Source organism: Agelaius phoeniceus, chromosome 6 (assembly GCF_051311805.1).
Source record: "Agelaius phoeniceus isolate bAgePho1 chromosome 6, bAgePho1.hap1, whole genome shotgun sequence".
NCBI classification, from domain to species: Eukaryota; Metazoa; Chordata; class Aves; order Passeriformes; family Icteridae; genus Agelaius; species Agelaius phoeniceus.
Genome location: NC_135270.1, coordinates 47795423 through 47867511, shown reverse-complemented (window position 1 = coordinate 47867511; position 72089 = coordinate 47795423). Strand labels below are relative to the sequence as shown.

The 72089-nt window shown below is 38.2% G+C and overlaps 1 protein-coding gene across 3 annotated transcripts; it reads left to right on the top strand.

Annotated features, from left to right (window-relative positions):
• The first annotated feature begins 28993 nt into the window (after window positions 1–28993).
• On the top strand, window positions 28994–71201 carry PPP4R3A (protein phosphatase 4 regulatory subunit 3A). 3 transcript variants are annotated; one of them, XM_077180626.1, is made up of 16 exons: window positions 28994–30161; window positions 37373–37428; window positions 41344–41448; window positions 47594–47692; window positions 49734–50351; window positions 59044–59121; window positions 59223–59339; window positions 59825–59941; window positions 60215–60346; window positions 60435–60537; window positions 61465–61623; window positions 62795–62964; window positions 64515–64657; window positions 67163–67353; window positions 67841–68067; window positions 70325–71201. In XM_077180626.1, exons 1-16 carry the CDS (start codon window positions 30020–30022, stop codon window positions 70436–70438), a joined length of 2571 nt encoding a protein of 856 aa, XP_077036741.1. In that variant the 5' UTR covers window positions 28994–30019; the 3' UTR covers window positions 70439–71201. The 3 variants fall into 3 exon arrangements, with proteins under 3 accessions (XP_077036741.1, XP_054491946.1, XP_054491948.1); XM_054635971.2 differs by lacking the exon at window positions 41344–41448; XM_054635973.2 differs by lacking the exons at window positions 37373–37428; window positions 41344–41448 and having other exon boundaries at window positions 30024–30161.
• Window positions 71202–72089: the final 888 nt, after the last annotated feature.

Sequence of the window (72089 nt, the reverse complement as noted above, 5' to 3'; positions counted from 1 at the left end):
TAAAAATTACTATCAACTTGTCTTTCTCCTTGCTCCTTTGAAACTGGCATTATTCACACACTGGAACATGGGAACCACACAAGGTTTTGATATTGTGGGAATATGGCACCAGTCATACCGGTCCCACTATCTTCCAGAAGTGTCATCTGACAGCTGACTGGTGTCTGCACTTTTGTTTGCATATGACAATTAGAATTTATATAACCCTTAACTATACTGTAAAGAAAGTTCATCCATCAACACAGCTTAATACACAGTCTTATCTTACCTTAGGCTTCCACTCTTTGCCATTCAACATATGGTTTCACTTTGAAAGAACAGACTTACAATAAATGGTATCATCAGCAGGCTGATAAATGCTGGAATTCGTAACACGACATCTGTTGGAGGAAGATCTCCCATTCCTAGTCAATGCTTAATTGCTTTTTAAAATATTAACTTTTGCTATATATTTAGGCATTGAGTACTGTATAAAGGAAAAGAAATTATGATTCTTGCCCATCTCTCCAACAATTTAATTTTTTTCATTTATTTAACATGTACAATGCTGGTGTTTGGATACTTAACAGAGATGTTAACCTCAAGATCCTTTGCATTTAAGAGACAAATAGAATCTTAGGTCTACCTCAATGGCCCTGGGTTTGCTGCTCTTGTAATGTGGCACATCCAAAGTTCTGAATAGTGGAATTTACATTTCACAGTGCAAATGTAGTGGAATCACTGGCTGCTGCAAGGTTCCTGAAAAGCTACTGGCCCAGGTGAAGACTTGGGCCTGCCTGTATGAAGCATTTTGCTTGGAGGTCAGATGAGGTGCAGACGTGACAGAGATCCTTGAGGTTTCTGAGGTTCCTTGTGTTTCTTCTTCTTTTTGTGACATCACCAGAATATATGCAGTTTCCACTTCAACCATCAGTGCTTTTTGCCTAGGCAGTGAAAGAGGTCACTGCAGTGAGACTATTTCTCTGTGGTAATTATGGATATATCTACACAGCTCCCAAAAGAGACAAACCACGTGTATCTTTAAAATAATAAGATTTTATTATTTATATTTTATTATTTATAATACTACAGAATGTAGTAATTATTAACAAAGTCTATGCTCAGCTCTTTTTCTTATAGACATGAGTCTGTGAAGGAATGCTCCCAGAAAAGTGCTCAGGTAAGTCATACATAGAGTGGTATGAAGACTGAGCACATCACAGGGCTTGGAGTCTGCCTGGTGATGTACTGCCATGACCTGTAAACATGGAAAAGGATTAAGGTTCTATCAACATGCTGACGTGGGAGGTTTATGACTAAGTCAATCATCCTGTTTAAAATGCAAACTTGCACTCATCAGAAAAACATACAAGGAGGCCACCAGTAGTGCCTGGAGCCAGAAATTTCCAGGTTCTGCTCACACAGAGCAGCTGGCAAAGACAGATTCTGAAGATGAAACAGAGGCAAGGCAGGAGATGATGGGACTAGAAAAGCAGGCATCCCTTCCCCAAGTGGTACAGGATTCTAAGTCCAGCAGAAACCATCAGCCCACCTCTGGTGTTGGATGCAAACCTATGTCTCAAGATAGCAAGTCCTGGATCATTTGGCCAATTAAAGAGCCAAACCCTAACCAAGCTTTTCATCAATATTATCACTTTACTAAATATAATAACACTAAGATAATATAATAAAATAAATATATACTAAATACTATAATAAATATAGTAAATATAATAACTATAAGATAATATAGCATAATATGATACACTATATAATACATAATGACTATGATAACACTAAGATACATTTTGTAACACCCTCAGGTGAATGAGGTCACAATGCCAATGCTGATTCTGAAGGGATATGCCAAAGAAATTACATTTGGGGGGGGGTTCCAGCCTCTTGGGAAAGAAACAATTCCCCATGTAATTTTCGTTCTTGCACATTTTTGGCATGGGACCATAAGAGCACTGAAAGGCTTTTTCTTCTATGTCCCCAAATCAAAGCTTTACCAGCTAATACTGGAGACATTTGGACATCCAGTTTTTCCTTCAACTTCTTGACAAAAGTACACCAAGCTGGTATCATGCTTTAGGGTGACAAACTGCTACATAAGCTTGGGAAGGCAGGGTACCTGGAAAAGTCTAGATTCACTTCAAATTCTACAGTTTCAAAATCAGCCTGTAACTGAGTAGAGAAGTGGAAATTGGATACAGACTGATGCCAGTTTATTAAGTGCTTCTCTGCTTTTCACTTTGCAGTGCACAATGAAAACCAGTCTCAAAAGACTACCAATTTAAGAGGCCTATGTATAAAGATCACATGAATTAATAGCTCATTGTGAATTCAGTAAATTTGAATCACTTTAGGATTTTTTCCTTTCTTCTGTTTGTTCCATTTGGCCATTTCTGGCATGGATTTTGCTTCCTCATTCCATGTACACTTCAAGTTTAGCCAGGGTGTCCAAGAAGTAGGATCAGTCTTGTCATAGTAATTCTTGCAGCAACAGTGTGGATGCCATGGGACAGAGAGAGAGAAATGGCAAGCATTTCTCACAGCAGCTTGTGAGAATTTTTAGGGAGTTGTAAAGATGTAATAACTCATAAAGTATAAACAATCTACAGGTAGTGTTTTTCTACTTTGTCTTTCTCTTCTTCTCAAAGACAGTGTGTAAAGAAGATGTTTTTATTAGTTAGCCAATCAAATAAAATCTATCATATCACTCTATAAAAACCGTGCAGTTCTCTTGAATAAAACCTTCTTTACTCTTTCTACAATACTATCTCCTACCTATTCCTGTGTTATTCTCAAGAAAAGAGTAATGCAACAGTGTCTTCAGCTGATCAACATTAAACTTTCTCACAGTTCTTTCCTGTTTAGTTGCAAACCTGTTTAGCCTGTGCAAAGTGCAAAGGTGTTGCTTGTAGAAGTGAGGGATTTGAGAGTCTTATGCAGGCCAGCTCAATCAAAGTTTTTAGGAAACAGCCCCACTGAGATTAATGTCCATGTTCATGGACGTACATTCTACATGTTTTATAAAAGCCAGGCTATCTGCATATTTTCAGAACTAATGTCATAGTTCTGGTAATTTTCTGCCAGGAGAAAGGGGAGACAAACATTTTGGCCATTGAAATGTTGCACTGGTTTGCAACACACAGTGCCTCTCAAACAAGGTACAAGGCACAGATACATTACAGAATTTCTAAACATTTCCCACACAAGCAAATAAGGAGTGAATAATTGTATTTGAACTCCTTAATTTTTTTAATTTCCATGGGTTTATATAAAAAAAAGTTGCTTAAAATTTGGATCATGTTTCTTGAAACTTTTGCAAATCCATATGGGTGTTTTTGTGCTTTCGCTTTTTTGTAGTCTTGGATTTCAACATCAATTGTTCCCATGGTAATGTTCAACGCCGTTGTGTAAACACAGTCTGGTATCGCCTCAAGTGTGTTTTGGCACAATGAAGTGATGTAGGTTTGAGTTGTTTTGGTATGGTTTTGTCTTTTAGTATGTCAATACTTAAGCAAATGGCTGAGACTGTAGCTTATTACACACACACCATCATAAACAATCATATTTCTCTTTTATTTTGTATTACCCAACTCTATGTTTACATCTGTTGTCTACGAGCACACTGAGCCGGTGCCATCTTTCCTCTATATGTGTGTCATTAATTCAAAGAGGCACTGACTCACTCCTGAAGCTTTTAGTAACTAATTCAAAATTAACATGAAAAAAGAAAGCATTTTTTACTTAACGCCTGGCCAGAACATATATATTGTGACTGTAATACCTTTCAGTATCAATCTTAAATACTGAAGTGCAGCTAATTAAAACCCTGTCTGTCCTTCAGATGTCTTTCCTGCTGTTGTGTGGGGATAATGACAAACTAGCTTCTTATTTCAGTGGCCAAACTAAACAAATGGAAAATAGTTCTGGTTTGAGTAGAATGGAAAACATTTTAGTCAACCCAAAACAAAAAAGTTTATTTCTTTTTATGCATCACCTGAAAAATCAACTTTTAAATGGAAATGTTGCTTCACAACTGTAGTTTTGTCCCAGTATTGCAGCAACAACATGCACAGTCTTTTTCCATATTGTTTCCATATCGTTTTCAGGTATTCAGAAAGCATTTCTTATTAAGTGGCATATGACCTTGTTAATAATTACTACGTTCTGTAAGCTTATTTCTAAGGAAAACTATTACTTGCTAGGAATACAGCTCCCCAGCCTGCTGGATTGTAAGAAGGGGAGAGGAACTCCCTGGAGTTTTATTTATAATCTTCTAATGAGGGGATTAATTTTATATTCAGCCGTCGGGCGCATCCCGGCAGCTCTTGCTCAGCACCAGCTTCGCCCGCAACCACGTCCCGCAGCCGCCACTGCGGAGCTGCCCCGGGCTCTGTGAGGGGCGGGCAGCGATGCCGGGGCCACCGCCCTGGGCAGTGCCAGCCTCTGCCCCTGCCCTTCCCTACGAGCTGCCTGCTCCCGGGTCCTTTTGCCCGCTAACGTTAACTGGCAGCAGCCAGCGGCACACCGGGACCCCGGGCCGTGCCTCTCTCCCCGTCAGTGCCGGTGCTGGAGCCCGGCCCGCGGGTCCCACACGCCGCCCGCAGGGAGACAAGATGGCGCCCGTCCCACGCCGGCGGCCGCGCTCTGAGAGAGAATTTAAACCATCCTCTTGATCTCTCCTGCCACGCAGTGGCTGCTGTGGAGAACTGTCGGAAAACCGTGTGTCAGGCCTGGGATAAATGGGGAGGTTTGAGGGCAGATTTAGTTCCCCTGCCCTGTTGTGGTTAGTTCGAAGTACAAACCCCCCCCCCCCAGTTTCTCAGCTCCGTCTCCGTCTAGGTTCGCACATCGAATCGACACAGTGCGCAGCCAGCTCACAGGTTGTTCCCAAGCTGCTCGGCTGTTCTTTTATTTTAGGGGGAAAATAAACAGTAAGAGTGATGGGTTGATTTATTCCAACACCGTTATGATCTGTTAAACTGAGCATGGGGCCAGAGCCGCGTTGGAAGCCAGGAGAGGCTGGTGCTGCTCTGAGGCGGCAGGACCGGGCTGGCTCACAGAGCGCTGCAGGCATCAGGGCTGCCAGGGCCATGTCCGCTCCCTCAGGGCCCGTGAACCCCGCATCAGGGCTGCCAGGGCCATGTCCGCTCCTTCAGGGCCCGTGAACCCCGCGTCAGGGCTGCCAGGGCCATGTCCGCTCCCTCAGGGCCCGTGAGCCCGGCGTCAGGGCTGCCAGGGCCATGTCCGCTTCCTCAGGGCCCGTGAGCCCGCGTCAGGGCTGCCAGGGCCATGTCCGCTCTCTCAGGGCCCGTGAACCCAGCATCAGGGCTGCTAGGGCCATGTCCGCTCCTTCAGGCTCCTTCAGCAGTGCTGAGCAGCACTGGGCTCTGCGGCCCCAGCAGGTGCTTGTGAGCTCCAGTCTTCAATGGGGAATGGCGTTGCATGGCACCGACACCACTCCAGGGACTGCCGCAGTTAAAAGCAGAAACAGCAGCTATCAGGGAGTCGTCGACCACGAAAAGCGATTCCTATAGGTAAGTAAATAGCCCTATATCCTCTTATAGATGGTTCTAAGGCAATTAGGCCTTCTCAGATTGGTTTGGCAATTTCAGCTTATGTTGCTGTCAGTCCGGTGAGAGAACCTGCTGCTTCCCTCATTGCAGAGGGTATGAATAAGGAGTCTCTTTTCATTTGTAATTCACAGAGCTGGATTTATGGTGTCCACAGAGCCTTTGGTAAGGAGCCATCTGATGCATTTGTCTGATGAGCTGGAAAAACACCCAGACTTAATCAGTATTTTGACCTACCTCAGAACAGACATTGATTGGGAAATATTTCTCTTTACCAGCCCACCTTCTCTTACCTAAAGAAGATAAACAGAGAGACTACATTAGGCTAGTTCAAATTTACCCCATTGTTCAGGAAGGCTTTTAAGCCAGTGTCTTGCCTTCCATCCCATTTCTAATACTACTTGGCAAAATGAATTCCTGCTCTTCCTTGTAAAGGAATTCTCTCCATTTAAGGTCACAAAATGTACAGTCAGGATGGTATTAATTTTAATTTATATGTCTGAGAAAAGTACAGTTTAAAAATATGACTTAGTAATGCCATTTCATTTGCTGAAAAAAAAGAGTTTCCATGCTATTTGAAAAGGAGGAGTGATGGCCCTGTGCTTCCGACAATTCAAATACACATGTGCAAAACAGATGGTTTCTGACTTCTCCATCTTTCTAGCATCCAGATTGACAAGAGAAACACTTTCAATCATTTTTATCCTTGAAATAAACTCTTAGAACTCTTAGAACCTGTTGAGACCCTCTTTTCAGTTATTACTCCCTAAGGATCATATTCTATATTACTGAGGAGTCTCATTTATTGCCCATTGAGGTCAATGCAGATTTTCCCTTGACTGACCCAGTGGTCACAGATGAGGGCCAGGCAGGGAGCAGGCCTCTGTTCTGCCAATTTCAGCTAAAGACACACAATAAAGAGGTAACACCTCTCCCAGAGAGCTTAGAATCTAGGATACCAGGGAGCAGTAATCTGCCATTTCCTAATGTTCCCAACAAACAGTTTGAGGGTCCATAAATTTCAAAGACTTCACTGCAAAAAAATTTACTTCCATTTTAACATAGAATTATAGAATGGTTGGAACATTACTGGGCTGATGAAGTTCACCTAGGACATTCTTTTCCCCATTTAGTGATGATTCCAGCATTAGCTGAGAAACACTTAGTAGCACTAGAATGACCTTTAAAAACATTCCTTTTGAAATGGATGCACTAAGCCAAGCACTTCCCATGTTGCCTTTGCTAATTCTGGAGCTCAGTGTATTTGAAGAGAAATGTATCTCCTTAACCTTTGTTTTCTCATTTGGCTGAGCCTACAGTGATCCTGTGTTCTATGTTTGCAAAATGAGCTTTGCTGCTAAAGTTTTACTGCAGGGTCAAGTATGATGCAAAAGTACATAGAGGGAAAGCCAAATCCTTCTTAAAACACAGATGTCTTAAATTTTCCAGGTGTCATCCATGTTTAGTGAATATGGATGCTGATGGATTGACCATGAGTGGTCAACCTTTCACTGTATGACCAGTGGTCCTAGAGAAGCACAGAACTGTGAGAATTACCAATTACAGGTTTGTATTTGATTCTATGAAATATGCTTGCTGGCCATGACCCATTTCACAAATCTGCACTTCTTAAAAACCTGCAGTAATATAAGAACTCATTATCACAAATATCAACTTACACAAACCCTTTTCTCCTCCAGCATCAGATCCTTTAGGTTTGGGAGAGAAGCATGTATTGTTCTGAAGCTGCACTTCTGCTGCTGCTAAGCAGTTCAGGCCTCAGGAATGCAAAAAGAGCACCCAGTAATGGCAAGAAATTTAGAAAATAAGAAGTCAGCCAGAACTATTTTATGGAAACATATGGAGATTAGACCTGGGGACACCACTGACCTTTAGATTTCTGTGAGAGGGAAGGAGTGTGCTATTTACAGTAAGTATTTGGAAAGATCTCTCAGCTTCCTTGAGGCTGAGAAATTGATTGGTTTGGCAATATGGACTGCACTATGACCTTCTTTATACTTCCCAGTGACTGCTGGGTTTTTTCATTATTGACTTTCTGGTGAGCACTAAACTTAGAAGATTAGTTTTATAATAATTAGTGATTTCTTTCATTAGAGTTAGAATTCTCTTTAATATAAAAGTTTCCTTTATTTCTATTTTTCCTCTTCAAATATTCTTTTCTGCTGTTTTAAGTGGCAATTTTCCTACTAAGTACAACTTTTCACTGCTTATTTTAATTGTCATGTTTTACTGGCTCATAATTGCTTTTGCAACACTATGTTTGGCAAGCATTGTTCTCCTACTCTGATAATATACTGGTATCATAATGACAACATGATCTTGTTTTTGAGAGAGTGAGCCAACAGGCTCTGTAATATATAAAAACCTTTTTACAGACTACCATTGTGCTTTGCATCAGTGTGATATCAGAAATTGAAATTCTGAGATCAAAAGTCTTTTCCTGGCTATGCCAGAGACATTCTTGATGAATTAGAGACAATAGTTTTCACCATCACCCTGAGCCTGTCTGGTTCTCAGGCACATTGGAACTCAGCTTATTGACATTTTTAAAATACTTTAACATATTTGCAAGTGTCACTTTCAATTACTATTAACTCTATGAGCTGAGCATTGTAATACAGAGATGTTAAGGTGTTCTAATGTGTACTTGTGAGAACTGTGGAAGACTTACTGCTGTTGTGACTTTTGCAGTTCTGTTGACTTAAGGGGCAGTTCTGATGTTTTATAAACATCTATTTTTGTATGTATGTATATGTATACATTAATATGTACAGGGCATATATTGTCTATGCAGGGCAGTAATGTCCCTACTGGTTTTACTCCTTCAGTTTCTGCTTCCACCTGTTGAAATTCCTCATTTTGCCCTTTGTTCCAGGATATTTGCCACAGATGACCAATTATTTCCTGGTTTTATTACCCTGTATTTGAAGGTCTTTCCTTTGCAAACCTGTGAATAAAGCTTTCCTGTGGCTTTGTGTTTGGCCAGCTGTAGAACTGCAGTCATGTCAGCAGTGTATTGCTGCACAGCTGTTTATGGTACAGGCACCTGCTTGTCCACACTTGGCTCCCTGTTCTGTAAGAAGGAGAAAATGCATTCAGAGCTGACTGATGCTGTCATCTTTACTCACTGTCTGCAGAAGGATAAATATGGATACTTCTAAAAAAATTGCATCTTCAAAAAATAGGGATGTTAGTTATTTTCTTTAGATTTTATTCTTTTCTGCATCTGGCCTGGAGTATACAAAACCTGCCATAAGTCCTTCAGAGGGAATAGCATACCTCATACCAATTAACAGTGTGAGCAGATGATTGCAAGCAGATGTGGGAGGGCTGCTTCAGATGCTGCTGACCTCTCATTCAGCTGGCTGTGAGCACACATATTATTGTTTCCAAGGTGAAATGAGATGTGTTAACTCTCCAGGAGGAGAGACTGGCAGCAGGCAGCTCTGGTTGTCAACATTTTTGTACTGCTGCTGCTGATATTCACAGGGTCAGAAGCGAAATGCAGGTGAATTTCAGCTCTGTAGTGATTGAAGCCATTGAGGCAAGACTGGTAGGCCAAGGGCTGAAAGGAGACAGAGTCCATAGCCCTTACTCTCAGGGGGATCTGGCTATCAGGAAGGCATTACCAGTAGCAAATTTAAAATGTAATGTATTTTTTTCTGTGCTACTTACTTTAATGTACATTAATGCACATTTGAGAGGCAGACTACTGTTTTGATTTTAGTGATGACCACATGTCATTTAAAAAGTAGATTTTCTTAGGCATAGAATAATGGATTTTCTTTTATATGCCTGTTCTTTATTTAAGTAATAGTATTATTAAATATCTGTTTAGTCTGTTGAGAGAAGTTATCACACAAACCAGTTTGTAGTATGTGATTTACAAAATTTTTGAACTGAAGCATGCAATTCAGTGAACTGAATGGAATTACTTAATTAAATGTGACTGGTAGTGAGTGATCTGAAAATTTATGTTCACTCATATACTTGTCACAGTTTTTCTATGAAAAATATAAGTGGAAACATTGTTGTTGGACTTGGCACCCCAGCATGGTCCTGGGCAATAAACTCAAGGTGGTCCTGCTTGAACAGGGGTGTTGGGCCAGATGCCCTTCAGCAGTCTCTTCCAACCCCAGCCATTCTGTGATTCTGTAGTCAGAAGTCTTTGTGTGTATTTTGAGTGTGAATTCAGCCTGCCATGGCACTGACTACACTGTTTCTTTTCTCTACCAGCAGCAAGCTCAGCAGCTATCAGTCTTGCACTCTGAGTTTGGTTATGAAACTTAAATTCCCACCTTGAAAATACATATTTGTCACCTTTGATTAATTGCAACCTATCTATGACTTTCAATTTGGTCCTCAATATTCTCCACTCATAAATGTCTTTTTGCATATGTTAACTTTAGACTGAAAGTAATGATGTATATGAGGTTGTTTTCAGTAAGATCATGGCCTCTTTGATCCCAGAATTGCTACAGCACATCTGCTTTCAAGGAAAAAAAATGGTGTGTACCAAGAATTTAACCAATTAAATCAGTTATTCATCTATGAAGTCTGTGAAGAATTTGACCAGATTAATTGCAAAGAAAGTATAGCAGAAGATTTCTCAAGGTAAAACATGTATTTTTCTAAGAAAACCAGCTATTATTTATATAGCATAAATGAGGAGAATAATATAGAAATGAGAAAGAAGCTTTTACTGATGTTTAACTCTGGAGGGCTTGTTCCCAACAAAGAGATCAGGAGCAACAGACATTCTTGCATCTTCCATTTTAAAATTAAAGAGGACAAGTGACACCCAGTTTTTCCCAGTGCATGTGTGATTTGCATGAGGTACAAATTAGTTTTTATGACAGTGCTGACACGCTTGTTTCACTAATTCTCTGTGTTACCACAGGTCTTGTGGGACTATTTAGATACCCTAGCTATCATTTACTCTTTGTCTTGTCTGCTAGGCCTCTTTGCAAGTCTCTCAAAAGTAGAGACCATTACAAGAGAAATTACGTATTTAAATAAGGCTTCATTCACTCTCATTCCTTCATTCTTGATACAGTATTTTGAAGTTCAGTGCTAAGAAACTTGATGATAGCTAGTTGAAGGTGAGGTGAATAGTGGCAGGTGGCAGCTGTTTATTTCAAAGAGGTGAGTTGCAGAATAGAAAAAGAATGGAGTGGGAAGCTAGAAGCTGAAATTTCCAGACAAATGGATGTACTGAACATGCATGGCCCAGAAAGGAATGAGTGCACGTTTTAGGGTAGGCCAAACAACTTTGAACTGTAACCCTGGAGTTTAGTTTCAGCTGCTTGAATTTGACTGGGATGTTACCAGTGAATGTTCTAAGGATGCAAAGGGATGTTTTTAAACAGAATGAACAAAGCTTTGATCTTCTGTATAATCAGAATAATTAGATCTCCAGTGGGGGGTGGTGGTGCTGCTGCTGTTTGTTTATGTTCAGACATTTCAGTTTCCTGACTAGGAGAATAATTCATGTGCTATTCCCTTGGAGGTCTCTCAGAATGCTGACCAGATTCCATCTTTTTTGCCTTGAGAAGCTTTTAAGTGATGTAGCTATACCCAAATACAATTAACCATTCGTTTTTCCTGCTATTGTATTTTTGTGAAAGTTAACTTGCATGATTTATAGATTTATTTTTATGTCAAAGAGATTCAATCACTACTGATGCCTTTTTATTGTTCAGAGAATGCTCGTTTGGCTGTGCAGCGCCGCCTAGTGCACAGAGCTGCTGCTGCACCCAGGGACAGCTGCGACACTCGGCACGGCCGGGAGGGATGAGAAGCCTTTCCTAGATAGCTCAAACAACGCAGATCTTGAGGAAAAGAAGCTTTTGTATTTCCAGCTTTCCTTCTCCAACACATGTGTAGTATTTGCCTTTTTCTGACTTCAAATTCATTCCTAGCTTAAGAATAGTCTACTCTTACTTTCTTGGTAGTTTGTATAATAACTATGGGGTCATTATACTACTTATTGATGCTTAATGTGTTTTTTTTTTTCCAGCACGAGTCCTTGTTGCTGTTTGCAATATAGGAGGCCACAAACTAGAACCCCACATTTCCAAGGTCTGTATTTCCAAATACCAGATTTTTGCCACATGGAATGCTTTTTCACATAGTAATTTTTCTCTGTTTGTGGAAATGAGGTAGGTATACAAAGAAAGTAACTTTAAGTGTAATGTAACCTTTTCTTTTTTTTTTCCCCCTTAAGTAGTAAAGATGTAAGTGGCCCAAATCTTCTGTTATAACTGTTTTGGCAAAGTTTCAGAGGAACTTACAGAGGAACAAAGCTCAAAATTATTAATTTCATGCATTTCCACTGTTTTGCAGGGTTTGTACTATTTCTATCAGTGGTCTCATTTAAATTGTGGAATTTTCTAAAATAATAGTTATTCATCATCAGTACCATCAGTGGAAATTGATCTTTAGTGTGGAAATCCTTCATTTTAGGCTTTTGTAGAGACTAATGAAGAAGCTGTCTGTAAATCAGTTTTTGTTACAAAGAAATCTCAACAGGGAGAGATTTCTTTATAAAGAAGGTTCTGTGTTCAGTCAGTTTAGTTTATGCACATTAGTTTAAAGACAATTATGAAAATAAATGGCACTTTTACACTTGATGAAGTAGACAGGTACTCTTTTCAGAAAATATTTAACTAAAAAGCAGTCTCTGCAGTGGCTCTACCTCTAAGTATATGTAATAATTCAGAGTGCTATTTATTTAACAGGTGTGGCTATCTAGTGATAGAGGTAATTGTTTTCAATTATTAAATCTCGAAGATGAAAAAATTGTAAAAGCAAATATGTGTGTACAGTCACTTTCATGAGCAATAAGGGAAGCCTTTTCTTCCCTAAGGCAGGTGCAGAATTTAAACCTACTTTTGTCATGAAGTGTGGCCTCACAGCTACACAAAAAAGCTCCTGCATTAGCCAGTCTTTACACATATTTTGTTAATACTGTTTTACCATAAACATGTTCTCTGCAGAAACATTAATTCTTCCTGTTGGTAAGTTCTGAATGAAGTTCCAGGTTAGAATGCTTGATAAAGAGACAAGATTTGTAGAAAGCAGTAGTAATGTTCTTAATTAGTTGTGTAGTTGTAGTTGTAGTATTAGTTGTAGCTAGGTGTAGTCCTTCACCTAGCTGAAGAGCAGCAGGCTCCAGACAAAGCATTACAGTGATACCAACACACAAACAGGGAAAGTGTGGTCTGTGACTGTGCTAGGCATGAGCAGTCATGCTTCATTACTTGCTGAGAGGTCATCAAAGACATAGCAAGCTCATCAGTCATATACCATATATTCCTTGTTCATCTGCTACAGAATGCAGATGGCTGTAGTTAAATAACTCATGTATTGTCACTGTATGAATTGAATCTTGACAGAGGGACTGTCCTTTTCCCCTTCCATTTGTTGTAGTGTGCTAAGTATAACATATTAGCATAACATTGGCTTATATAGATGATATCAGGAAAGTATAGATTTAATTCAGCTGTATTTTAATTAATCTCTTCACTTGATGGAAAATAGCCTGTGTAAGGAGAGAACTCTTTAGAAGTCACTTTCTGTGACAGCACAGTGATTCACCAATCCAAGAGCTGATTTTAATTGACTGTTTTTGTACTGTATTTTGCCATGAAGGAGAATAAAATGTGTCATTATTTTTGTGTGATGGAAGTTCTCTAAGAATCAAAATCCATTTGGCTCACTGCTCCTCTGCTATACAAAGAAATCTATCAATTTCAATGTACATACATAAATTTCACTGAGGGAGGTGTGTACTGATGCTTTAGGAAAAAGGAAATCGTGTATAATTCTCTATTGTAGTGTGATTGTCATTACCGGTCCCTCTATGTTCACTGTCGTGACATTGGGCATCCCTAGTGACCTGAAAAGAATAAATGGATGAAAGCTAGCTCAAGCCTGTTGCTCTCTTCAAAATGTATCATTTGTCCATTTTTTATGCTTTATGTTGTGCCAAGCTACCTATGCACTGCCCCACCACCTCCATCCCCCAGTGTGGGTCTGGCTGCCTCACAAAGGCATTGCTCTTTATTTATAGCTTTGGAACCTGATGATTCACTGATGCAACTGTCTGTAACTAAAAGCAAGGTTACCATCCAGTTTACCTGATATCAAAGTAAGTTCAGCTTCCTTTATATTACATTATTTCCTGACCTCACTGGGGTTTGCCCTTCTTTGACCTCTCCTCCACTGCAGGCATGTGTGGGTTGGTTGCACAGCTGAACTGCCAAAACCCCTACTGAGTCCAGCAGTCAGAGCATGTTGGTACCATGCATGGCTTTGCTTCATTGAGCAGCAGTAACAGACTTACAGAAGTCCTTGCTGATTCATGTCACCACACAGCTCAGGATGCTACAAGCAGCCTGATCTTTTGTGAATAGCAAGGGATATCAGAAGATAGTGCTCTGTGAGCAGCAGCTGAGCAGCAGCTCCTGCCTCACATTTCTGCTGAGCTTGTAACCTAAGCTTTTTAACAATTTCAATTTAAATGCATAAACATTTCCCATTTATTTCAAGCATGCATATAAATGTGGTTATAGCTGTCTATAAACAAATAGGCCCTAAATTGGTTTTTTTTCTCTTATTTGTGATATGCTTTTAACATTGTCATATAATCATTTGAGAAATCGCTGTAGTAATTAGTGGTCACTATAGAGGCATCTGGGTGATATGGTTTAGTGGTTTAGGGAGTACAGTGATAGTGCTGGGTTTACAATTGAACTTCATGATCTTAAAGGTTTCTTCCAACCTTGACAATTCTATGCTTCTATAGTATCATGTTGTCAACTACAAGGGGATTATTAGCACTTCAAAATATTTTATGAGCTCACAAGTCATTTCAATACCTCATTTTCCTTAGTGTTATTCTGCTAATTCTTGGCTAATTGCTCCTTTTTCTCTGAGTTTCTGCTTATTCCTTTTATTTCACTTTCCCTGAGGCAACACTCCCTTTCAGCCAATTTCCACTCTTCGGTCATAGCTTGTACTCTACTTTTCCCCACAACTTTGAAGCAGAGGCCCATCAGATTTTGTCTTTTTCAGAAAGAAGCTGACTCTTTTTAGATTGCTCTTACTGACAAGTGATTTCCATACCAACCAATACTACAAGTCTAGTAAATTTGTAACATTCTTATCTTCTGTCAGCTCATAGTCCTGATGATGTTTAAAAGAACCTTGTTGTAAACAAGGGTTTCCAGCAAGGCAACAGTTCCTATTCCACGTGGACACAGTTACTGCCCCTCACTCTCCTACACAACTTCTTAAATAGCTGGTGCTTAGCAGACCACTGAATAGGTCAAATTAATAGAATGAAAGCAAAGTGAATGTAAGTAACAGAGATAGGTATATAAATAGAATCTTACTCTAAGAAAAAAATGTATATGGTTTGATATTTATTGTGTGAAAAAAAAATATGTGGATTTTGGTGGGGTATGTCTTGTAAAGAAACTTATTTCTATTGGTAAAAAAATTGCATGATAAATTGCCTAGGAGGAGATTGTCTTAGTTACTAAGATAAACATCTCTCACCCAGACTAGAGAAGGGTAATTTTGCAGTAATTGGTTTTAGCTAGTTAAAGTTGGAGTTTACCCTGACTGACCACTTGTCAAAAAGACAAGCACATGGTATTAGCAGTGTTCACATCACTAAGCAAACCAGTGTCTAGATACTAGAACTTAACATTCTAAACCAGGAGGAAAAAATACTTCAAAGACATATTTCCTAAAGATTACAGCATTTATGAATGCAGGTCCCTTTAGGAAATTTGCAAAATTTATACACTTAGATCCCAAAGAACATCTTTAAAAATCCCATTTCTCACAGGAGACAAAATCCTGTCTCATGCATCTGATGTGATGTGAGCTACACTTTGGGGGAGGCAGGAAGGAATTCAAGGTATCCTTGACACAGCACTCCTTTATCCTATGCTGAGCAAGCACCCTGCTGATGATCACAGTAACACCAGGATTTATAGCTGATCATGATGGGAGTAGGTGATCTATCAAGATGTTTATATAGCATGCATACCCTTCAAGAATAGTAAAATCTTGATAGTCAATTTACTAGTTTCAGGCTCAGTTATTAGTTTCAGTAATACCTGTCTGACCTCTCTGCCTCTTAAAGGAAAAACAAGCAACTGTGCTGCTGCCACTGATGCCTGTCTACTCCTCAAATGTACTGATTTTCTTGCATTGTTTGCTGTGGCTGGAATTCTGGCTGAAATTGTTCCCTCCCATCCATAGAGCATGAGTCCATCCTCTGTATGAGCCCTTCATTCTGGATTCTCACTCACTGCACAATGATTTAGCAGCCAAATCATTGAATTCTAGTCTTGAGACTATTGTTATTAGTCACTGGAGTAGGAAATCAAAACCAGTCCCAGCCATCAGCCACAAACTCAGGACACTCTTCCTGCTGCAGTGTTACAGGTTGAACCACCAAGCTTCCTCACACATGCTGTATTTCTGGCTTCATTTCCCTGTGTAAATGCCTATGAGGAAGTATTTTTGCACTAGGAAAAATGGAGACAGTAACATCCTCACTCAGCTTCATAAGCTATCAGTCAGGATTGTTTCTTGAGAAAAGGGTTTGGACTCAGGCTGTGAAGGAAGTTGAACACAGGACTTGAACTTTCTGGGTGAGTGCTCTGACTAGTAGAGTTGTACTGCCAACAACCAGCACACCCAGCAACAGCTGGTTTTGGAAAACTAAAATAGCTGCACACACATTTTAAAACTGAAGAGGGGCACCTAGGATTCCTTTTACCTAACTCCATGTGCAAATAAAGCAGATCTCCTTAGGAAATGGATGTGCCACTCCACTTACATTTGGATCCTTATTAACTTATGTGGGAGCTGGCAGGTTCCTTGCATAGGCCACAGCAGGCCTGGTAATGCTCAGACAAGGGTTAAAAAATACAATGGCAAAGGCAATGATCACAAAAGGAAGCACAGGAAATTCCATTTAAACATAAGAAAAAACTACTTCACTGGGAGGATGCTTAAATACCACTTGGGGACTCTCCATCCTTGGAGATACTCAAAACCTAACAGGACAAGATCCAGAGCAGTCCTTTCTAGTGGATTCTAATTTGTGCAGGGGATTTAGACCAGGCAGTCTCCAGAAGTCCCTTCCAACTTCAATTATTCTTTGTTTCTGTGAACACTGAGAATTTGAAGGCCAAACAGAAAGGCACACTGACCCCAGACTCAGATTTTTGTTCTTGAAACTCAGATAAATCCTATTTTTAGTACCCAAATCCTCACTCAATCAAAGCCAAGAAAACCAGCTGTGAGAATTTCCTTTGCACTTGCATGTATTTTCTTTCATGCATTAACATGGTTAAACTTAAAAAGAAATGTGTGTGGTGTGGGGGTGGATGGCTGTGTGGGTGGATGGGTGTGTGTGTGTGTTAAAAAAGAAACAACAAAAAGAGGGAGGGAGGGAGCTGCCTTGTAAGAAAGAATTAAACCCAAGGGCTGGAAAGCTCAGAGCAGTTCAAGTCAGAAAGGAAACCTTCAAATCTACACTTTGGACAGATTTTAAAGCGTGAAATAAGTGGAGATGGAAGGGCTACAGACAAAAAAAATGTTAAATATCCTTCCAGAGTTACTTTCATTTCCTTGGCTGCAGTACAATAAAGGACTAGTTAGCCAGTCAGCCAAACTGGCAAAGAAGGAATTACTGGTGTTGCGGAGGGAGAAGGCAGTACAGTTATGATGAAAAAATTTTCCATATTCCATTCACATAGCTTTGAATAGAAGTGAGTTCTAAAGTTGGAATAATTTTTTTTTTCTTTCCTTGGGATTTGCTTAAACTACAGAGTACTAAATACATATCTTTGCTTTCTTGTTCAATTTCACAGCTTATCTAATGCTTCAAGTGTGTTTAATAAACCTTGTTGTTGGCAATCAATCAGTACTGGAAGTGAATGCAAAAGAGGACTGAGATTAAATGGATAGCTACACACTGGAATTTTCTGTTTGCAGCAAAATCATTACATTTATTAAATGCATCCATTACAAGCCATTAAGGGAGAAAAAATTAATTCTGATCAATACTTTTGCTTTCACATTTTTAAATTCTGAATGGTTGTTCAAAAACAAATTTTATTCTGAATAGTTTTGGGAAATGGGAGAGTTATGTTTCGACTGAGTCAAAAAAAGTATTTATTTTAGATAGTGTAAAAGATAGTTATATAAAATTTTACTGAAATTCCCTGGTCATATTTTCTCAGTCCTTGGATAGTATGTTAATATATGTCAACAAAGCATTCCTCTACATAATAAAAACTGTTCCAAAAATGTTATCCTTTATGAAACTTCAGGTAAAGGAAATGTCCTTCTTCTGGTTTTGGTTCAATCTTGTTCCTTTATTATTATTTCTTATATTCCTTCATATCATCCTCCAAATAGCCAGTTTCTTTCTGGTCTTTCTATTTGATTCCATGGAAATGTGCATTTAATTACAAATATCTCATGAGATAGTTCAGAAGGATTGAAGGAAATCAAACTATAGGCATTGAGTGAGATCAATCTTTGTAAGAATGCCTTTTGATGGAATGGAACAACTTTGATACAGAAGGGAAGTCTTAGATGGGTAGTGAGATATTTCAAGAACTGAAAAATAATCTGAGAACTCTCTTATGCTGATTTGTCATAAGGAAAGGTTATCAAATTCATCAGTTAAAGAAATAGTAAATTACTGCCAGGGTATGGAAAGGTCATTCAAGAATTTTAAACATTAAATTCCTCACTTGAAAACTGTGGTGTTTAACCCAACATTTCAATCAACCAGGAGAACAGAAGATGACAGACATGTCACCAGTTTTTAAAGACTACTAGTCTCAGGGGTTATCTGAGGAACAACAATACCCAAGTCTGACTTTCGTGGGTGGCAAACTAATTGAAATTATTGTAAAATAGAACAAGTAGAAATTTGAGTAAATTAAAATATGAAGGAATAATCAATATGGTGTTTGAGAATGGAATTTGCATAGCAAATGTAATTATGAGGTTAAGCTGGTGATTTTTATGTATTTGGATTTGTAAAATGCTTCTTTGAGAAAGGTATCTCACTAAGAACTTTTAAAGAAATTAACTTCTCATGGAATGGGAGCAAAGATAATCCATGGGCAAACAACTGGATGGGCGACCCAAAAAAATTATGGTTTTCCTCAAATAACAAAGAAAATAGGGTTCCACTGGATCTACAGCTGTTCAGATCCTTCTGTACAAGCTATTCTCAAATGACAACATAAAGCTGAATACTGAAGCAGGGAAGTTTGCAAAGATAACAAGTTGTGCAGCAAAGTCACAACTAAAGCAGACAGCAAGGAGTTGAAGAAAATTTTAACCAATGCTGAGCAGCCAGACAGTAAAACCTCACATACAATGTATGCTTATCAAATTCAAACACAGACACTTAAAAGAAAAATACAAAACAGAAAGCTCTTAGCTGTAACTACTTGTGAAAGGGATTTGGCAGTTATTTGAATTGGCAACACCATGCCCTGTGGCAAGGAAAGACAAACTGAACATTACAATTATTTCCTTTTGAAAAGAATAGAGAACAAAGCAGGAAAACATTATAATGCTGTTGTACCAACCTTGAATCTCAAATACGTGCACTTCTGGTTATTGATCTCCAAGACCAATGTAGCAGCACTAGATAAGATACGGGTAAGTTAAGCAGTATGGATCAGAAATAATGAATCGGTTCTATTCCAAGGAAACCAAATAGCACGTTTCTTCATTGAAAAAAGATGATTAAAGGTGGAGGGAACATAAAATCAGTCACTTAACTATGGTGATTCATTGTTTCTCAGAAGCAAAAAAGTTGTGTAGTAATTGGAAACAAAGAAAAGGAAACACTTTTAAACATCGCCTAGTTGTACAGAACGCTGAAACAGATGGACCTTTGATCTGACCAGTGTGGCAGGTCTTAGAGTCTTGTGACTGACACTTTTTCTCTGACTGTGTTCACTGTCGTGTTGAGGCAACATCAGTTGAGCAATATGAGAAGCTCAGTATAAAAATAACATCCTTTTCAAAGTATTCTTTCCATTTGTATCTACCACCCCTCTCTACTGTGACAGGCATTGCCAATAGCTAAAAATATGCAAGCACATAAATAACATCAGCGCCTATCATGTGGCTGTGATCTGCTTGTACCATACTTGCCCACGTCATTTCTGTTACCACTTTTACCAATTCATAATTGGCAACTGCTCCTCCCAAGTACTCTGGTAAAAGTATGGCCTTGCCACATACACTGAAAACTAACAAAATCAGGCTTTTGTTACATTAATTGTAGAACTATGTTCTTTGTTACATTCATTGTAGAACTGTGAACTCTTCAAAGACAGAGCAATAAAAGAAATGGTCTTGTGATCATTAATGTAGGAGTATTACAGAAGGAGAAAGCCAGTTTTGAAGTGAGTGGTTCCAAGATAAATTTAAGCAAGTCCCTTTATACCTTTGCACTATATTAATAGGCAGGAGGAGCAAATTTTGCAATGCAGATATATCTATCAATGCAAACATGTATTCACTGCATTCTTTTAAATGGCTATCTTTGCTTTGGAAGTTACTAATTTGTTTTAGCAACACAGCTGTCTATAGGGTAAATCTATAACAACTGTGATTATCCCAAAAACCTTGTGTATTTGGGATATGGTAGGGTATATTATAATACAGAAGAGTGGCAGCTTATGTAGGAAATCAATTAATTGCATTCCTCCAGTTCCACTGACTGCTGAACTGTGGCTACAGAAAGATACAAAAGATGAAAATGGTTTTCCTCTCCTCAGAGAAATGCTGCTAAGAAAGCTAAGATACCATTAGGTGGTGCCTAGGGATTGATGTAGAAAGAGAAGAACTTCCTTGCACATTCATTTTTGCAAAAGAACCATGAGCCTGTCTATTCTTATGTGCACATTTTTATGAAGATATTGTCAACAACAGCCTACAAATTTCTTTAAGGAGAATGCACTGTGCAGAAATAAATTAACAGCAAAATCAGACACTAGACTGAAAAAAGTGCATAAAATGAGTCTATTTTTAATATATGCTAAAATATGCCTTTTGCTATTTAGGATGAATAAATTAAATTACAATTTTCCATGTAACCCTATGACCTCCTAGGGGGTTATTTTCAGTACAGTGTTTTGGAGGGGAAAAAAATCCCTCAAGATCTCTAAGTTCTTCTGCTATGAAAGATCTGAAGTGAGATAGCTGGAGGCAAGAAACAGCACAGTTTCCAATTCTGATACCATTCAGTGTACTACTACTAGAGAAGTGCCATTTAATTGCCATTCCAAAACCATCTCCTCTTTAAATGGCTGAAGTCTTGTTTTGCTAACAAGTTTTGTTTCATTTTGTGAAATGCATGGATTTGAGTTTAAACTTCTATAAAACTGCATCATTTGTCCTGTGCTTAAAATGCAATTGATTAACAAAACTCCTATCTCCTATTAAACTCATATTTCTGATTTTCCCCTATGCTGTTACTTTTCCCATGTCCGTGCCTTCATCATAGTTTGTGGCTACAGTGAATTCTCTATATAGTTATATTGCAATATTGTCAGGGATCTTCTTTCCCCCTTGCCACTCCTCATGCCTACAAAGAAGCTATACTGAACTAAATTACAAGCTTGTGTGCTGGAATCACCAAAAGATCACTTCCTGGGAAAACTGAGAACAATATTTGCAATGTGAAGAAGAAAAGCCCCACACATGGGATAAAACAGAGGCTGATACATGCCAGTTAATAGGGGAAGGCTTTCAAGGCAAGTATAAAACAGCAAAGAGAAGGATAGGAAAAAACCTCTGAAAATGTATTTGGCTTGAGGGGGAACCAAGTTGTGCTGGACCTTGCAAGCCACGGAGAGGAGTCCTATAGTAGGGAACATGGTACAGCAAAGATTTCATCCAAGTGATAGCTATGAGCAGGATGGCAGGTGAGAACATAACCTAAGCACAACTCATTTGGGTGTGCTGAAAGAATTGGGAGGAACATAGTAGAGATATGAAAGGGCAGCTATATGAGTAAAGGAGGGAGATGAACTTGACTGGATCCATGGTTTTCTCGGTGAGAAGGTCAGGGAAGGGATTTAGGGCTGGTCCATGTCATATATAAAAGGTAACAGGAAAGTATAAATCATAATCCCAATGATTTGGGATTATAAGAAGTGAGAAGCACAGAGGAAAGCAGGAAGGGATCAAGGTTTCAGCTTTACTGACTGGAATTAGTCTTGTTTTCCTTTATCTCTAGTTGCCCCAGAATACTCTCATGGCTGCAAAGCACTGTAAGATCTTTAGTTGATCAAGGCTCTAGGGTGGCTGTTTCAGGGGACCTCAACAAATGCTAGCTGGCAATTCTGTTTTCCCCATACAAGTACATTAAATTGAGTATCTGAAATTGTAGGGAATGTCTTGACATCAGGGAACCTCAAACACCTATCTACCAGAGAATAGATGTTTACAAGATTTTTTTATGCAGAAGATTTCAGAAAATTTAAAGAATTCTCACCATACTCTTTTAGTCAGTATTAAACACAAATAAACACAGAACTGTGATATATTCTTACAGATTATATGTTCTCTCATTATTATTTTCTCAGCTTCTGTCACTAATGACAGCCATAAACATCACAAATAAATCCTGCATGTTAATTAGTTTAGACAACTGTTAGTGAATATTTAATATCTACAATTCTAACTATATAATAACTAATTTCTATATAGTGACAAGCTGCAGTGATGATTAATGAAATGGTATGCACTTATACTGTCTTTGGTAGTAATGTCCAAGTGTATTTCTAGTTGTATTTATTTAGGACTATTCATTCTCCCTGTGGATTGAGCCCCACAGTCCTGCACCAGCCAGTGCACAGCAGAGCCATGTCACTGCCATCACCCCACACTTCTACACCCTGGGGTGTGAAAGCTGCCAGACCCCCTTTGCAGCTCAGTGCTCCAGCCCCTCCTGGCACACACACCATTCCCAACCTTCTTCCTCCTGCACATCCGCTGATAATCCCCACATGCCTCCAATGCCTTTGCCCATTAGTCACACAAGTGACTTGAGAGCTCTGCTTGGAGGCCACCATGCTCTGCAAGGGACACTCCTAGGAGATTAGTACATTGAACTACTAAGTTTGACTTCAGCATCAATGTTTCCTTGCAGCAGAGCCTTCCGTCACTTTCTTCGATGAGCTGTGAAAAAAGAACAATTATTCTTGTTTTGACCATCCCACCTACTTGCTGGACTTCTTGATCCTCAGTTTTTGTATTGGAGGGGACATTAAACAACTGAGCCTTGCTAGCTTTCTTCATGCTTTTCAAGATCTTACAGATGTTTGCCAAATCCTGTCTCAGGTGTGAGCCCAAATCCTGTCTCTGGTGCCAACCAGAAGAGAGGTAACACATATGGGAAAAGGGGAGGCTAGGCTGAGAATGTAGAATCAGAGGAGTTTCTGTGTTGCTGCTGAGGCAAACCCATTCCATAACAATTTAGGTTGTTTTTCTAGGTAACAATAATAGCAAATCCTCTAGTTTTGCATTTGATCTACTTAGCTTTGCTTTTAGTTAGAGCAGGGGTGCAAAGTGAGGACACTGCACATTTCCCTCCCTAAATGCTTGGCCTCTGTTACTGCAGAGCTTATCCACAGAGCCTGGTGTCAGGTTCTCACCTCTGCTTGGTTGGCTTCATATGCAAAATGGAAGACACTAGAACCAGCTAAGATAATTAGTAAAGTAATCTCTCAAGTAATTGGATGTGCTCCCAATCTATTTATATTACTTAGTTGCAACTTGCACCACAATCATTCCTGTTCTGTGCAAGTCTTGAATTTTTGCATCTCTAAGACCATCATTGTCACAAACACTGAGGTGACTCATATATTTTAAAATTGGAAAAACCAAACATATTTGAATTGCTGACAGTACAATGGCTGATTCTAAATTACTTTCTTAAAAAAACTTACCTGCCTCCTTTTTTTTTCAGGTTTCTGACATATTTTTATACTTATTACACTTTATTACATAGAGACATATTGTCACTTTCACTTTTGTCCAGGAACCTGATCCTAAATTTGCACAGGTCTAGTCCAGTAGTCCCAGATGACAGCTCCAATTGAAGTACCAAGCTGCTGAGACTCTGTGTGTGTAAGGATGAGTGTCCACCTACCTGTGTCCATGTGCTGGTGGCTTGTTCTGGCTCTGATAATGTCCCTTCTCCATCTCTTTTGGCCTTTCTCCCTTTTGACTCTAAATCCACTTATGTAGTTCTTATTTACATAAATTGGAAACACCTTCAACAGTTCCCACATTCACCTCAGCATGTGCCTAAGGTAATGAGGAATTTATTTGAATGAGAGTATTGCAGCAGACAGTAATATTTTAGGAGATTAGGTAGAGATCTAATAGAAAAATTGAGGTAGTTTTTACCCTTATGGGTAATGGACTTTCAAAACTTCCTGGAAACAAAGTTATCATGTGGATCTCACTTCCTGCCTCTCTGTCCATCTCTTTCTCAAAAGACCATCAAATATATGGGTCTAAGAGAAACTTGTTGTAGTCTGAGCTATGGATGAAGTACTGGAAACCTTATTTAAAAAAAATACATGGGAGCAAAAGTTAGGAAAAGGAAGTCTACGATAGAAAAAGGAAAAAAGGACTCAATAACTCTTACTAAAACTTCACAAACACAGTCAAAAGGCAAAATAATGCATGTGAAAACATAAATATGTACTGCATAGGGACAGGCAGCACAATTCAGATGTCTTGGAGTTCCCCTTGCAGAAGGAGGGGAATTTTCACTGCTGGATGAATAAATGATGCAGGCACATTCTCTGCATCAGCAGTGCTTTGAAATTGTTCAGTCTGCAGATAATGAGGCCTACATATTTAGATAAAGTGTAGCATTTCCAGAGAGGCATACAGGAATTCAAAACAAATACAGACTTTGCATGACTGTGCAGTTGCAGAGAACTCCTAAAAGGAAGCTCTGCTTGGAAGACAAGAGTCTGTTCAGTACTGTGAAAATTAAGATGACAATAGGGGCTGAAAGAAAAGAGATGACATTTCTGTTGAAGGGATTCATATGCACATTATGTAGGAGGAAGAGTTACAGAATCTTAACTGCTGACCTTCACAGGTTCATGTTTGTTGTTCAGGTACAAGAACAGAGCTACTGCTTCTCAGGGATCTGTGGCAGGATGTGAAAGTTGAGTGGCAGCCTCTGTGACATGTTTCAGAGGGTGTGGCTGCAAAAAAGTGCATGCTGCAGGAATCTGAGATTTTGGACTGTGACAAATGGATCTGCAAAAAAATAAAGCTCTTCAGAGCAGTCCTCTCAGATCTATTTAAATTTCTTAGAATTTGTTAACCATGAGGACACCAGAATTATAGAATGTGGCATTAAAGCTACTTTTATTCCTGATGTTACATTCTTCCACAGTGTGCTAGTTTACAATCTAAGTCCAAAAGTCATATTATTATAGGATCTTACAGATACAGAGCAGTGTCAGAAGTTTGTGTTGAGTTGCTTGTTTACTATGCTGCCTTGCTTCTTTCAGAGCTGCCTTACTATTTATTGCCACAGATGTGACCCTGTATTTGGCTGTATCTGGAGGGTCCTGTTAGGAGGTGTAGGTCAGAGCATAACCAGGCCACAACCTGCCAGAGCTGCTCATCCATCAGGTCTTGAACAAACACTGTTTACAGCTCAAAATTTTAAGTGAAAGTATCATTGCTTGCCTTAAATTACTGGTAAGCACTAATGAGCTCACAGACATTTGTAAAGCTGGAATAAGCCAGAAGCAGCTGCCAGTAACCTTCCAGCTGCCCCAGGCTAAGCCATTCTTTCTACATCAGCGCCTTCAGGAAGTGAACCTTTCTGTTTCTGACCCTTATGGCCTTATCCATTTCTTGCCATTTCTTCCAGGCTCTCTGAGTCATATGCAGCTTTTATGCACAGAGATTTTACATTGACTTTCTAAATATTAGAAGAAATCCTAAATAGCATCAGTCCTACTCCTGATTTCTCACAATCATCTAGGATCATTTCCACAGATCAATTAATTCCTTTTGGGCTATACCAGTCACCTCAAATCTGACCCATGCAATGTGAGCTTTCTTCACAGAATACAATTTTAACTTTCCAGAAATACCTGAGAACTGTCCATGTGTATTATATCTGCACCATTACCCTTATGAGCAACTTTGTAATTTAACAATAAATTAAACATTTTTCTTCCTAAAGCCACATCAGCTGCTACTGCTATAAGCCCATCTTGTAATTCTTTATTGCATTCTGTGTGAGCATTTATTGTCTGTGACTGATATCAGATAAATCAGTCTACTATTATCTGGGTTCTCACTTGTCCAATTTGAATACTTATAGTCAGTCTTCATGTCCTCCAGAATTTCTGCAATAATTTAAGCTTTATTAAAAGTTAATAAGGTTTCATGCTTCCTGAGATCACACATGCAAGCCTCTTTAGGACTCTCAAGTTTTTTAGGACCTGCAAACTTGAATATGTTTCTCTCTAAGCAAAGTTGTTTAATATCCTTGTAAATAATGACCAGGAAAGCACTTAGTCATCATAATATGATACAAATACATCACACATTCTTTCAAATATAAAACAAACTTATTTATTAAACAATTACTTTTTTGTATCAATATCAACATTTTAAAAAATCTTAATATAACAGGCCTATAATAGTGTTAAGATTTAGGAAACATGAGCTGTTCCTAAAAGTACCAACCATGCAAATTTCTTGACATCCTTATCCATTTTTTCTGTGCTTCATAACTTGTAATGATTGCTAGGTTTGCTTTTTGTCTATTTTTGTCTATGTATTTATTTCAAACTGCTGTGTTTGCTTCCCCAGTACACTAGAAACATATTTTTTCTGAATCTCCCCTCTTCTTGATCACAATATTCTGACTCCATTACAGACATCTTTTTTATAGCCTCTCCCTATTATGATAATTTTTCCATTTAATTTTTTATTTGCACTCAGTCATTCTTTTTCCACAGGATTTTGGGGCACAAGTCAGAATACATGCCTTGGGAATAGGAAGACATAGAGAGTGTCCATGTGTGTGTAGTATGGATTGAAACCTTTTTTGCACGTACTGAGTATAGCCATATCTATATACTCAGGCAAGCACAGACTTTCATTCTGGCAATAATCTTCACCACAATAAAGTCAGAAGTTGTTAGTTTCCCTAACATTTTATTTTGTTCAGAAAATATTTAGCTAGGGATTTTAGGAGCTCTAATAATGCCTTAGTACGTAGGACCAAATTTATATGTGTGACCTGAAGTTTCTTCACAATAACAATGCAATTTTCTTTCCCAAAATTATTACTAGACACTGAAAGAAAAAGTTATCTTGTTCTTTAGTCTTGACTGCTGTGCAAGAAAGTAGCTCTCTATGGTAAACCCACTTTAGGCTTATTCCTATTGCATTGAACGATGTGTAGTTACTTTCCTAGGAATATAAAAGTTAAAAACTGGTTTCAACACTCCATCTCATCATTTATTACTCAATTACTGGTGGGCAAAAGTTTCTGTCAGGGCTAGGTCCTTTATTATTTACAGGAACTAAAGGGGCCTAAACCTTTTAACTCAATTAATAACAGCCTCTCCTGATGCCTGAAGACATTTCCTTCTGGACACAAAATTTCAAACCAGTAGAAATGGAGAGAAGGAATTGAGGTGTGACCTGACAGACTTGCTTTCTGACTCATTACTCCAAGAAAAATAAACAGAATGTTTCTTTCTTTCCCAACTACTTTCCAGCATGGGAAGTTACTCTCAATGCCTGACTTTTTTTTCTGGAATGACTGGTGTAGAAATGTTTGAAAAAATAAAACCCTTTTGCCAAACATAATGAAAATTGGGTTAAAACCTGACAAGTAGGCAACTATTGTTGGACTGAGCATTGTTTAGACTGGTATCAAAATAACACAAGGCCCATTAAAAGAAGCTGAGCCCAAAATTTTCATAAAGCAAACTATGCAAACTGAAATCTGATTAAGTTCTTGTTTTCAATTCACAAAAATTAAAAAAAAAAAAATTAAAAACTGCAGTGAGCAGTGTGGTCTCTACTTAATCTGATGGCCACAAGAGGGTACAATTTGTAAATGGTACGTGAATATAACAGTTCTATAGAGTTTTCTCTAAGTGACATCAATCTTTTCTGAAGTCACAAAAATCCATCTCCAGGCTGGCCTGAGGGAAATTTTGGCAAGAGCACCTGCCCAGGAGCAGCCCCTTGAGAGCTGCCCAGGCCGCCAAGTGAAGGCACCGAGCCCCTTTGTGTGCAGCGCTGTGTGGTGGCTCCCCTTCAGCCAGGCCCACAATCCACAGGCCCAGACATCTGAATCGCTTCAAACCTGTCCCTGCTTTAGCCAAGAACACTGTGCTGAGAACAACAAGCACAACATGCCTTCAGCTGTGGCATAGGAACCCAAACAACACTACCAAAGGCCCTTGGGCATCAGAGCAAAGGCCAAATAGCTTTGTTTTGGCACATCAGGAATCACAGAATATTCTGATTTGGAAGAGACCCATCAGGATCACGGAATCCAACTCCTGGCCCTGTACAGGACTCCCCAGGAGTCACAGCACGTCCCGGAGGACACTGTCCAAACACCTCTTGAGCTCTGCCAGCTGCTGCTGTGGCCCTGGGAGCTCGTTCAGGAGGCTGCGGATCAAACCTGTAACCACTGGCTTTCCACAGGGCAAACAAAATAGAAGATGGACAAAGGAAAACAGGGCTTGACTAGAGGCTTCCTTGTGATACTGATTAATCCTGGTGAAAGCTGCTGGCTCAAACCACCCTCAATACAATTCACTTTGATAAATGAGTATCAAGACTTGTTCAAAAGCATAAAATAACAGACTACGTATTGCAGTGAGCTCCTATGTACACTGGGTATCTAGAGTGTACTGTGAAATGGACTCTCTTCTGCAGTGGTGCTGCTGGGGTCCCAAACGCCCCAGTGTTTTCCCATATTTTAGGGAAATCTGTCAGATATATGCTTAGATATTAGCAGCAGCGGCAGAAGCAGAGCCTCGACAGCTTCTGATATTGGAATTCTTTGATTCCATCTATGACTGCAGAGATCCAATTCAACCAAAAGCTGTTTAACTCTGAGATCACTCGGCAAGGTGAGGAGGAAAAAAAAAAAAAAAAAAAAGAGGACAAGAAACCCTCAAAGCCGGGGTTCGCCGGTGCCTGCCCCGGCCCGCGGTAACGGCGCGGCCACGGCCGCACGCGCATTCCCCGCGCGGGGCCGCTGGCCCTTTAAATGCCGGCGGGCGGCCCGTGCCGCCGCTGGCTGGGAGACCCCGCGCCTCCAGTGAGAGGTGAAACCAAGATGGCGGCCGCGCAGTGACTGAGGCGGAGCCGGGGCCGGAGGGAGCCGGGCCGCACCAGCCGCTGCCGATCGCCCCCTCCCTCCGCAGGGCACAGCGTTTCTCTGCCGGCCGGGTCGCCAAACGCCTGGAAGCGTAGCCACGTCGTAAGGCGCGCTGGGGAGTCGGGACTGAGCCGCCGCAGCACCGGCAGGAGGAGGAGGAGGAGGAGGAAGAAGAACATGGCGGCGGAGTCAGGCTGGGAGTGAAGCCGCCGCCTGCGACCGGAGCCCATGGGGAAGACGGGGCGCTGAGCTCGGCTGGTCGTTCACCCTGTCGCTGGACGGGCAGTCTCCGCAGGCCCCAGGCAGCCCAGGCGGGAAGGAGGGCGGCTCCTTGGAGCCCCGCGCTGACGGACGGCGAGCGAGGGGCTTCGGGCCTGGGCAGCTGCTGCACAATAGAGCCGGGCTAGAGGCCGGGGCGAGCGGCCCCTCTCCCGCGTGCCTCCCTTCCTCTGATTCCCTCCGGCCTCACCAGCTTCCCCCCTGTTTTCCTCGGCAGGGCTCCGACTTCCAGGAACGCTTGCTCCTGTCACGCTGGGCCGGCTGCGGTCCGCCGCCGCTTCCAACTACCGTGGATCCCCTTCTCCTCCGGGATCCCTTCTTCACCGCCTCTCCCGCCTGCCCTTCGCCCTGCAAAGAGCCTCTCTCCTCTCTGCGGCTCTCCCTGCCTAGGCTTACTCGCCTTTTGTGCAGCGCCTGACTGTACCTGAAGGAGCAGCTCCCCTTTTCACATCTTCACCTCTTGTTTCTCCCTGTTCCCCAATCCTGTTACCGTCGATTATGAGGATCCCGTTGGGGCACTGAAGAGGAGTAAGAAGAGCTTGCTTGGCGTGCCCGTGTGGGGCTGCTGCCGTCTTTCCCGCTCCCCTCCCCTGAGGGGGGCCTGGCCCCCGAGCAGCCTGGTGCTCCTGCAGCGATTGCCGGCCAGAGGGGTGGCTGCGGTGCGGCAGGCGGCAGGATGACGGACACCCGGCGGAGGGTGAAGGTTTACACGCTAAATGAGGACCGCCAGTGGGATGATCGAGGCACAGGGCATGTGTCCTCTTGCTACGTGGAGAGGCTCAAGGGCATGTCCCTGCTAGTCAGGGCAGAGAGTGATGGTAAGTGTGTACGGCTGAAGGCACGGGCTTTCCTCGTCGTACCCAGTAAAGGAACTGGGTGTTGCTTTGTGTCTGTTGCGTTGATGTTTTGCTGCATAATTCAAATGGTATTCCTGAAAGCAAGTGGGCACTAACCAGGGTTCACTCGTGCTAGGCCAAGTGAAAGAAACAGAAGATTGCCATCAAGTGCAAGCGTAGTAGGCACTTACTGAATACACAGTGTTGCATTCAAAATGCGTTCGAGTCTCGTTGTAGATCTTGCATGGGTTTGGATATCTACTGGTCTGGTTTCAGAATCGATCACTGGATCTTTCTGGAAGCGATCCCCTCATGAAAGTTGTTCAAAACTTAGATGTTGGTTTTTAGTATTTGTTTTTAGGAGATCGTTGGATGGCTAACACCCTTCTGTTTCCACCTGCCCTTTTCTTTAGTAGCTTCTAGAATTATGTAAGACGTTCTAACAGCTATCAACGGTTTTCGAAGTACAGTTATGGTAATAAAGACAATACAATGGACAGAATGGCATTTTCAGAGATGCCTCTTTTTTTTAATGGAATGGGAGTACTCAGCCCTTCAGCAGTTCTAAGTCTCTCTGAAAATAAATTTAAAATTATAGATTATCAACTTCTTTCACGGTTTCTGGCAGCATATGTCAGTAGTATATGTTAAGCAGTAATATCTAGCCCTGTAGCTACATGTTTGGGCTAGTCTTGACTGTTGGTTAAGTGAGTTCATGACTGCTGTGATCAGAGATTTTAAAATGTGTACTTCACAGTATTAGCCTTGTACCATTCTGCTTTTAAAATCTGTCAGTGCATGACTTACTACTTCATTAGATGTATAGCTACAGTGTTTAGTGACTTGTAGCTCTAGTTGTAGCTTTTGGCTGTCGACAGACTTTGTAATTTTATTTATTAAGCTTTTTTATCATAGGAAGTAGGATGAGAAGCAATTTGAGAATCATTAATCCTCACTTTTTGGGAAAGTTATGATAAACTGTACAATATGTAATCCCTACAGCAAAGATCATAAACTGATATGGAAGAATCAGTCATCTGAGGAGGATTTTGGTAATTGAGCTTCTGATAAGCCCCCAGAGAGATCTTGTAGTTTTTTGATTATACTTTGAAAGGTTAAACTGACACCTGATTTTTATTTATTTTATAGTGAGGAAGATGCATTTAAACCTTGAGGAGCTTCATATTGCAAGAGAAAACATTCAAAATGGAAATAGATTTAGTTTAATTTCAACGTGAGGAGGGAATTAAAAAAAATTATCACTAAATTTTTTGGCTAATTTTTACAGTATGTTTTGTCATAGATACTGTCCATGGCTGTTGGGGGCACGTTTAAAAACTGTTATGTCTCCTATATATTAAAATTTTTCTGTTTTTTTTTTTTTAATTATTTTCTAAAAAGAAATCAAAAGAACTGCAGTTCCCAACCTCCTTGTGAAGAAATAGCTCATTCAAACTAAAATCCATGTATTAACTTTCAGAGGGATATGTGTGCTTCACACTGATTAGAGCCTGAGCTGGACTGTTGTTGCCAGCTCACTTGTAAATAAATGAAGGTGTGTAAGAAGGAGGATACAAAATGGTATTAAAAACTAAAATTAAGTCATTGCTTTATCTTGCATAGCTAAGATACTGTAATCAAAGCAGGGACTGTCTCAAACTTACTAATTGCACTCAATACTCAGATGTTTATTTGGTAGGATACACACTTCAGCCCTCTCTCAAGCTGCATACTTTCTACTTCAAAGTATTGAATAATACCCAGTTAAAATTCTTAATATAGTAGGTAGTATCAGTCCTGGGTAAATGTGCACTCTATTAATAGGCTAGTTTTTCTAACTTGCTTGTGTAGACACCTCATAAAATTTGATTTATATTTTGTTTACTCCCACTGTCTCTTTTTGTGGGCTAATTTTGAAGGCAAATAGTCATTTTTACTTGTGAGCAAATGATTGGAAAAAGGTAATGCCATACCTGTGTTTTATATACTGTGCAATTTGTGTTTCCTTGCATGCTTTTTTAACTAAATGAAATAGTTGACTGTGATTTTTAACTTTTTCCCAGTTAACAAAGACATAGAAGTGGTATGAACTGAGTAGTAGAACTGACCTATACACCATTTGTCTCCACGTTTCCTTTGCATTCTTGTATTGTCTTTCTTTGTCAGCTCCTCCTCTTTCCACAATGAAACTTCTTCCTTCCTGCATTTCTAACCAGCTTTTCCTAGCCTTTGAGCTGAGATTCATCCTGTGCACACTGGCATATTCTTGCTGCCTTACTCCAGGAAGCTGACAGAAAACCTCGGCATCTGCCTGAACGTGAAGGCTCCATTTCCTGACTAGGGGAGGTCCTGGGGATATGAGCAGCAGCTCCTTCTGTGTGTGGGAAATTCCCACTCCTGCTCAAGGGCCACTTTGGCTGTGCACAGATCAACAGCAGAATTACCGTGGTTTCTTTGGCTGACCGTGTGGGCTGGCACATGGTTCAGTCTGGATTTTGCAGCTGTGACTTGGTGTAGTAGGCTGCTTTACAAGTGGTTGGGATTTTATTGCACAGTCAGGGTGTGCAGATAAGGGAAGTACAATCAGTATGCCACATCCAATGTAAGCTATCATTTGGAATTGGAGGAATAAGAACTGAGTAAGAGGGGTTTTTATCTGTAGGAGTGTTTTTTTAACTTGTTTAACACCATCATAAAAGAAAATAATTTCGAGTAGATGAGTGAGTTGTGTTGCAAGCTGCATGTCTGATGTTGTCAGGCACTAAACCGTTAAGAGTCATTGCAGACAATCTGGAATAATCAATTTTCGAACAGAAATACCATAAACTGCTTTCATATCAGGTATATTATGCTTTGAAGCATGAGATTGTAATTTTTTTTACACTATAATAGCTATTCACTTTTTATGTAAAACCCTGAAAAGTTTCTCTTTGTGATTCCTAGTTGTAATGTATTCTACTTGAATTGCAGCAGAGCAAGAGTGAAATACTTTCTTACAAATTATCACCCACCATGTGAGTCTGTGTATAATCAGAACTCTTTGATTTCTTACCCGTTTCTGACATGGTATTTTAGGCTGTTGTGGCCTACCTTATTCTTAAATTGTCTTTGTACTTCTTGAGGTTTACTGCATGGTTTCAGATCACCTTGTTTTCGTTCTGAGCCCAGATGACTGAAGTGACCTCTAAAGTGAACATTTCTGTTCAAGTAATTGGTGTTAATTTGAAAGCTTAAACCTTTAATTAAAACTTACTGGTTCTGTATCTAAACTTTTTGACAAGTGAAAGTTAACCCCTCCATTGCAGGCCATTTGTGAGCTCTCTTTTAGGAACTGATCATTTTCATCCAGCAGTTGTAGGTTGCTGCTTCTGAAGTCTGTGTGTTAATGACTTCTGCCACAGGGCAAGCGCCTTTCCTTGCTGCTTCTGTAGTGCAGCTATCAGTAAACCTGTACAACTGGCAGGCTTAGACAGAACTTGGCTTCAGGTTTTTTTACCTTGTTCAAACTCAAGGGACTGATTTTATTGGCTTGTTTTTAGGTAAGCAACACAGTATTTATATTAGATCAAAATGAAAAAAAGCATGGGGGAAGATGACTTGGGGTTTTTTTGTTTCTTTTCTCCTGGTTCTTCCCTTTCCTTAATATTTGAGTTTGGCATTCCAGAAGTGTCTTGTACTCAGGAATATTCTCTTGGAATTGTAGAACACTTTCTTGGGCCTCAGTTGGAGCTGTTTCTTGAGTTTCTGAGGATTACTTTCTGTGATTGGGTTGCAGCAGAACTGATTGCAGAACTTAAACCTCTGTGTGCATCTTGCAAGAAACAGCTCTTGACTTGAAACTTTCATTTCAATGTAAACATGTTTATGCTGGTGAGGGGTAGTAAGCAGCACTTTTTCTTCTATTTTTGAGGAAGACTCCATGTAACAGTTTGGTGGGAGAGCAGCAGTGTGCCAGATTAACTGGTCTCTTCCATATGTGTACTTGTAAACAAAGCTGCAAATTTGCTGTTTGAGACTGTTGAATTGGGATATTTGATGTCTCTAAATATAATTGAAAATAGCATCGAATATCTGTGTGTAATAATCTCTTTTGAGCAAGTCTTCTCCTCTACACACATTCCTTCTGCAGCACAGAATGGTGTTTTCTACTAACAAAACCCCCAGCTGTGCTGTATTGCATTACAGTGCCAGGTAATAGAATTCTGCAAGTCAGTTTTCTTCTTTATAGGTGGTTTCAGATTTTTTTTTTTTTGGCTTCAGTATTTTGCAGTTATCTTTATAAATTCATTCATGGCAGTAATTAAAAAAAAACAAACCGTAGATCTGCATAATTTTGGAGCATTTACTCAAAACATAGCATGCATTAAGGTGAGTTTTCAGCTCTTACCTAACTTTGAATAGAGTCTTTGGGTCCATGAAAATGAAATGTGGGTGTATTTTTATTTTTATGTTGGTGTATTTAGACTGGATAGTCTTAATATTTTCTAGGATAGTACAAATGGAAAAACACCTACATAGAAAGTAATGCTTATGACAAAAGCTTCTCAAACAAGTGATAATGACTTTGAATGGAAGTTTATTTGTGGTGTTATATTTCTGTAACCTTTTTCTAAAGAATATATTTGTGTTTCAGACATCTGTTACTCCTGCCTGCTTTCCACATGCAAGTAACAAAGACTTAACATTGCCTCATACCAGGAAGGGGTACTAACTAGTAGATTAGTCACTGATCTTTGACTTGTTGAACCCTTTTTGGGGAACTTATTGAACAAATGGAGCATCATATTCTCCAGAAGGATAGATTTGGGGCAGTTATTAGTTATAGAGCACAATAAACTTTCAGTATGTTTCTGTTGCCAGATCAATATTTTTCTAGTTATTGTCCAAAATGGTGAGGAATAAGTTGAATCATGTGGTAGTGAGAAGCATTCAATCCTTGAAAAACTTGATTTGTCTTTCCTACAAGCATCAGGTTTAGTAGAGAAAAAGAAATGCTCTTTTTTGATAAGTCTAGTAAAGAAGTCATTCTCTTCTAGCTTAGAAAATGAAGTGTCTGCATTCAATTGTTTTCAATTTTTTAAAATAGTATTTTGCCAAGCATGACATTTACATTATGTAAGACATTCTTCTAATGTTGGAATTTACATGTCTGTAGGTCTGTATTCAGCCATTAAAATGATGTTGAAATTATCAATTACTTTTGATTCCTAGAAGATTCTAGTTCATACTTCCTGATAGTAACTATTTCTAGACAGTAAAGACTTTCTAAAAGTTTGTCTTCCAGTTTAATAGCACAAATAATATTCTAAGTCTTCATGTAGTAGAAGCTGAGACTTTGAAAGCACAACTTATTCTGTGTATCCGATGATTGTAAAAAGGAAATGCTGGGTTTAGATGTCCTTTAGGCAAACCCCAAATTCAAAGCTTGAGACTATGGCCAAAGTATGAGCAGCAATTTATTGGATTCATCTGTAAGCCTTGTCTTAGATGTTTTCCTTCTCTATGCTCTATGGTTTATGAATATTTTTTTCTTTAGTTATGCACTTACACTTAAGCAAATAAGCTGCTTTAGTAGCAGAGCTGATGTGTGTCAGAAAACTGGAAAAACTCAAATCCTGAATAGTATATTTGGGCTTGAGGCAGGAGAGCTTTTCCTGTGTGTGTTGTTTTCCCTTGAGGGGTATTTATTTCAATTTTGTTGTTGAATTCTGTAGAGTTTGTAAACTCCCACTGTCTGTTGCTTTTACTCCAAGAGCAGTTGAGACAGGATGAGAGCTTCTCAAGCCAACTTCATTAGTGAAGGCTGCCTCTTGTAGAACAACTGATTAGAAACTGGAAACAAGCAGCCTTCACAGGTACATTCATTTGAAAAAAATAATTGTATCTGATGATCACTTACATAGTAATCTGGGGGATATAAAAATCATTGGTAAAGCTTCTAAATTCATCAGGTAGTAACCTTCCTTATCAGACAACAGAATGTTCTGATATTTCTGTAATTCTTTAATGATACACCACTCTTAGAGCAAGTGAAGTTCTGTGATGAGGCTCTTCAGTCTCCTCCCTCACATCCCCCAGCCTAACATGTTCATCAGTGTCAGACACAGGGATGGAGTTCCCCTCAGCAGTTTTGCAGGGGCACCAAGCTGCAGTGGTGTGGTTGAGATGCCTGAGGGACAGGATCCCATCCACATGGACCTGCAGTAGCCTGAGAAGTGGGACCTTGTGAACCTCAGGAGGTGCAAGGTGCTGCCCCTGGGTCAGGGCAGCTCCTGGTATCAGCCCAGGCTAGGGAATGAACAGATGGAGAGCAGCCCATATTTTAGTAATACATTTGCCTTAGAACTATAGTGATGAAACTGAGAAGTTAACACTTTTCTTAAAGTTTGGACATTTCTTAAAGCCTAAATTTAACCAGGTAAGTAAATGGAGAAATGCCACTTTAAAGGGGTGCTTGCAGCCTTCCATTTTAATTGTATGATTGACAGTGCAAGTTAATTTATCAGTATTTCTTTGTGTAAGCTGAGTGAAGCTCTGCAGATACGTGAATTTAAGTCACACACTGGCACTAGTGCAGCTGAGTAGCAAGGTGGATGAGGGAAATGATTGGTCCAAGAATAAAATCAGTTTCAAAAGTTGTTTTTGTATAGATCAACACTTCAGATTGTTTAAATGTGACACAAGAATGCTAATGTGCAAAAGGAAGGGAAAGAAGACACAGACCTGAGAATGGAATTGCTGTTCTGTGTCTTAGTAAAACCTGCTGTGAAACCATTGTTCTGAGTTTGTGTGAAGTTTTCTGGTATTAGCAGTCACAGTGGTTAGTGCTCTAAGCATTAATTTCTAGATAAGCTTCCCAGGAAAATAAGTGTTTTAGCTAACCTTTAAGAAAAAATACCACACAATTAGAATTTTCACACAAAACAGTCATAAGTAATCTCTGGAATGCAGTTATGATGTTTTTGGCGTGCTTGCAGACTTCATCATGTCTAAACATTTTTCTGTAGAAAAGTTGTTACTCAAAATAAGAAAGGTTTAAAATTCAGTCCTCAGAGCATTATTCTGTACTGTGTGAACAGTATCTTTTAGGGGGTAATAGATTTATTGTTGTTCAAGGAAAGAGTGATCAGAAAATTTATGTGGTGGGTAAAATTTTAGCGCACGTATAAATAAGTGGAACTTTTTTTTCCTAGGCTCTCTTCTTTTGGAGTCCAAAATTAATCCGAACACTGCGTACCAGAAGCAACAGGTAAACATACTTTTCTTTTCCTCATGTTTAAAGGCAGGGTCTTTAACAGTATACAACCAACAGTGTAGCAATATAGTAATTTTTTTTGCCTCTATTGCAAATTATATTTTATGTTCTTGTGCCAGAAATAGGTAAAGTAGTTTGCACCATGTTTGTGCATTACATGATCATGTGTTACTTCTCTGCATTTTTAGTGAAGTTATACAGATAAACTGCTCTCTGGTTTGCACCAGAAATTGCTTTGGGAGAGACAGTCAAAACATAGTTGGGAAAATCACAAAGTAGCTGAGGTTCCTGAGGGTTATAGTATCTGAAACTTAGTATCATCATTGCTTTTTTCTTCTTTATATTTCAGATGCTTTAACTTTAAATGTATTTTTATTCAGGGAAAGTTTAGAAGGCTTTAAAGCTATTTACATGTAAACCTTTGTTTGTCTTTTACTTAGAAAGTGGGTATGGGTTACTATTGCTCCAAAGCATTCTGTGTTAATAAAAGCAGCTTCTCACCTTTAGTTTGCACATTGCTTCAGTTATTTAAACCATACATTGTGAGCCCCTAAAGAATGCTCCTTAGATGGGTGAGAAGTGAACTGTGTAGGCTTTGTACTTTATTTGCTGTGCTTGTTTCATGGATGCTGGGAATTGCCTTTACAGGTTTAAAAATGCTGAACTAAATTGTATTTTTTTGCCTGTTTGGTCAGCTCAGACTTGTTAAAATCTTGTCAGGTACAGTTAATGTATTAAAGCACCCTTCAGTCTTTCACTTTTAATAGTTTATTAAAGGCATGGACAGGGATGGACATACTGTTTTGTTCACAGGCAGGTCCCAGTAGTTGTGTCACTGCAGCTTTTTGTAGAATTGTATTTTGAACTGAATGGGGAGAACCAGTATGGGCTAAAAATACCCTTCCTTGAAAAATTTAACCTGTATCTGTCTCTTGATGTATTCATAGTGCACTGTATAAGCAGCTGATACTGAGCAACTGATAAGGACAGTGTGGGCCTGGAGGGTCAGTTCCAGGGAGTAAGGACAAGACCAGTGAAAGTGCTAAGCACACTAAATTTTAGCTGTAATCCTGACTAGCTTGAGGTCATGGTTCTATGATAAACTTGAACTTTAAAGCTCCTGAAGTGACACTGAATATTTCACAGCTCTATGGCATAAAGTGCTGATCTGGTGTAAGCTTACTTTGCTGGCTTAAATTGGTTGAAAGAGCTGAGGGGTGAGTTTTGTATCAATAGGTGTTGTGCCACATCAGACAGGAAACCTACTTCAAGGAGGCATAAAATTGCAAGATTGGTGCAAACCACTCCATGTGCTGGTCAGTGGAACAGCATTTCCTGCTCTGCATCTGACACACATTGTAATCTAGTGCTGCATAAATCATACCTGTGAAAACATGGTTAGAGAAATAAAAATAATTAACATGAGTCTGTCCCATTAGAGCAGCACTGTACATTCTCTGTGCTGGAGAAGGAAAAGTGCTGGTTTTAAAGCTTTCAAATGCTGTGTAGACTGAGATTTATATTTGTAGATGGATTGTTCATATTTAACCAAACCAGTTTCTAATATAAATTGAATATGGGGCTCCACTCTGAGCCTTAGAAACGCCAAATGTTTCTTGGTGTTTTAAATCTGCTCTGTAGCCTGTTTTCTTTCATGTGAGGCCTACTTATCGTTTCCCTTAGTAAAAAGCAAGTTCAGAGTGTAAATCTGATTCCAGATGAGCTAAGCTTGGAGCTTAGCAGCTGAAAGAAAGAATAAGGTTTTTTCCAACTCTGCGTCTAGAACGCTGAATGGCTTAAACTTATTAAAGACACAAGAAAATCAGCTTGGTACTTTAAATCCTTTTTCAAAAACTGGTAACTCTCTATGCTGGCAGAACTTTCAAACCACCTTACACAAGATCCATTTGTGGAACTGAGATGGAAGAGTGAGTGAGATATTTCTTTTTGACTGCAGAAGGTCACTTTGGTCACCTCACTACTAGTGAAGTTGCAGCCTGAAATAAAAGACTTGCTTTTGAGCTTGCCTGCTGTTGTTGGTTGCACATAGAAAATTTCAAGAAAAATCTCCCAGAAATCCAAGGCTTTAAACTTCAAAGTAGCTGTGTAGTGTTATGATCTTAGAAGGCTTTTATCTCAGAATTTTGTTGTGAGGATGAACCTATTTTAAGGGGCACATAGCAGCATCCTTTTCTACTGTGACACAGCATGCAGCTTGTGGACACTTTGAATATCTAATGGAATAAATGGATGGGTTCTGACTTTTGTCTGGGCTGACATGAGGTTTGTAAGAAGAAACAGTCTTATTGGACTGGCTGAAACAATCTGTGGTTGGAAGCAAGGAGAGATAATGTGTACTAAGCTCTTGGGGAACCTTGCTATGCCAGCTGCTTTGGATCCTTCAACGAAAGAAGCCTGTAGATACCTTTGTGATAAACAGTGAAGTCCTTCCACTGGTGAAAGAACCTTCTGCCTATGCTGATCTGTTAATGCTAGTGTGAAGTAGATGGTCTTGTTAATTGTTGATATCACAAATTATGCAATCTCTTGGTTTACATATGTGTGTTTTAATAACTGCATAGCTTAGATAATTATTTATCAAAATACTAGTGTGAAGACCTGAGGACAAGTTTGCCTTGCTGCCTCTATTCCCTTGGAAACTAAAGCTAACAAAACCAACCAAACACCAAAAAAGCCCCAACAAAAACTATACCTGTGAAGCTGAACTTGGTAGTATGATTTTGTCCCAATTGTCTGCTTTATATTTCTTGGTGTTGAGTGTTAAAAGCAGTGACTGCCCTTTGTGGTGGTAAATACAGCTTTCTGCCTTTGGAGAGGAAGATTACTTGGGAGATCTTGAGTTCTGCTCAGGGACTCATTTTTCATATGTCAGCCTGCGATACTTGAGTTTGCACAGTCTACTTCTCAGTCTTCCCAGACTTACCTGCCATCTGGAGGTTTGAAATAAATCATTAAAGCATGAAATCCATAGACAGTCTTTTGACTACCTTTTCAGTAGTCAAATTAATTAGTCTGTCACAATGAAGAGTTGTTTTCTGCTATGTTCAAAAAGAGAGATAGGTCTGTGTACCTGATTCTGCAACATAGAATTGCTACCAGTGGAAGTTCATTGAAGCTCTGAACCATGCACTTCCATGCACTTCCTGGCAAACTCATCACTGTTTATACTAGGACTAGAAGAAAGTAAGCCATGTGAGGAAAAAAAGCTAGAAAGAAAACAACTTGAGAAACTAATGTCCTGTGGCTCAAAAAATGGAGTTAATATTTTTTATGTTAAAGTACTATTTGTAGGCAGAAACTTCTTCAGAAAAAGCAAAATTTGCACAGTACAGCCACATGAGCACCTGCTTTTTCTTGCTTACAGCTCTGTGTTAAGTTTATGGCATTTTTATTTTAAAATGTTACAGTAATGGTCCTATAACTTTGCCATGGAATATTACTGAATTTAATTACTGGGTAAGTAGTAGCATTCATCTTAAAAGCAAATTTTGTTTAGTAAGTGGAATTTAATTATACAAAGCATTGCTGGGTCACACATGGAATACTTAGTTTTTTCTTCTGTTGTTGGTTGTTTTCTTAATATTCTAGTAAAGGTGCAAGATATTTAATTGTGGGTTGGGAGGTTCAAGGCATTGAAATATCAGAATGTTAATGACAAAGATGCTGTTCTTAAACAAGATCCTTATTCAGAAAATGAATAATTGCACTAGTATATTAGGACAATGCCTTTTCCTATAGCAGCCCTAAATGATTAAAAACTCCTCTATATACATAGCATTTACCTAGGGAGAAACCTGGTATGGGTGTGGGTGGGGTAGAGCCTTTCAGTGTACTTTAGCAATGCTTTAAAAATAGAGCAGTAAAGACTTGTATCCTCAGCTTTTTTAGATGCATCCATGTGCATCCTGTACCACAGTGATGAAGTGTATATTGCATCCCTTTCTGTGCCTGGTACAAAGAAGACTTCAGTTATTTACAGCTTCCACCTACGGAGTCTTACCTCTGCCCTAGAGGTGTCTCTTGTGTCCTTTGCTTTTGCAGTCTCTTTTCCAGTTCCTCACAAACACAAAAGGCTAAAATTCATCCAGAGTACTATCTACTAGCTATGTAACTTGAAGATGGCCATCCTTGAATAATGGAGAGCAGACTTATTGATAAAAAAGCCAAGTTTTGCAACTATCCAAAAGGGCACTGACTGAATGCTCAGTCAGAGAAGATGAACTTCGTACCCTTGATGTCATGAGAAGCAAGGCAACAGTGAAATTATTTCAATAAAATTTGTGCATATTGTAGCTAAGATAGTAAGGAAGAGTGTGTGGCTTTGTGGGGCAAGGGAGTAAACAAGGGGCAGGGTGGGCTGCTCTTGGGTTTGGGGTGGGGTTCATCTATTTTAAATTAACATAGGTTTATTTTCCTTTATTTCTGTTTTCCTGTGTATTCTGATTTTTCTGCTTTTGCTGAGTATCCTGGTTTCGGGACAAATTTGGGAAGAAACTTCCAAAGGAGTCTCTAGAAAGCAGATTCAAGTGGCCCCTCCCCCAACTGATTTGGGAAAATATTTCCTTGGTGAAAAGTGGGGAAAAAACAATTTATTTAACAAGCAAAGTATTTGCAAGCATAAAAATGAATAATATTAAACAATAAACCCTCTCACTGTTCTGAAGAGATGGCCAATTCAGCAAGCCCTTGTCATGGGGTGTAGCTCAGCTAACTCAGTCCCTTACCTGTCCCTCCTGTGTGGGATAATGCCACGGCCCAGGCACGAGCTCCCGGTGTTCTGGGTTTTCAGTCCAGAGCAGGGCTGATGAGTTCCAGGAAAAAGAAAAGCCACAGTCTGGGGAACATGTCTGCCTCAGCTAGCTAAAAACTAACTAAAAAGCAAAGGAGAACTCTCTCCTACTTCTCTGTGCTGCAAACAACACAGTCTGTGAGAGAGAAAAGCTGAAGCTCTTATCTCTATGTTTTGAATACAATTACCTCAGACATTCCACTGCTTCTCCTCCTTCCCCCCTTCACTCTCAGATCTAGTTTTAAGGGTGCAAAACTTACTTCTGGGTTAAACAGACAAATGGGGATACAATTGAGCATCATAAAGTCACCCCAGGACAGTACTCAGTGTCCTGGGCCAGAAAGTTTCTCCTGCAGAACTAATAAACTGATTTTATTCCTTGTGATTCATGGAAATACAGCTATGAAATCACTAACTGAAAAGTTATGTATGACTGTTGAGCTTTCACAGAAGCTAGTGGAACTCAATCTGTATGCCTTTGACATGTTAATCAGTTTTTCTGAGTAAATTGTTAGCATGTCCAGATAACCAGCTTCTAGGTGAAAAAGTGCATGATCCAAATGCAGAATTGAAACTTTATATTACATTACTTGGGTGGGGTTTTTTTAGCTTGAAGATTCTGCCATGACCTACTACACTAGCTCTATTTGACTTAAAATGCCTGGGTAGTGCAAATAAGTTTATTTCATAAAGAGAAACCTGAAATTATGAAGCTGTACTTTTGATTGGAAGTATTTGATAGCAGGATGCTGAAAGATGGGTTGGCATGTCCAGGGAAGTATCTGACTGTAAACAATCGAAGGAATTAGATGAGGAACTAGCAATCAGGCAGTCCAAGAGGGGAAGAAACAGCCTGGCTGTGTTGAACCTTGTGTGGGCCAGGAAAGTGTCATAAGCCTGAACCATGTGAGGGTTACTAGGAAGAAATTAACTTGCTTTTTAAGGCTAAAAGTAAGAATTTATGAAATACTTAACAAATTTAGGGCATCCCTACTTCTTGAGTGTAGATTAAATCTCATAGAACTGCCAAGATAATCTTTTGGAGCTATGGAGAAGACTTGTCCCTGGAGATGAACAGTAGTGAGAGTCCGTTGTCAAACAGTAATAGTTTTGTTAATTTAATCATAGCAGAGTCAAATCCTGAATACTGGTTGCTCTGAAATTCTTCATTATGAAATCCCAGAGCTTGCTTTGGAGATTTGTGTGAGTGCTGTACAAGATACCTACTAATCAGCTTTCTAATAGTTAAATAAAACTGATTTAATATCTAGTAAAAGTTGACCTTTAGTGAGTGCTGTGGCAAGAACTTTAGACTGATAGTATGTATCAAGAACTTTTTACTCTTGAGGTAAATCAGAAGCCTTTTGGCAATAGTTCCAAAAAATGAGAAGTCATAGGGTAGATACTAAACCCTCTCCTTCTTCAGTGCAGCTGCCACTGTTTCCTGGATTAAATTATTGCAGGTTAGCTTCTGAGGCATGATGTCTCAGAGAAATCTACAGCACACAGCAGTGCCTCTGGAGAACCTCTAACTAACCAGAACTTGCTTCATGGGGCTTGATGCAGCCAGCAGAGAGAGAAGCAGCACAGGAATCACCGATTGTATTCTGAATTTTGGCCTAAGGCTGTGTCCTTATAGGAACTAGAGTGTACAAAGCTATCCTACACCCATAGAAATGATTGATACCTCCTTACGGAAATTTTAAGTACATAGGTCTCCTAAAAGGAGGCCATACTCAGAAATTTTGGTTAAATTTTTAAATTTCTCATTTTATGTCCACAGTTGTAACAGAATGAGCACTATTGTAACAAAACAGATTCATGTAAATGTTTGTAAGGAGACAGCAAATTTTGTATGGACTAAGATAGTGATGATGCCTCTAACTGGCACTACTGCCAAGATATTTTTTTTGCAAAGCAGAAAATGATTTTTCAATCTTTGAATAAGATCATGAACTCTACATAAATAGCTCCTGATTATCACCCTATTTAAAAAAGATATTGCCAAGAACTGTGATGCATCTTGAAAATATGAGGAGCTAGAATGCTGAGGTTGTCACAGAGAACTCAGTATAAGATCCTTCAATAATAAAACCTTTGTCCAGGTTTGTGAGAGTTAACACAGTGTAGCTATGATTTAATACTGCTGTTTCACATTTTAATTGTTTACAAGGAACAAGATAAGAACAATTTTTAGATGTTTTAATTATCCCATCCAGTTCCTTGCGTGTAGATGATAATATTTTATATGAAATGCAACAACAAAGATGTCTTTGCTCCATCTGAGCCAGAATGGCTATTGTGAATCAAATGAAATGAAGATTTTATGCTCACCAAGATGTAATGTGCAAGACTTATCTCCTTACCTCTTTAACCAGTAGCCACTATTACTAAGCATATTTATCCTTAACTCCTGTTTTCTCTTTGAATGGAGGAGGCAGTCTTAAGAAATTTCAGTTGCTTTCTAAAGTATGAAGAAGTAATATTTCACATTGGGAAGCCACAGAAACTCCATTTCCATAGCTGAGAGATCCAGAGTAGTTAGTGGACTCAACTTACACTGAAGAAATGTCAGATCAAGCATGTACAAAGATTTCTTTCAATAAAATAATCAGAAAGTAGACTGTTATTGATGTGATTCTTCTATCTTTAACTTCATCTGGAATTTCCTTCAGTCATTTCTTCATACATGTATAAGTCTTGTACTGTCCTTTTTGATGATTATAAGCTTTGTAGGATTGAAGTGAAATTATAGTCACAACTGTCTGCATTTAACAGTGAATTTAAAGTTAGACAAAACTGTATATTGCACAACAGAGTGAAGTGCTTTTTGTTTCATGTTCTCTTTTAAAAAGCCCTTTCATTTAAGAAAGGTTGTACAAACAAATACAGTTTACTAAAGATCCAGAGAGCAGCAGTTGGTAGATTTCTGTTGAGGAACCGTAATATATGAAACCCGTCTGTGCTAAGACAACAGATGCTAGTAATTTCAAAGTTTAATGTTGGCAATTGGAAACCACTTTTCTAATACTGATAAAACAAACTGGAAGATGGTTGTTCTGCTGCTCAAATGATTTCTTTAAGCAATTTTTTGTTTTGTTTTTCAAAGAAGAAATAACTAAAAAAATGGAACTATATGGAGGTGTGAGCTTCCATGTTTAGTAGTAGATGATGTTGTTAAAGAGAAAAATTGCTATGCTATGGCCAAATACACTTTTCTACATATGTGACTGTAATTTTCAAAAGCAGGTTTAAATTTCTGTCTTCTCTTTTATTTTTCTCTGCCTGCCTTCCTTTCTCTGTCTTGATCTGTTGCTGGATTTTATTCAGAGACTTGAAACTTTTGTTTATTAAACTTAAGCAGTTAATGTAAATAGCACTGCCCTTAATAGTGTTCTTTTAGTAATTTCCCCATTTGTTAGTTGTGCTCTTTATCAAGAAGAAAATACATTTTGGTCTTTTGGAAATGACTTACTTAGAAATCTAACTGCTTTCACCTGGATGGAAATGTAATTAGATGGGAATGTTGCAAGTTCTGCTAGTGTCTACTTAAAATTTGATCTTAGAGTTGCTTTGGTTTTTTTTTCATTAAATAAGCACTACTCAGTGTGAAGCTAAGGAGAGAGTGGCCTTGAAAATTACTGCAGTAGAAATACAGTTGGAGAGATAAATGTATTAGAATTTGAACCTGATACCTACACTTAACATGCAGTAAGGTACATACTGTTTTTTAAAGATGGTAAAGGGAAAAACTTTTTGAGATCTTCACTTTTCAGATTTTTGCAAACAAATTTTTTTTGCTCTGTTGGAGTCAGCAGTACCAGGTGCTGTCAATCTGTTATTACCAGAGAGTTTGCTCCATGACCTGTTTTGTAGAGAATAAACTATTAATTATGATTTTTTTTCTTCCTTTTGTATTTTGGAGGTGGTCTTCCTAAATCCCCTTCTTCTGTGTACCACCTCTTCCTCAACCCTTTGGAAAAGGAAAAGGTAAACTATTTGCCATTTACAAGGTAAAGCCATTAGTGCCTCTGAAGCAGTATAGCTGCTCTGGTAATGGCAAATTGATTATATTGTATTGCTTGACAATCCCATTGAAGCTGGCTGATTGTGCTGTTTAGATAACAGTTTAGTTTAAGGTGTTTTCTAGTAAGTACATATCAAAATCTAAAGGTAAGGTTTCTTTTTATTGTCAGTATTCATTTTAATATCACTTGAAGCAAAATCTGTACTTAATGAAGCAGAAATTCTGTATTTTATGTATAAGAAAAATTCCCGTGTCTCTTGTCCTAGTGAGTGAATGCATGGTTTAGCACTTGGCTGGAATAATGCAGTTTCATGGAGCTGTGTGTATTTACTGTGGCTATATTTCAGCTGTTACAGGAAGAAAAAAGACTAACAATAAAACTTGATTGAATACATAAACACAATGCTGATTTTATTTTCTTCTTTTATTAATTTTTATTTTCTATTTAGTTATTCTTAGTTATTTAGTAGACTCTCTGTAACCTACTCCATCAAATACCTTGTCAGTGTGTGTGACATTGCTGCTTACTGCACAGCTTCCCCTTTCATATATTGGTTTTGCATGCAATAGGAGGGCTCAGATAAACTCTTGAACTATCCTAGTAAGATGTTGAGGGCTTCAGTGTCTAGGAAGTGAACATAGCTAAGCATGGTTTCAAGTAGTTTCTAGAAGTTTTTCTAGAAGTAGTTTCAAGTATTTTTCTTCCAGAATTGTAGTTTGGAATAAGTAAAACTCTCAGGCGTGGTTCAGTGTAGTGGGTGCCTGTGGTCCCAGGCAGGGAACTGTGGTGTTTCTCCTCTTTAAAGTTTGTAGCCATCGTGGGACTAGATTTCAAGCAGCTGTTCTGTGCATTAGCAGAGTGTCTTCTGGGGCCTACAAAAATGAAAAAAAAAAAAATTGTAACTTTCATCCTACAGAAGAACTAGTTTTATGTGGTCCAAATGAAACATTAAAAAAACCCCTAACGTAAACCCAGCAAAACCTGTTGCTTTTGTTACTGTCTTTTATTAGAGAATACACTGAGGTAGAAGTGCATTTTCTAGGTCAAACTTTTTGAGATTTACAATGTTATGGTCACATAAAATAAGAACAAAGACTTTTTATATATTTCTGGAACTTCTTCTGATTTATGCAGGAATGTTTTTAATTGTATAAACTTATAAAAATTCTATGAGGTGTGATGGTTACATTTGTGTTGTAATAGTGTCCTGTCATGATTAGGTGTCAGGCTGTTTTTAATTTAAAATTTTACTCTTTAAACACTATTTAGGTTAATAAAATCTGAAATATATTGCCTTAAAATGCTCTCCCTCTCTTTAAAGGATACCTTGATTGTGTGGTCTGAAGCTGAAAATTATGATTTGGCACTTAGCTTTCAAGAAAAAGCAGGTTGTGATGAAATATGGGAAAAGATATGTCAGGTAAGTTTGATAAATGTAAGATTGAGACAACCTAATTCATCTAAATGTTTGTGTTCAAAACTTACAGGCTGTTCTGAGAGTTTGAACAATAGTAGATAGAAAGTAAAAACTATTGTTATACCCAGCTCTCCCAAATTTTGCATTTTTCAATTGGAAAACTTTCTCCTTCCTCCAGAAATTTAATACAGACCTAATCTAAGTTTTGGGTACTTCTTTAGAGCATTTTCAGGTCTTTCTACTCAACATAACTTTTTTGATTAATCTGCTAGTAGGAGATAGCTCCATCCCTATAATGTTTTAAGAATCAAACAATGTATACGTAGCATGCATATATTTTAACATGTGTTTTACCACTGCAGCCAGGTGACTGTACAGTCATTGAATCAGTGTTGTTTCTGAATAATATTTGTTCAGGTATTAGCTTTGACACAAAAGAGTTTAATTAGTATATTCACTGGTGTTAGTTCACTTTCTCAGTTCTTGTTTGGGCTTTTTCTTCCCTTCCAAGCATTACAACTTAATTCTGTGCTGCAGTATGTGGGATTTCTCTAAATTACTCTAAATCTCTCTCTGCAGTCTCTTTCTGTTCTTAACAAAGATCTAGCTCTCCCCACTCTGTCTTTTGAAGTTTGTTCTTAGTAATTTCAGAAGCTAAGCAAAAGAAATCTGGTTTCACAATTACATGTGTATAGATTATTCCTTTTTTTTTAAGAATGAGTTTTTTCAGCAGTTTACCACTTATGTAAATAAGTACAGAAACATTTCCAAGAACCCTAGCAGTCAATGGCCCAAAAGCTGGGGTCAGAAACAAAGTAGGGAAAGGGGGAAGTTTTGTTCTTAGGAAACACCCAGATAAGAAGCCCAGTTTCCTCACCCTCATGTAAAGATCTCATATTTTTGTAGGAAGCCAGTGTCTTTATATCCTGTTTTGAGGCCATGGTTTGTAATTGTGTCTAGTGTACTTTATAGATCTTAAGCTTCCTCAGTCATTAAAACTTCTAAAAGGAAAGCTTTGATACCATTTATAGAGAAAGTGGTTGCTGCTCTATAAGCAGAACAATATGTGGGGTTTAGCACCATTCTGAGTATAGGCTTGCTGTTATGAATGAGGCATTATTTCTCCCAGGGGTTTTTTTTGCTGAATTTCAAGAATAAAAACAACAGCACCTTCTACTGCTCTGCTCAGCAGTGTTTCTCTGAATTTGACTTCAGATTCCAAGCAGATGCTAAAATTAAGATGTCATTAAAGCTGACTCTGGTGCCCAGGCATCTGTGCATTTTTTTACTAATTCATACTTTCCACAGTTTCCTCATATCTCTGGAGAGATTTTTGCAAGTCCTGTGCATTATTTTTCTGACAGTCAGTTTTCCTCTATTATTTTGTCAATGTTGGTCTGAGCTTTTTTGTTCTTAAAAGAAGACTCTGTGTCTCTGTTGAGTATTTAGAAAGTGCACAATAACAGATTTTGACTTGCAGCTCTCCAGAACTGAAAACAACAGATAAATTAGCAAGACTGGCCTCTCTCCTCTGTTTGAGGTAGTGGAAGCTTTTAAAAGCATACAGAGCAGTTAATAGCCTATAGATAAATGTTTAAAGCTATCACTAGAATAATGTAATACTAATTTGCATTTGAAAATCTGTCTGCAGAGAATAAAGGCTGGAAACAAACAGTTCAGTAGTCTATTAAGAAGTTCAGTAGTCTGTTAAGAAGTTGCCATCCATATTAATAAATGCAAATTTCTGTTTTTATTTGAAGTACTCGGAAAATGTAGGTATTTTCCTTATTATTCCTCCCATTTTTAATAAATAAATAAAGTTAAATGTTTAATGTAGAAACAGTTCTATAAAGCTTTCTATTTGAAGAAATCTTCTCATTATCTCTTTTATTTTCCAAACCAGCTGTACTCAATGTCAGACTAGATTGCTTTTCTATTTTACCCATACAAATTAAAAATACGTGATACTTCAATGGTATTTTTTAAAAAACATTCAAATAACAGTAAAATTAAACTCCACTTTTTGACACATCTCATTTTGCAGGTTCAAGGCAAAGACCCTTCTGTGGATATTACTCAGGATCTTGTTGATGAATCTGAGGAGGAGCGCTTTGATGACATGTCATCACCAGGTCTGGAGTTGCCATCCTGTGAGCTCAGCCGGCTGGAAGAGATCGCAGAACTCGTGGCATCTTCCCTGCCCTCACCCTTACGCCGTGAAAAACTCGCCCTAGCACTGGAAAATGAGGGCTATATTAAGAAGCTCTTAGAAATTTTTCACGTGTGCGAAGACTTGGAGAACATTGAAGGACTACACCACTTATATGAAATTATTAAGGGAATTTTCCTTTTGAACAGAACTGCACTTTTTGAAGTCATGTTTTCCGAGGAATGTATAATGGATGTAATTGGATGCCTAGAATATGATCCGTCTTTATCGCAGTCACGGAAACACAGGGAATTTCTGACTAAAACAGCAAAATTTAAAGAGGTGATACCTATATCTGATCCAGAGCTGAAGCAAAAAATACATCAGACATACAGAGTACAGTATATTCAAGATATGGTCCTACCCACTCCCTCAGTTTTTGAGGAAAATATGCTATCAACACTTCATTCTTTCATCTTTTTTAATAAAGTGGAAATAGTTGGCATGTTACAGGTAAGTTTCAAAAATTCACAGTCTCTTACTTGTGCTTGGGCAAAGAAAATCAGGTGATTATTCCTGGAAAGATTGAGGTGCTTTGGTGGATCCTTCACTTCTGTGATTCTGTAAGTGATTGTGGAGTATGACAGAAAAGGCGTGGATTTGAGTACTGAGTTGTCAAATACCCATCCTTTAATTTCTGGATTTGGACTAGATGCTGTGCAACTGATTTAAATGGAGCAAACCTATAGAATATTGAATGAGGTTCTTTGGAATGAACAGTATTGTTTGCACTTTGAATCTTTGATTTTAATAGGAGTTTTGAGGGTTGTTGGGTTTGTATTTTGGGACTTTTTAGTCACTAGACTTAGGGATATCTCTTGTCATATTACCATGAAAAAATCACTTTGCCTAAATTTCACAATATAATCTCCTACCACGATGTAGCTGTTGCTAATTTTGAAGTAAATTAAATTAGCTGTTTGGAAAGTACAGATTCAGAGCATAAGACCACTTCAGATGCTTGAATGTTTTCTTAGTTTGTCTTAATAAATCCCTAAATAATGGTCCTTGGAATTACCAGTTTTCCATTAAATATGTCTTACTGCAAATGTAAAGAGATTATTTGGTGCTTTACATAGCTTACCAATGTCTATGGTGGTCTGCACCAACCCATGAACTTTCTGAATGGTGTTAGAAGTTGGTGGCACATCTCTGTAAGGGGAGCTTTCAGCTAACTCATCCAAGTGTTACAGCACATGTATTTTGGTTTGTTGAAGTTAATGATAATTATCTTATTTCTCCCAGAATTTAATAAATGAATAGTCACTGTCTTAGTAGGGGCTGTCTGATCTGGAGAAATGGACCAAGTGCTAGATGATACCGATTACTTTAATCATGTTTATTTTCAGTTTGACTCTCAGGATGTACCCTGTATAATTTCATGGAAAATATATAGCAAAGGAGAGTGAAAATTCCTTTTGCAAGCTCATAGAGCAAATAATTGTCAAAACTAGGCCTCACGACTTTTCCTCCATCGCACTCAGTTATCAGAATACTGATGTTATTTAATCTGTATTTAATCTGCTCTCTTGGAGCTTTAATCTGTCAGGTGAAACACCTCAGGCATCTTCAGCAGTACCAGGCCCCAACTTATGCCCAGGTGAACCAAACTGTTCGTGTCTGGATGTGTGTCCTTGATAAACAAAGTCACAGTTGCTTATCTAAAACAGTCAGAAGGCCTTAAGCATTTTGGAGTTGCCCCTTTGAAGAAGTTTACAAGTCTGACTTTGAGAGAATGTTGAAAAAGACTCAGTTAAGGGGTCTCAACTGGAGCATCCAGGATGACTGTTGTCTCAAAAATGTCTTGCCCTCTTTGCAAGTGTTGCTAGAAGCAAATTTCTGAAGATTATATATTTTGACTTGAGGAGGAGGAGGGGAAGAATTTTTCAGGAGTCTTGGTGACAGTGGCTGATTCTGAGAGAGATCTTGAGCTTCAAAAAAGAAAACTGGGCAAGGAAAAAGAGGGTCTGATCCTGCAAAATCATGATGGGTGTGTTTGCCAGATATCCTGAGATAACTTTATTGAGGACTAAAGACTGATAAGTTTCCTTTTTTCTGTTTCTTACAACTTGCACTAGGTTAATAGCTGTAGGGTAGGTTTAAGTTACAATATCAAGGTTTTTTGTTGTTGCCAGACTTGTTAGTTGCAGTTTACAGGTGAAATAAAGGCTCAGATCTGATTTTGATTTCTTGTGTGACAGCTGATTTTTGAATGCTATCTTCACTGCTGTTCTCTATGGTTGAGAATAAAGTCTACTTCATGTAGAAGAATTAACATTGCAGTTCAAAGTTAGATAAACGTTTGGAATTGTTGAAGTGCTTTCCACAGCTTTGAGGAGCCCAGAATGAGAGCACACCAGGAAGATAATACACCCTGTGCTGTACTGCATTTCCTAGTACTTTCACAGTACAGTTCTCTAGCAAGGAGGGAGAACTCCCTAAGTTTCTACGTAAGAATCTGTTAGAAATAATTTGACATTGTTGATCAATTTTTGGGTTTGAGGGAATTAAAAAAGACTCACAAATTATGTGTCCATTGCATTTCTAAGAGTTTAAAAGGATTGATTGATTGATTGATTGATTGATTTTTCAAGTTCTTGGAATGTAGCTGTAACCCAAGGTTTCAGCCTACTTACCTGGCATTTATTTATTCATAAAGCAATAGGCCAGGTTGCACTTTTCTGTAATCTCTGCACTCTAGTTTCATTTCATCCCCCATTCCTACAGTCTGTGTATAAAATATATGATACTATTTGTTCCTGTTTCTTTACACAGAATAAATAATGCTCTAAGAACGGAATTAAAAGACTGATTTTGTTGATTTCACTTCTGTAACTAATTCCTAAGGGCTTTCTTCCATTTGTGTGTGGTTTAACATCATGCATTCCTATAGCTGGTATTACAATACTTGTGTGTGTGAGGGGCTGTTACTGCATGAAGGATGTCTAGTTCTCTGTAGTTCCTGGCATTTGTTAGTTTGGATCTTCTGAGATCTTGGTGCTCACTAACCTTACATGTGGACTTAAGAAGTGGTTTCTTTTAGAAGTCATTATTAATTGAAAAGACTCTGGGTTGCCTCATGGTAGTTTATTGGAAGCCATGGATGAGTCTCAAGTTCTAGTAGATTAATATAAAAGGTTTTTAATGCCTCTGCTGTTGACTTTAGGTTGTCTCTTTTAGATCATTGAGGATGTGACAAAAGAGATGTCTTTTTGGGAAGTTTCACTTGGCAGGATAAAAGTAAGCTCCCTGAGTAGCTGATATCCCATGGCATCCTGCAACTCTTGTGTGTGCAGCTGAGTTGTTGGGTATTCTGTTCTTTTCTCTCTCTTTCTCTAGCTGTGAAGGAGCAGAAAAGAAAAACTCTTACCTACATCATGGAAAAGAAGTGAGCTGTAATGAGACCTTTCCATGTCAGGCTGTGTATTAACCAAAATGGCACCTTACAGTACTCTCAGCTCAGCTCAGCCAGACTGTAGTGTCAGAGAGGTGAATAGAAGTTTGTACAGGACTGTACAGATCTTGTCTTATGCTTCTTGACAAGCTGAGTGACTTTTTCTCAAAACTACCACTGTGTTTTATTTAAGGCATTCACTGTCAAGATAGGCCATAGGTCTCTGGCATTTAAAGTCAGTTTTTCAGTTATACTTAATCTTGAAGATGAGAATATGCTGATTCTTTAGAGTTCTTGCTTTATTAGAGAGACTTTGCATGTATTTAAAAAAATTAATTCTGTAGTCATGGAAGATACTTGCTTTGATCATTTTGCTTTCTTTGGTAGGTAAAATAACTGTCGCCCTTTTGTGCTAAAACAAAAAACAGAAAATAGGTAACCTTTGGCATTAGGGTTATGAACCATTTTCTTCCTTCCTTCTTCGTGAAGGTTAGCTTTCTCATAGGCTTTATAAAAGTATGCTTCTATTGATGGGCTTTTCTGAGAACTGGAGGTAAGTTTGTTTGTGGTTTAATTTTATAAGATAGGTAATTTTAAGTGAGCATGTCAAAATCTCACTAAACTAAATACTGTTGTTTCATGATGAATAATAAAGCCATGAAGACAGTATTCCCAGACTGCAGAATTAACTGCTGTGAAAATTACTCAGTTACAGATGTTCTCATTCACAATGTGTAAGATACATGTAAGATATGAATTGCATTTTTTTGCAATTTCAGCCCCTCCTAATATACTCTTACTGCTTGGGGTCCAGCCTGTTCTAGTCTTGAGATGTCATAGCCACCAAGAAACTTGCTGAAACATGGAGTTGGCCAAGTTTTGAGTGGGGGTGGGACAGGTAAGTGGTGTTTCTTGCTTTGTATGACGCTCTTTTGCAATTTAAAAAAATACATACTAATGAGCACACTGGAGGCCACCAGTTCTTTCCCTTTGTGTTATTAACTAGTTCATTAAAAAAAAAATCTTGCAAAACTGCGCCATAGAGTGAGCAAACACTATTTCCTTGTGTTCTCTCCCCCTTTTCTCATTGGTGTGTTCTTTTTGCCAGCAAAATCATGCAATATCTTTATCTTCCAGAATAAAGAATATTATTAGAATTACTTTTGGGTATGTGCATTTAGACTTCAAGGTCTTTAATTTTCAGGGAAGTGGAGAGCAGAAAGGGAAAATTTGATGTATGTTAAAATAGTTTTTATGCCTGGTAGAACAGTGATCAGATGGTATTATTGTACTGGTAAATCAGAATTTTTAAATACAGAAATCATATTATTGATAGTCCCTATATCCCTTTTCAAGAGCTAAAAAAATTGCAAGTATTTAGGTATATCTGTATATTTTACTGTATTAATGTGTAATGATAGGCAGGTTTTAATTTTGAAACTGGTTTTACAGATATTTGCTTATTCTTAACAGAGTCCTGTGTATGCAAACACTATTATCTGTAGTTGTTTTGGAGGAGGAGTTGTGTAAGTGCATACTGGTAGTTTTGTCCAAATCCAGTCTGCTTCTTATAGTAGTTCGCTCAGGAATAACTGGAGATTTACTTTCAGCAAAAATTCACCTTGCAATAAAGTGTAAAAGGATACCACTTTCTGGGGGAAATGACTTGGTGGAAGACATTTGCAAGTGGTGCATGCTTGTGATTTTTGGGATTAACTTCTTCATTGCAGAAAATTATTTTTCACATGTTCAGAAACTACAAAAGTCATTTGGTGGATCTCGTTCCTTTTCCAGCATGTTGATTCAAGTGAAGGTAGTGCAGGATCAAGGCATGTGTGGAAAGGCAGTCTGATACAAAGGGGGTTTTAAGCTAAGAAATCTTTTGTGTGGTAGCAGGAAGGAAAGTGTGTTTGAAGTGGTAATTACCTGTTTGCTAGTAATATTTAATGAAAATTTCACTTTATGGGCTAAAATACTGTTTCTACCCAAAATGAATATGAAGGTGGAATATAGTATGGAATGTGTGCTCTCTTTCTAGTTTGGGTAGTGTTGAGTTTCTTTGATTTTTTTTTTTTTTGAGAAAAGTATGTTTTATGACATTTATCTGTAATCACAGACACGAAAATACCTGATAACTGAATGTTAATTATATTTAAGAGAGACCTAGTTTTGAAGAATCCTTTATTTAAGTGCCTTTCAGGAGGAGGAGGGCTACTTTGGAAGTTGAATCACAAATGTAAATAGTGTCCTTTTTTGTGACCCTAGCTTATCTGTGAGTTTTCTGGTTTTTAAAGTCATAAATAATTGAGTGAGTAGTTGGCCTGGCTTGTTTTTATCTTCATGAGCTTCGAAATGTATTAAATCTAGAAGCGTCTGTTTAGATCTTGCAAAGCAGAAATGAATATACTCAGTGTCTGGTATACACATAGTTTAAGTATTGCACTTCTGATAATTTCTGTGCCTGGGGAAAGTACCTAGAATGCACAATTACATCATAAACTACTGTTTGCAGTTTGGTTTTCTTGGAAACCAGTTGTGACCTTCACAGCTTCTAAGATAGAGCTAAGTGTGTTTTGATACTTGTCTGTGTGAAAAGACCACATACTGCAGAGAATTATGCATTTGCACTGTGTTCACAGACATACATTGAGGGATTTTTGCAAGTTAAAAAGAAAAGAAAATATTCCAATTAGTGTAATTCTATTATTCTGTCTGTTGGTGCTATATGACTTCTAAAATATGTGAACTCTGCTCTCTGACTGTGCATTTCCACAGGTCTTGGCAGTATTGTTCAGGAATGTTTCTTTAGATATACTGCCCTTGTCAGTAATTTTACAGCTTGAGAGAGAGAATTTTATACTTAGAATGTTCTTTGGAATGACACTTTTTCTATATATGTGAGAGGATTTGGCTTTTCTCATGAACAGCAACCTGTCTGCCTTTCATTAAGCATCTGGAATGAGATAAATGCTGAATGCTTTTCAGGGCTAAGCCCAAAGTGTGAAGCTAGTAATAAGTTGTTTTTATTTTCTTGAAATAAGTGCAATTTACTGCATATTATCTGTGCAAGGGTGGGATGTTTCAATCACTCAGATCCATCTTAATATGTCTGATTTTAAATAGGTCATGGTTGTTCTGGAGCCAAGAGATTTCATTTGTTAATTTAAAAGTGCAAGGTATTTAATGGAGTTTGGGAGAGGACATGGCATGGAGATATGTTTCAGTATTATATTTAATGCAGAATTGTAAAATACTGTATTGTAGTCTATATTTGAAATGCTGGAAGATAGTTATATACTGAACTTCTGCAAATTCATCCTGAAACATTAAGTGTTGAAGACATGATTTATCATTATCATTAACATTGAAGTCTTTATCACTTGCCCGTTTTAGGTTCCCTCTACAAGTCCCATATGTTTGCAAGCTCAGTACCAGGGTGAGTGGGTTGCCCTCTGCTGCAGCCAGCCACGTGTTGGACAGGTCAGGGATGTGGCAGGATGTGGTCAGAGAGCTGAGCTGGGGTCCTGCCCAGCAGCTCCTGCCTGTGCTGCTCTGGTACATAATGCCAGATGTGCAGCCTCTGCAGCTGACTCTGTCTCTGGGACACTGAAGAGACCATAAATGAGACCCACATGTCACTCACAGTACAGGGGCTCTCCTCCTTCCATAATATAAAACCCCCAGTTTGATACTTTGGGTAATATTGTGTACCTTTTTTTTTTTTCCCCAGAGGTACACTGCTCTTACATATGTAAGAGCCATGGTTGTCTGCTGCTGAAGTTTCCATTATTTTTTCACAGTGATCACTCTAAGACAGTTGACCTGCACTTACTCTCAGATATCATGGAAGAGGTGAAAAGTTGCTTTCACAATGAGAATGGAAATAGGGGTTATGCTTTCCAGCTGGGGATAAGCATGCATCTTCTCAGTAGTTTTCATAGATTAGTTGTACATCTTGATCAAAATAGTGAAAAGAGAAATGAAATCAAACTATGTGGCCTTCTCTTAAATGCCCTGCTAATCATGGAAAAGAACCTGCATATTCTTCAAAAAAACTGGGGTTTATGGGGATTTGTTTTGTTTGGTTTTTTTTTAATTTCAGTGACTAAATATGTCAGTATGTCTACTGGGGTTACTTAGGTTACCTGTGATGCCTCATGAATTAAATATTAGAACAGAAAACTTACAAAGCCATATAACACCTGGATAGCAGGTAGTCAAACAGCCTTGCATTTGCCCATCAAAGCTTAAGCTATGTTTCTTGAAATCAAATACCTTAATAGTTGTTTTGAACATATTTCACTGTTGATATCTGGAAGTCAAAATTTACATCTGTGCTTGATCCTCCGGAGTGTATTTTGGTATACTTCAAGTGAGACTAGAAGCAGTCACTGAAACAGCACCTGAACTTGTGTACAGAAATCACTCTTTTTCATTGTCTGTTGGGTCAGGTTAGGAGCACAGCTCAGCAGCAGACAAGAGAAAAGGTGGCATATTCTAAAGATATGGTTTACCTTATAGTGCAGTGAGATCCAGTGGCTCATGCCAGCCTGTTGTGGGTTTATGTGTGTTGTGCAGTGCCATGTAGAGATGCTGATTGTGTTGTGGCAGTGTTGTAGCAGCCTTAGCACGGTGTGCTGTCAGAACTGAGGTACTCACTTCCTCAGCAGGGCTCCATGGTGAGCCTGAACGAGGTACTGAGGTAATTCACAACACAAGAAAGTTCTTGTGTGTGTATCTGAAGTACTTTGATGGGTTTGCTTTGTGCAAACATGAGCGAAGCAGCTTGGATTTCTGGCACTGTGGTGTTGGAATGGAGGGATGTTGCACATCTGTGTGTTACTGGCTTCACAAGAAACACCAGCAGCTTTCTGAAAAAATGCATTAGTACCTGATGTACTGGAACCATTCTGAAGCAACTGCTGCCTTACCACTGCATAACATTGGGAAAAGGATGGGAGAAGGTTTATTTCTGTCTTAATAATCTCCTGGTTGTTGGAACTGTAAAGGTTATGGGAAGCTAAATATTGCTCCTTCTTTCAATCTAAATACACATTTGTAATGTGTTTGGAGCTGTTTGTAGTTTTGCTAAGGTACAGCTGTGTGAAAATAATGGAAGGGGTTTTGATTGCTGTCAGCCAGAATGTCCAATAAATTCTGTATGCGATAGGAACGGTTGTTTTGATTTGGTCTCTAGAATTCACCCTTTTCACAACAGTGAGGGGGAAGGAAGCTCACCTCATTCCTGCTGTTAGGCAGCTTTCCCTTCATTGTGTCCTTGTTTTGTTCTGCTTCAGAGATCTAATAACATTCCAAAGATATGCATGTATGTGTGTGTCTGTGTGGGGGATGTTGTTTATAAATGTATGTAAACAGCTGACCAAGGGTAGTGTGATTTAGGGGGACTGGCATGTGACAAGAGGGAAGGAAGTTGAAGTCAAAGACAAAACAATGGGAGTTGCAGTAGAAAGTAGAAAAAGGACAACTAGAAGGCAGTGCAACAAACATCGTAATTGAGAGTGAATTGTTCTGGGGGTAGAGGGATGCTGAACATGATTAAAGCTCAAAAACAAGATGCATATTAATTCACTTGAAAATTGAATTAGAAAGTTGATACTGGTGTGATTAATTACAGTGTACAAACATATGTTCTCTTCATTCCAGGAAGCATGGTCTAGAAGAATTTTATGTTATACTTGGATGCCTTTTGATATTGTCAAATAAACAAATGGTATTGTTTTGCTTTTGTAGGAAGATGAAAAATTTCTGACAGACTTGTTTGCACAACTAACAGATGAAGCCACAGATGAGGAGAAAAGACAGGAATTGGTAAGAAATCTGTAAAATATGTGACAGTTACCACAAAGTGACATGTGAATCCTTTTTTTATTTTTTTTTAATTACTAAACTAGTATATTCCTGATTTTCAGGTAAATTTTCTGAAAGAGTTTTGTGCATTCTCACAAACACTGCAACCTCAAAACAGAGATGCATTTTTCAAAACTTTGTCAAATATGGGCATACTGCCTGCACTAGAAGTCATATTGGTAAGTCATTTTAATTCTGTTTGTCATAACAATTTTGTTTATCGTCAGAGAGGCTTTTTTAAAAAGTAACTTCAGCACAAACTTCAGCAAGTGGTTTTCTTTTTGTTTGCTTCATTTGGCTTGTCCTAGCTAAAGATTCAGAATGTTCAAAATATTTTTGTAAAACTTTAAAAGCTTTTATAATATGACATTGGTAAGTACCCTGGCATTCTTCAGTTTTTGTTTTCCTATTTGCTTTCCTAGATTTGCTTGCTTTTTGGTATCCAGATAAGTTAGAAAATAGGGAAATAGATCAAAGGGCAGGGAAACCATAAAATTTATTTTGTCCAGCTGTTGTCAAATTTACAAAGTACAAGTCGACTTAGTTTTAGAATCTGGTTTTAGCAATAGTTAGGTGTGATTTGTGAGAAGGAATTAAAGCTGTATGTTTTCTGGTTCATTTAACCCTTTCAAGAAAACAGAATGATTTTATTTGACTTTTCCAGGGTATGGATGATGCACAAGTACGAAGTGCAGCCACTGATATATTCTCATATTTGGTTGAATACAACCCATCCATGGTACGAGAATTTGTCATGCAGGAAGCACAGCAGAATGATGATGTAAGTAAAGAGTCCTCAGAAATGGGTATATTAGTTTGGAAATTACTGGGGTTTGAAGTTACTGGTGTATATTTATGACTATGAATGCCATGAGCCCTAGTTTCAAAGAAGTAATTTGGAATTTGGTGACAGGACACTGAACTGCTGTGTTTTAAAGAGTTCTGTTAGATGAGATAAGTTCACCTGTTCACAGATACTTGTTGCATTGTATAATTTCAGATTTGGTGCAAGGGAGTAGCATTTGAATTGATTTTTTTTTTCCCCCCCTCTTAGGATATATTACTCATTAACCTCATTATAGAACACATGATTTGTGACACAGATCCAGAACTTGGAGGAGCAGTGCTACTCATGGGTTTGCTTCGTACTTTAGTTGATCCAGAAAATATGCTTGCCACTGCCAATGTAAGTAAATACCTTCAAATGAAATTATGTTTGATTTTTTTAGGGTATGTGATGATATATGTTGCATATATTTTTTTTCATTCCTTAGAAAACAGAAAAGACAGAGTTCTTGGGTTTCTTCTACAAACATTGTATGCATGTTCTGACAGCCCCTTTATTGGCCAATACTACAGAGGACAAGCCTAGCAAAGGTAATGACACTGGATTTTGGGCACATCAAGGCTGTTGAATGTCAATGTTTAGAATAATTGTCAAAGGACATTTTCCATCTAAATAAATTGAGTCTGAGATTATGAAATGTAGTTCAAAGTAAAATGCTGATTCAATATTTAGTCATTTGAATAATGCATAAGTACAAAACTCTGCAGAGAGACCTGATTTAAGAAGTGAACAACATTTGCTACAAATTTGGATTTAGCAAAAAATAAAATACTTTTACAATTTTTAGGAACTCATGGGGCAGTTCATTGACATAGACTTCTAAACATGTCTAAATGATTTCTTAAGGTCAGGGATTACTAGAAATGTTGCAACATTTCCCCTGGGAAGGTGTGCTGAATTTCAGAGTTGTTTCTTCAGCAGACCAAGAAAGCAGAGATCAGTGATGAAGTAATTGTTCGTGCTGGTTGCTAGCAGCAGTTCTTACAAGTGTTAAAAGACCCTGAGGTATTTCTTGCATAGTACTTCAGTTAAAAGGCATTATAGATCACATTTTTGCTGTAAACTTAGTCAAGGCATTTGCATATGGGGCAAATGTTTATGATCTAGATTTGTGGACATTATAATGTGATTTGGTTAAATAAGCCTGACTACACCTGTTAGGGTTAAGTTCTGTACTCTGAACCTTCAAACACCAATTTAAGAAAAATGTAATTGGTTCCATATTTTTAGAGTTTCCTGCCATATCTGTATTCATAGAAAATACTCAATCCATAACAAATTTCTGTCTTAAAGACTAAACATATTCTGCAGCATGTTCCATAAAATGTCTGTGGGAAAATAAAAAAAACTTGTAAACTTGTAAAAATGTTTACTGGAGTGCAGTTGGATATTTGAAGTTTGCTTCTGAAGGAAGTATTCCAGATACATTTAATTATTTTGCTTTTGTTTTATTACAGATGATTTTCAGACAGCCCAACTCTTGGCATTAATACTGGAATTGCTAACTTTCTGTGTAGAACATCATACCTATCACATAAAAAACTACATTATTAACAAAGATATCCTGCGAAGGGTACTCGTTCTCATGGCCTCAAAGCACGCTTTCTTGGCATTGTGTAAGTTTGAAAGCTAAGGAATAAACTAGAATTTTGTGGATGGGAACTGATACATATCTTCACTCTGCTGGAAAAAAACTGTTCATGGATCATGACAATTTTTTGCTGAACACAGAAATTCTACCATTACAGTCTGTGTTTCTCATACTAGATTATAGTTATATCAGCTACTATTAGTAACTAATTTTGCATTTATAAATACATTTTTATCCTTAAAAAAGAAGGATTTTATTCATGTCAGCGGAGAGGGGAATTTAAGAGATGGTATGTCAGTTTTGAATATACTAAGAGAACGTTGTAAGTTTTGATGGCTTTTTAGCAGAAATTACCAGAGGTACTTAATTAGAGCTATGACTACCTGAATGTATTAAACTACACAAAAGTTCAGTGTGCATCTCTTCAGGCTGGTAGTTTCTTGACCATACTCAGCTCAGTAGTGTCAAAACAGACTTAATTCTAGAGGCAAGTAGGAGATTTTCTCTGTGATTCTGTTGTGCACATAGAGTTAAAAAAACAAAGCCTTCAGCTGCCTGAGTAGTACCATACAATAAGTACCTTTAACATTTTGTAGCCAAATAACCTGTACACATGGTTGCTATGCAAAATGTGCTGCCATGTGATACTGTACTTTCTCTTTATGCATGGACATTCTCTCACTTGTGTACGCTTTGGAGTTTCAGAAGGAGCTTTAAACTGGTTGTAAATCAAGCCTTTGCCTTACTATGTGTGTGAATAAAGTCATTTACCAATTTTAAAATGAGATCATTTATATTCTAATCTGATAGAACTAATTAAATCTAACCAAACATTTGAATAATAGGAATGATAAGCAAATTTCTGAGCTCTTTTACTGAGAAAATGTTTTACCTTTACCATAAGTAATTAAAACAATTGAAAATAGATTTTTATGTTAGTAGTGTTATAGTTGAACAATACTTTATGTATTCTTCAGTGAACGGAGGTGTTTTCATTTGTACAGTTATGATGGAGGATTTCTTTATGATAGAACTGCTAATATTCAGCAGTGTAGTCAAGACTATTGAGAAGCAGAGAAGGACTGAATGTATTGCTGTATATGAGCTGAGGCTGTAAATTGCTGTAATAATGTTGAGTAATTTCTGCAATTTTGCTTTTAAATGTAAAAACTCTTTTGACAACACGTGTGTTTCAGGTGCCCTTCGTTTCAAGAGAAAGATAATTGGGCTGAAGGATGAATTCTACAACCGTTACATAATGAAAAGCTTTTTGTTTGAACCTGTGGTCAAAGCATTTCTAAATAATGGTTCCCGTTATAATCTGATGAACTCTGCCATAATAGAGATGTTTGAATTTATCAGAGTGGTGAGTGCTAGTATATGCTGAAGATAATTACTGCATTGTTTAGTCTTATAATTCAAGATTACTTTTCTTTTTGCTTTTGCCCTAAATTATGCTATCATAATGGGACCATATGATACTGTATTTATATGAACCTTGTTTTATATCACTGTTACATATTTGTACATGTTCTTTCTTACATTCAAACAATACCATTACTTGAAGATTAAATTCACTTGATACTGTACTCACAGTACCCAGATTTGCAAAGGCAGTACTAATCAAATTTCATCATGCAGATTGGATAGGCTTTTATGACAGGAATGTAATTAGAAACTACTGCTGCAAACCCATCAAATTTAGCTTTGCTCTGTAATGTCAATTCAATGGAATATGGAATTATACAGAAGAGATACCAATCTCTTTTGATTATTTTAATGGAGTGCTACCAAGTTCCTTGCATGGGGAGTCTCTTAAATATTCATGCCAGTTTGGCTGTCTGCACAGTACTATTTCCTTGCTGTTGTTTGCATCCAGATTCTGACAAGATGCTGTACAGACTGTAAATGTGGTAAATGGGGCCAAGCTAGGGTGCAGACAGTTGTGGAGGAGTAAGTCACCACGCACTGTCACCTCTTGAAATCTGTAGAGTTGATCACCTCTTCTTTGAGTTGGGACTCAAGGTAATTCAAGAATAAGATGACCTGATCATCATGGAAGAGTTGACTGAAAACTGGTTTTGAAGCTATGGAAAAGTTCACCTGTACAGGTGGTCGTGGCTTGTACAGTGGTGTATTGGATTTGCAGTGTATTGGATTTTGGGGCAGTGCTGGGCAGTGGCTAAAGGGGTGGTTTTGTAGAAGCTGCTGGAAGCTTCCCCTGTGTTCAACAGAGCCAGTGCCACCTGGCTCCAGATGAATGTGCCACTGGCTGAGGTCAGAGCAGAGATTCCCCTGCAGCCCATGGTGATGTCCATGATGATGGTGATGTCCATGGTGGGACAGCTGTCTCCCTGTAGCCCACTCGATGTCTGTGGTGGAGCAGAAATCCCCCTGCAGCCTGTGGAGGACCCCAGGCCAGAGCAGGTGGAGGCCTGCAGAAGGAGGCTCTGACCCCGTGGGAAGCCTGTGCTGGAGCAGGCTCCTGGCAGGACCTGTGGCCCTGTGCAGAGAGAGGAGCCCACACTGGAGCAGGTTCACTGGCAGGACTTGTGACCCACAGGGAACCCTGGCTGGAGCAGCCTGCTCCTGGAGGACTGCATGCCATGCTCTCTATCAGTGTAAAAATATCTCTCAGTTACAGAGGAAAGACATTTTAGGATTGGGTGTGGTACAGTTTTTATCAGGCTTTAGGTTCTGTAATGTTTTGAAGGAGATACTGCTAGAAAATGTATGTTGTTTTGCTAATCAAATACTTGAGGCTCTAGATTTGTAATTACACTTACATGTAATTTTTTGCATAAGTTAATTACTACAGTGCTTGCTATGGCATTCTCATTTGAGATACTTTTTATATTGTATTAAATAAATTATTTGAATGAAAATAAGTCACTTTATGTTTGTTTCTTCCTGTAGGAAGATATAAAATCATTAACAGCTCATGTAATTGAAAATTACTGGAAGGCACTGGAAGATGTAGATTATGTGCAGACATTCAAAGGACTGAAACTACGATTTGAGCAACAAAGGGAAAGACAAGATAATCCAAAACTTGACAGGTAAAATACACTAAATGCCCTTAATAGCATATTGATGCTTTAATTCTTTTATCAGACTACTGGTGGGTTGTTCTCTTGTTCTGGGAAATACAGATAATTTAGACTCCTGCTTACATCTCAAGCCTTGCTGAATTTACTGGATTAAAAGTGTGATTTTCAAATGTGTTTCTATAGACTTTTCAGCAAACACTAGCTGCTGGACCCCCAGTCATAATGCTAATTTAGCATATCTTAAACTTATCTGCAGTACTTTAATGAGGCTGGAAGCCTACCAAGTATCTACCAAGTTGATTTGTCTAAATAACAGATTTTCACTGCTAATTTGAAAGACTGTCAGTTGTGAATTACCATTCTGTGGATTTTTCCTTCAAAAATTTACACATCAGATTTCCTTTCATTTTAGTTGTGGGAGTAGATATTTAGATAAGCTTTATCAAAATGCCTGAGGAATAGAACACAGAAAGAAATTTTCAGAGAATGCTTTTTTGTCCCTGTTAGATCTGCTGATGGAGTAAAAAGCAATCTGATGCAGAGCTTGAATCACTCTTTCTGTTTGCCAGAGCAAAAGTTCCCTTCCTTAGTACACAGTTGCTCAAGTTAAAAGCATTAAAGCTGAAGTGTATAAAAATAGGAAGTTTAGGCCTTTTTGCTCCATTTATTTTTGCTTTATGTCATTAAAACAAATTGACTGCTTATGTGAACAGTTGAGTTACTCTTAATAATTGTTAGCAAGACCTGTTCTTGTTTTCCTGTCTTGAATTATTTTGAAAACACATGAAAATTTAATTCTGATTAGTCCTAGTAGGATATCTTGACATTTCAGGCTTTTATTTCTTGCCACAAGATTTCTTAATACTTAAATTTGAGAGTTGTACAATTAAATGAGACTAAAAGTGTAGATTTATTTTAAAACATTGAAGCACTTTGAAGAGCATGTGCAGGATCTGCAGTTTTGAGTACTAAGGTGTTAAAAGTGAGATGTTGTTATTTTGGCTTATGTCAGCTAAGCATATCACTTAAACAGCTGTGAAATCCAAGGCTGTGATCCTTGCTTACATTAATTCATATGTGGGAAAGAACAGCCAGCTGCTTTCTTCAGTAATTTCCATCCACTATAGCAAGTGAAGTTGTAGTTTTGTTCTTGGCTCAAGTTGAGCTAAGTGGTTGTGCTGTGTGAGTTTGTCCAACAGAAAATAGAGCTTCAGGAGGTCTGTAGCTCAGCCTTCTTCCTACATCTGATGTTGTGGCTGCACAAGTCCTGTCACAGTGCATGTAATTTTTAAAGTGAAAACCCAGAAATAATAAAATGCACAAATAACAAGAATCTATTTATGTATTTAAGCAAAGAATATTTCATTGAGGAAGGAACCCAACATGTTGTTGACACAGGCCATAAAATTATTCATTAGAGCTCCACTTAAGCCATAGTTTTGTGCTCTTTGCAGAACTTGAGTTTAAATAAAATGTAAAATGATGCAATATGTATAGGTGTATGATAATGCTGGCAAGCAACTTACTTACAACTAGATTTATTATTAAAAGTGCATTTAGCATTTTTACTCAATAGCTTGTAATGTTTTGATTTTTCCCTTCTGGCTTTTTCCTGCACTCAGTAATGCAAATGTCTAGGTTGTATTATTAACATTTTGATCCCAGTAACCAAAATCACTACAGACACTTTCTGAAAAACATGAAATTTCATCCAGTAAACTGTGAAGTGCTTCATCAAGAGTTTCATGCTGCTGTTGGAAACTGACTGTTAAAATCAACATCTAGCAATGAAAATGTTTTCAATGTCTCTTCCACTTCTCCTCCCCATTTTTCAAGGGCCACATCCCTGTCCCTCTACTCCAAGACCATAATACTGCTTCTGTGAGAAAAGAGAAAAGAAAGGTGGAGCTCAGATAAACCAACATTGATAATAGATCAAACAGGGAGAGAGAGGTAGCAGTTCATATCCAAGGCTCTGAAAAATGGAGAATACTGATAAGTGACCAAAACTTGTAACAGGTGGATGTGGCAGAGAGAGAACTTTCTCTTCAATGTATCTACTTAAAATTGGAGTCATATTTAACTTGTTGGACCCTGAATACTAACAGGTTACAAAGTATTTTCAGAGAATATGTGTATGTTTCTAAGCTCTTTGTTTTACAACTTTTTATTTACCAGTGCAAACTGGTAAACCAAGCTTGAATGCAACACTTCAGTGAGATTTATTAAAATTACTTCTAATAGTGCTGTTTATATGCTACAGAATTTTGTACTGATGGAGTAGTCTGCATGTGCTGTTAGCAGAGTTGAACTTTATTTGATTCTTTATACAGAGAAGTTTTTAATGATATTTTGTTGAAAAGACAGAGGTTCGCAATAGGGAATGATTTGCTGGTGTTTTTATTGCTCTGCAATGTATGGATCTGTAAGCTGTCACTGAGTGTCAAGTAGAAGTTTTATTATTAATATAAGTTGGTTTTTGAATCTAAGCTTTTCAAACCTCCTGTTCTGCAGCATGCGCTCGATTTTGAGAAACCACAGGTACAGAAGGGATGCGAGAACCCTGGAGGATGAGGAGGAAATGTGGTTTAATACTGATGAGGATGATATGGAAGATGGAGAGGCAGTGGTGCCCCCTTCTGACAAGCCTAAAAATGATGAGGATATTATGGACCCTATCAGCAAATTCATGGAAAGAAAAAAATGTAAGGAGTGAGAAGATGAATGCCATAACTTGCATTATTCAGTCTTGCTGCAATGAAGGATTTGCATGTATTTATTTTGAAATTGCAACATCAGTTTGGTAGACCACATATTAAAAAAATTTTGTTGTCGTTAGAGGCAGAATGATAGAAAATGTGTTTTAGACTTCTTAAAGCATTTGAATTAAAATCTTATCTGATAGTCAAGCTTTTCAGTGTTTTATTTGGGTTATAATTAAATGTTATGTGTTAATTCAACATTTTCTATATAAATGATCAGGTGATACTGTTGGTAGAACAAAAATGTTCATTGCTGGCCAGTGACAACCACTGGTAGGTGATACAGTAGTAAGGAAAAAGTCTGTGATGATTCACTTAACTGAGTTACACATAAAGTATTAAGCCTTTTCCCAAACAGTGAAGTGATTTGTAATTAAGTGTTTCACTCAATAATACTGCTTTATTTTTTGCCTTTTTTTTTTCTTTCCAGTGAAAGAGAGTGAAGAAAAGGAAGTTCTTCTGAAAACTAACCTTTCAGGTCGCCAGAGCCCGAGTTTCAAGCTTTCTTTTTCCAGTGGTACAAAATCTAACCTTACCAGCCAGTCATCTGCAAGTAATCTGCCTGGATCTCCTGGGTCCCCTGGGTCTCCAGGGTCCCCTGGCTCACCTGGATCAGTTTCTAAAAGCACATCTCAGATGGCAGCTATTACAACTAAGGTAATTTTGGATGGTTGTAGGTTGACTTTATTGTTACAGCACAGGAGTTTGCTTTTGCATCTCTCCAAAGTTCCTGTGAGTCCCAACAAGTTAAGCAGTAATGGACTCTCGGGTTTGTGTGTACTTTTTGTCTGACCTTTAGTATTTTTTACAATATCTGCTGTATATGAAAGAAATAAAAGCTCTTTTAATGTCCAGACTGGTCAAGTAGGAAGCATGCCATTAGGTGCTCTTAGCAGTGATATTTACAGTCAAATACAGACAACTCTGTACTCATGTTAAATTGCACAGGGGTATTTGACAGGTAAAAATACATATTTTGGAAACATAGCCAATTTGTGGTAGATACCACAATGCCCTGCACATCCAGTGAGGATTTCTACTATCACCATTTTAATATTGTTCAGAATTCTATAACTGACCTATGTGGAAGAAATAAATTGCATTGGATGGTGATTGCTGTAAGCCAGAACAATTTTTAATACCTGAGTGTGACATTTTTACCTTTGAACTAACTTATAGTTTTGATTTGGAACATTCTGAAGTAGAAGAAGAAGGCCACTTTAAAAGAGCATTGTAACTTGCAGTGAATATTCAAAACTAGCATTTTAAAATACATTTTAGGACACTGTTGGATTTTATCAGATTTTTGAATAAAAATGTTCTAACTGAGTCAGGAAAGTAGAGTGCTATTTTCTCAGCACAAGGGGACAGATAAGGTAATGTTGATACAGTGCAGTTCAGATAATGAGAATTTATTTTCATAACAAGTGGTGTATCCATTTCTAAAAGGTGAGGTATGTATTTCAGTTGTCAGATAGTCTTGGAATAACACTGATAATAAGAGTCTTGGAATAACAGCTTGTTTTGTAATGCTACCATACTGCTTGTTCACCTAACTTCTAGTGAAGGTAAATGGGGGTTTAGGGTTTGAGGAATTTTTTCCTACTCCACACGGCTTAAGAGTTTGCATTTGGATTGCATTCTCTTGAAAACACCTGGATCAGAAGTGTTTGGCTGATGGAAGAACCTAAGGACACTTCCTCTAAATCTTTCTGTGGAGGAAACTCCTTGCATAACCCAAGAGTTAAAGTGCTTTTTAAAAGGGATGAAATTGGCTTGCAAATCCATTCAGTCTATTAGAGGCTTTTTTTCTCCCAGACAGTGTAATTCCTTGAGTCTGAAATGGAGTCTTAACATATGGAATATATTGGATACAGTATTGACTCCACAAATTCAAGTAGTGGTGACAAAAGAAAAATGTTCAGGTTACAAAAAGGAACATGCAGTGGACTGAAAACCATTCCTGGATTCAGGCAGAAGGTATCCTACCTTCTTTCAGAGTAAAACATGCCAGTCACAAACAAGAAACAGTGTTGAAATTGGGTTTTTCATTACTTACCTGATGTTGTTGCTTCAGGTGTAGTGTACTCAGTGTTAGTGTATGTGACTGTACAGAATATGTGTAATTGTTTTTCAAGTTGTTTTTTGGTATATACAGTTGACTGAAATGTTCTGGTTTGGATGTCCATTATTAGGCACCTGAATTAGTAATAGGACCTTTGAGTAAAGTATAGGATGCTTCAGAAATTGCAACATAGTATACTTAGGGGAATTTTCAGAAGTTCATGCTGCTTCTTCGAGGGTCCAGAGCTGCCTAATCCTAAATTTGTGGGTATTTGCAATACAAGAGAGTTTTTAGTGATATTAGATACATTTTCATTTTCAGCTGACAAGTTATTTAAACTACGTAATCTCTACACATCATTCAATTATGTTATTCAAAAAATTCTTAGCCACTACACACTTCAATTTTTGCCAAGACAGACTGTGTTCTAAAAGTATCATAATTCAAAAATTTAAATTGAAGCTATTCTGCATTTGTTTTTGAAGTGCTTCCAGATTGCTCAATACAGTCAGCTGTGCTCAGTAAAAATAAACTGTCTTTACACCTGGAGCTGCAGTGACACATAGCAAAATTAGGTCAATTTTTGGCTTTACTTAAATTTCAGCTGGCAATATTTCCAGTTGGATAGGTAAAGCTCCATTTTGGATTTATTCATTTAAACATTTCTCAGATAATGTCATTTTCATTCATACTGAAGGATTTCTTTTTGTTCTGCATTATTTTATTCAAAACCTTCTGAACCAGTGTACTTATGGCAATAGTCTGTGCAAACATCATGTTACAATGCAGTCCTGAATTATCAATGTACAAACATCCTCTTAATTATAATAATTTGGTCTGTCTTTGTAGGGAGGCCTCGTTGGGCTTGTGGATTATCCTGATGATGATGAAGAGGATGATGAAGATGAAGATAAAGAGGAAACTTTACCTTTGTCAAAGAAAGCAAAGCTTGAGTCATCATAATGGCAACTGCTGAAGAATATTACCAGTTGGGGAAGGATTTTTTTCCAAAAACAAAGCAAACCCACAGCAAAGCAGCAATCTTTTGTGAATTACTGTGTATGACACAGATCAACCTATACAAATGGATTTCTGCCAATCAAGTGCCAATTCAAAGGAGCAGAAGAAGGAGAAATACTTCATTTAGGGGAAAGACTTATGCCTTTGAGCTCTCCAGCTTGGACCACATGTTGCCCTTTTCTCAGGGAAGGAAATGGAAAACAAAACAAAACAAAAAAAAGAAAAAAAAAAAGAAAAAAAAGCCAACAGGGCAGGAGTTTTGTTAGTGGAACTCTGGATTGGCTGGTCAGTTGCTACAATCAGAATATGCTTTCTTGGACCATGTATGAGACTTCTGAAGAAAAGGCGGGTTTTGCCATAATTCTTCACTAGTTAAGAATGCCAGCAGTTTCTTTGTATAAAAGAGACCTGCCTTTGAAATCATACATTCTGAACATTTTACTCAAGCTACAACAGGTTTTAAAAACCTCTGCGGGGGAGGGCCGAATATAAAGTTTCCTCTTTTTTTTTAAATCTGTTCCCTTTGCCCTTTAAACTGCAGAAATTTTTTTTGAGGTGGGGGATTTGTTTGTCCCTTCTTGATTAAAGATTGAGTGGAATTCTAGATGTGGTCACTTTTGTGTCATAATTTTTTTTGCCCCCCTGAGTGTATGCTTAGTTGTTGAGTATATATTTGGGACCATTAAAATTTTTTGATGTAATATAATCTCACTGTTGTGCTGGTACCTGTTTCACACCGTGTAATTTTGTTCTGCATCACAGTTCTTAATATGTTGAGGATTTTATGGAAGATGGTAATGTTTTTATTGGAGAAAAAATCTTGCAACAATGTGCATAAAAGCAATACTATTTTGTGACTAAATATTTTATATTAAAATTTACAGTAGCACCTGTTGAGAGAAAAATCAGGGAAACAGGATGAAATAAAAAAAATTAAACCTATAGATCGGAAATCAGTATTCCAAAGAGACTGAAATTTTGTAATGCAGAACAGTGATGGTAACTAACTCACCAAAATGCAAGATGGATGAATTAGGAATACCAATATACTGACTCATTTGACTTAAAAAAATAAAAAAGAAATAATTAAAGCTGAAGGAAAACAGCATTAGTAGTATTTTTAAAAAATCTCTGATTCCCTTTGGAATACCAGTTTTCATGAATAGAAGATGGTTGTAAAATAAACTCTTTACAACAACACCATCTTTTGACATTGATTCTAATACTCAGTTGAAAAACAGCAATTAACTTGGTCTAAATCAATGACTACCTTCTTTCCCTTTGTGCCTAAAGTTTAAGTAATACAAATTTGAAATCAGGCATTATATCCTGCTTCCTACAGAAGATGGCTTTGCATAGCAGTGCTTCCTATGAAGGGTTGTTTATTCAGTTCCTTTCTTACATCTGTTTTCAGATGAGCCAGTTTCCTTTCGGGCATTCAAAGCAGCAGGTTGATGTTTAATACATAAATGTATCAATACAAATAGAAATAAGAGAAATGAGAATCTGAGGCAGGATCACAGGGGATCACACCCAAGGGTAGATGAGCACTTCGTTTCTGGATGTTGTAGATGGCATGGCAGGTTCTGTGCCA

What these genes read in the sequence shown, in the direction of transcription:
- PPP4R3A (XM_077180626.1), top strand. Translation starts at nt 30,020, where the DNA reads ATGACGGACACCCGGCGGAGGGTGAAGGTTTACACGCTAAATGAGGAC. An exon ending in GCACGCTTTCTTGGCATTGT is followed by an intron (nt 61,624 to 62,794) that starts GTAAGTTTGAAA and finishes CGTGTGTTTCAG; the next exon opens with GTGCCCTTCGTTTCAAGAGA. An exon ending in TGGCAGCTATTACAACTAAG is followed by an intron (nt 68,068 to 70,324) that starts GTAATTTTGGAT and finishes CTGTCTTTGTAG; the next exon opens with GGAGGCCTCGTTGGGCTTGT.